At 43.3% G+C, this 72,089-nt stretch overlaps 1 protein-coding gene across 7 annotated transcripts; it reads right to left on the reverse strand.

Annotated features, from left to right (window-relative positions):
* Positions 1 to 19,961: 19,961 nt before the first annotated feature.
* Positions 19,962 to 40,456, reverse strand: LOC143765038 (uncharacterized). 7 transcript variants are annotated; one of them, XM_077251287.1, is made up of 8 exons: positions 40,278 to 40,327; positions 36,751 to 36,815; positions 34,506 to 34,632; positions 26,593 to 26,742; positions 26,358 to 26,421; positions 23,578 to 23,696; positions 22,926 to 23,040; positions 20,406 to 22,600 (listed from the first exon to the last, which is right to left on the reverse strand). In XM_077251287.1, the coding sequence occupies exons 3-8, from the start codon at positions 34,581 to 34,583 to the stop codon at positions 21,669 to 21,671; spliced, it is 1,458 nt and encodes a 485-aa protein (XP_077107402.1). In that variant the 5' UTR covers positions 34,584 to 34,632; positions 36,751 to 36,815; positions 40,278 to 40,327; the 3' UTR covers positions 20,406 to 21,668. The 7 variants fall into 7 exon arrangements, with proteins under 7 accessions (XP_077107401.1, XP_077107405.1, XP_077107407.1 ...); XM_077251286.1 differs by lacking the exon at positions 36,751 to 36,815 and having other exon boundaries at positions 19,962 to 22,600; positions 40,278 to 40,386; XM_077251290.1 differs by lacking the exon at positions 36,751 to 36,815 and having other exon boundaries at positions 20,405 to 22,600; positions 23,578 to 23,693; positions 40,278 to 40,386.
* Positions 40,457 to 72,089: the final 31,633 nt, after the last annotated feature.

The following is a 72,089-nucleotide window of genomic DNA, read 5'->3' on the forward strand; positions in this document are numbered from 1 at the left end:
CAAAAATAAAGGCAGAAATTTGAATAATTTTTACGCCCATAAAAAATGCATGTACAAAAAAAATAAAATGTGCCTGATCAGGAATGGGAAAATTTATATTTACATTTATATTATCTATCTGGTGTATACAGACATTTTCTACTGTATTAACCCATTATATTGGTCTTTACTGTCATCTTGTGGTTACTCTATACGTTTAGAATACATATTGCTTACTCTCACACACTAATAACTACAGTAATTTTGGTCTTGTAATTGTGTAGCATTTTTTATACTGAGGCATAAACTACACAGCTAACATTAGCCATAATTCTTTCATTATACTTTGAGTATGTTAGTATGGGTATTGTCTAACAGTTTTACCTAGTTTAAAAATAACCTGTCACCAGCATTTTACTAAAGTAAAGTACAGAAAGGGCCATAGTGGCGCGAACATACTGATCAAAATGATACTCAAGTGAAGAAATCCTTGTAGATTTTTAAAAATCTTTGTTTAAAGCCTCCTTTTATTCATATCTTCGTGCATTGAGGCGGGACTATGGGTAGGGTCTTCAGCTTTGTTCCATCCCCTCCGCAGTATCTGTGTGCTTTTTATTCTTTATTTATAATTTCGCACTGGCACCATTCTTACTGTGGGTGGCTGTAAGAAAACCACACACGAGAGGAACCGGGGGATACAGATATCCCCCCGCCATCACCAATCTGTGACGGAACTTACACAGTTGCAGCTTTCTAGCGCCCCCTTACCCTCAGGTCAGTCAGGGAATTGCACCTAGGATAAGTAGTCGCTGGAGGGGCACTCTGCAGTGAGGGTGGTATATATACAGTTAGGTCCATATATATTTGGACAGAGACAACCTTTTTCTAATTTTGGTTATAGACATTACCACAATGAATTTTAAACAAAACAATTCAGATGCAGTTGAAGTTCAGACTTTCAGCTTTCATTTGAGGGTATCCACATTAAAATTGGATGAAGGGTTTAGGAGTTTCCGCTCCTTAACATGTGCCACCCTGTTTTTAAAGGGACCAAAAGTAATTGGACAATTGACTCCAAGGCTATTTCATGGACAGTTGTGGGCAATCCCTTCGTTATGTCATTCTGAATTAAGCAGATAAAAGGCCTGGAGTTGATTTGAGGTGTGGTGTTTGCATTTGGAAGGTTTTGCTGTGAAGTAAACATGCGGTCAAAGGAGCTCTCCATGCAGGTGAAACAAGCCATCCTTAAGCTGCGAAAACAGAAAAAAACCCATCTGAAAAATTGCTACAATATTAGGAGTGGCAAAATCTACAGTTTGGTACATCCTGAGAAAGAAAGAAAGCACTGGTGAACTCATCAATGCAAAAAGACCTGGGCGCCCACGGAAGACAACAGTGGTGGATGATCGCAGAATAATCTCCATGGTGAAGAGAAACCTCTTCACAACAGCCAACCAAGTGACCAACACTCTCCCGGAGGTCGGCGTATCAATATCCAAATCTATCATAAAGAGAAGACTGCATGAAAGTAAATACAGAGGGTTCACTGCACGGTGCAAGCCACTCATAAGCATCAAGAATAAAAAGGCTAGACTGGACTTTGCTAAAAAAAACAACTAAAAAAGCCAGCACAGTTCTGGAAGAACATTCTTTGGACAGATGAAACCAAGATCAACCTCTACCAGAATGATGGAAAGAGAAAAGTATGGCGATGGCGTGGTACAGCTACATAGTTACATAGTTACATAGTTATTAAGGTTGAAGGAAGACTGTAAGTCCATCTAGTTCAACCCATAGCCTAACCTAACATGCCCTAACATGTTGATCCAGGGGAAGGCAAAAAAACCCCATGTGGCAAAGAGTAACTCCACCATGGGGAAAAAAATTCCTTCCCGACTCCACATACGGCAATCAGACTAGTTCCCTGGATCAACGCCTTATCAAGGAATCTAGTGTATATACCCTGTAACATTATACTTTCCCAGAAAGGTATCCAGTCCCCTCTTAAATTTAATTAATGAATCACTCATTACAACATCATACGGCAGAGAGTTCCATAGTCTCACTGCTCTTACAGTAAAGAATCCGCGTCTGTTATTATGCTTAAACCTTCTTTCCTCCAGACGTAGAGGATGCCCCCTTGTCCCTGTCTCAGGTCTATGATTAAAAAGATCATCAGAAAGGTCTTTGTACTGTCCCCTCATATATTTATACATTAACATAAGATCACCCCTTAGTCTTCGTTTTTCCAAACTAAATAGCCCCAAGTGTAATAACCTATCTTGGTATTGCAGACCCCTCAGTCCTCTAATAACCTTGGTCGCTCTTCTCTGCACCCGCTCCAGTTCAGCTATGTCTTTCTTATACACCGGAGACCAGAACTGTGCACAGTATTCTAAGTGTGGTCGAACTAGTGACTTGTATAGAGGTAAAATTATGTTCTCCTCATGAGCATCTATGCCTCTTTTAATACATCCCATTATTTTATTTGCCTTTGTAGCAGCTGCCTGACACTGGCCACTGAATATGAGTTTGTCATCCACCCATACACCCAGGTCTTTTTCATTGACGGTTTTGCCCAGAGTTTTAGAATTAAGCACATAGTTATACATCTTATTACTTCTACCCAAGTGCATGACCTTACATTTATCCCCATTAAAGCTCATTTGCCATTTATCAGCCCAAGCTTCTAGTTTACATAAATCATCCTGTAATATAAAATTGTCCTCCCCTGTATTGATTACCCTGCAGAGTTTAGTGTCATCTGCAAATATTGAAATTCTACTCTGAATGCCCCCTACAAGGTCATTAATAAATATGTTAAAAAGAAGAGGGCCCAATACTGACCCCTGTGGTACCCCACTGCTAACCGTGACCCAGTCCGAGTGTGCTCCATTAATAACCACCCTTTGTTTCCTATCCCTGAGCCAGCTCTCAACCCACTTACACATATTTTCCCCTATCCCCATTACTCTCATTTTATGTAACAACCTTTTGTGTGGCACCGTATCAAAAGCTTTGGAAAAGTCCATATATACTACGTCCACTGGGTTCCCTTGGTCCAGTCCTGAACTTACCTCTTCATAGAAGCTGATCAAATTAGTCTGACATGAACGGTCCCTAGTAAACCCGTGCTGATACTGGGTCATGAGGTTATTCCTCTTCAGATACTCCAGCATAGCATCCCTTAGAATGCCCTCCAGGATTTTACCCACAGTAGAGGTTAAACTTACTGGCCTATAATTACCGAGTTCAGTTTTTGCCCCTTTTTTGAATATTGGCACCACATTTGCTATACGCCAGTCCTGTGGTACAGACCCTGTTATTATGGAGTCTTTAAAGATTAAAAATAATGGTCTATCAATGACTGTACTTAGTTCCTGCAGTACTCGGGGGTGTATCCCATCCGGGCCCGGAGATTTGTCAATTTTAGTTATTTTTAGACGCCGCTGTACTTCCTGCTGGGTTAAGCAGGTGACATTTAATGGGGAATTTTTATCACTAGTCATTTTGTCTGCCATGGGATTTTCTTTTGTAAATACTGATGAAAAAAAGTCATTTAGCATATTGGCTTTTTCCTCATCCTCATCCACCATTTCACCCAGACTATTTTTAAGGGGGCCAACACTGTCATTTTTTAGTTTCTTACTATTTATATAGTTAAAGAATATTTTGGGATTATTTTTACTCTCTCTGGCAATGAGTCTCTCGGTCTCAATCTTTGCTGCCTTGATTTGCTTTTTACAGAATGTATTTAATTTTCTGTATTTATTTAATGCCTCCTCACTACCTACTTCCTTTAATTCTCTAAATGCTTTCTTTTTGTCCCTTATTGCGCCCCTTACAGCTCTATTTAGCCATATTGGTTTCCTCCTATTTCTAGTATGTTTATTCCCATACGGTATATACTGTGCACAGGTCCTATCCAGGATGCTAATAAATGTCTCCCATTTTCTTTGTGTATTTTTGTGTCTCAGGATATCGTCCCAGTTAATTGCACCAAGATCCTCTCTCATCCGTTGGAAATTTGCCCTCCTGAAGTTTAGTGTCCTTGTCACCCCCCTACTACCCATCTTATTAAAGGTTACATGAAAACTTATTATTTTGTGATCACTATTCCCCAAGTGACCCCCAACCCTTATATTTGATATGCGGTCTGGCCTGTTGGTTAATATTAGGTCTAGCAGTGCCCCCCTCCTTGTTGGGTCCTGAACCAGTTGTGAAAGGTAATTGTCTCTCATAGTTGTCAAAAACCGATTACCTTTGCTGGAACTGCAGGTTTCTGTTCCCCAATCTATTTCAGGGTAGTTGAAGTCCCCCATAATAATGACTTCTCCTTGAGTCGCAGCTTCATCTATTTGCTTTACGAGGATATTCTCCATTGCTTCCATTAGTTTTGGAGATTTATAACAAACCCCTATCAGTAATTTATTATTTTTTCCCCCTCCCCTTATCTCCACCCACAGAGACTCTACATTTTCATTAGATTCACCTATATTATCACGCAGGATGGGTTTTAAGGTCGATTTTACATATAGACACACCCCTCCCCCTCGCTTATCTGTACGGTCATTTCTGAACAGGCTATAGCCCTGCAAGTTAACAGCCCAGTCATGGCTCTCATCCAGCCACGTCTCAGATATCCCCACCATGTCATAATTATGCTCCAACAACATTAGTTCTAATTCATCCATTTTGTTGGCGAGGCTTCTGGCATTAGTATACATGCACTTGATGTTACTCTCTGTACCTCTATTCTTTCTTAAATTACTAACTGTTCTAACCCCACCCCCCATGCCACTGCCACCCCCAACTTCCTTATTTGTGCCCAGGTCTCTATCTGCACTATCTTCCCCTCCTATAAAATGAATACCCTCCCCCCCAATCCCTAGTTTAAACACTCCTCCAACCTTCTAACCATTTTCTCCCCCAGCACAGCTGCACCTTCCCCATTGAGGTGCAGCCCGTCCCTAGCGTAGAGCCTGTTGCCAACTGAGAAGTCGGCCCAGTTCTGCAGGAACCCAAACCCCTCCTTCCTACACCAATTCTTGAGCCACTTATTAACCTCCCTAATCTCCCGTTGCCTCTCTGGCGTGGCACGTGGTACAGGCAGTATTTCGGAAAATACCACGTTGGAGGTCCTTGCTTTCAGCTTGCAGCCTAATTCCCTGAAATCATCTTTAAGGACCTTCCACCTACCTCTAACTTTGTCATTTGTGCCAATGTGCACCATGACTGCTGGGTCCTCACCAGCCCCTCCCAGTAATCTGTCCACCCGATCAGCGATGTGTCGGACTCGAGCGCCAGGTAGGCAGCACACCGTCCGACGATCCCTGTCTTTGTGACAGATTGCCCTATCTGTTCCCCTAATAATTGAGTCCCCCACTACCAGCACCTGTCTGGCCTGCCCTGCTCTCCTTTTTCCCTCCTTACTGGAGCAGTCACTCCTCCGGCTTTCAGAGGACATGCCTGGCTGCAGCAGTGCTACCCCTGTACTGGCACCCCCCTCATCTGCCAACTTAGCAAACTTATTGGGGTGTGCCAGATCAGGACTAGCCTCCCTGGCACTCTTCCCTCTACCCCGCCTTCTATCTGTCACCCAGCTAACTGCCACACTGTCCTGCAGCTCCATCCTACCATCCCCCTCCTCATCTATCCCATTGAGCGTCTGCTCTGTGAGCAGAAGACTCCTCTCCATATTGTCTATGGATCTCAGTGTTGCCAGCTGCACATTTAGATCCAGTATCTGGGTTTCCAAATGCACAATGTGCTCACATCTCGCACAGCAGTATGCACCCTCGACGGGCTGGTCAAGGACTGCATACATGTGGCAAGATGTACACTGGATGGCATTAACAATTGTGGAGCACATTTCCTAATGGGGATTGCACCACACAGAAACGTTAATTAAAAATAAATACAAAGTATTAATTAAACCAAAAAAAAAACAAAAAAAAAACAGAAGCAATTCCTCCCTTGGAAACTCCCTGATTCCAAAGTCACTGAATCACAAGTCACACACTTACCGCCGTTCACACTTACGCTCAGGTCACACTCAGCTCGCTCACACTCGCTGTGCTGAAGATTTATAGATTTTTTTTTTTTTTCTCTCTATCTCCCCTCAACAGCAATCCACCTTGCTGTTCAGATGCACTTCCAAAAAAAAAAAAAAAAGCTCATGATCCAAAGCATACCACATCATCTGTAAAACAATGCAGAGGCAATGTGATGGCTTGGGCATGCATGACTGCCAGTGGCACTGGGTCACTAGTGTTTATTGATGATGTGACGCAGGACAGAAGCAGCCGAATGAATTCTGAGGTATTCAGAGCCATACTGTGTGCTCAGATCCAGCCAAATGCAGCCAAACTGGTTGGTTGTCGTTTCATACTACAGATGGACAATGACCCAAAACATAAAGCCAAAGCAACTCAGGAGTTTATTAAAGCAAAGAAGTGGAATATTCTTGAATGGCCAAGTCAGTCACCTTATCTGAACCCAATTGAGCATGCATTTCACTTGTTATAGACTAAACTTCAGACAGAAAGGCCCACAAACAAACAGCAACTGAAAACCACCGCAGTGAAGGCCTGGCAGAGCATCAAAAAGGAGGAAACACAGCGTCTGGTGATGTCCATGAGTTCAAGACTTCAGGCAGGCATTGCCAACAAAGGGTTTTCAACCAAGTACTAAAAATGAACATTTTATTTACAATTATTTAATCTGTCCAATTACTTTTGGTCCCTTTAAAAACAGGGTGGCACATATTAAGGAGCTGAAACTCCTAAACCCTTCATCCAATTTTAATGTGGATACCCTCAAATGAAAGCTGAAAGTCTGAACTTCAACTGCATCTGAATCGTTTTGTTTAAAATTTATTGTGGTAATGTCTAGAACCAAAATTAGAATAATGTTGTCTCTGTCCAAATATATATGGACCTAACTGTATATATCACCAGTCCCAGGCCGGGAATCTAATATATAAAGCTGAATGTGTGTATGTGTGTGTGTATGTATGTATGTATGTCCGGGATTGGCATCTGAACCGTCGCAGCTATAGCCACAAAATTTTGCACAGTCACACGTCTGGACCCCGAGAGCGTCATAGGCTATGTTGTGAGGTGAAATTTTAACCCCGCACTTTCCAATTCACCAAACAATTTTGCCCCCATCTTACATAATGGGGAAAAAGTGAAAGGAAAAGTGTTGGAGGCGTCGCAGCTACAGGCACAAAATTTTGCACAGTCACACATCTGGACCCCGAGAGCGTCAAAGCTATGTTGTGAGGTGAAATTTTAACCCCGCGCTTTCCAATTCACCAAACAATTTTGCCCCTATCTACATAATGGGGAAAAAATGAAAGGAAAAGTGTTGGAGGCAAATTAACAGCTGCCAGATGTGAACAAGGGGGACTTAAAGAATGAGAGCGATGGCGCCAAAGAGTATATACTGTACAGTTGCTAAGGTGGGGCTCCGACATGGGATAATCACCACACCACCACGGGGATATGAACACGCACACAAAATGCGCCACACACTACCACGTGCTCGAACACATATACCACCCTCAGCGCACATTTCACCACACATACACCAACCTCGCCACATAAAAGTTGAAACACAAAAGTCGCCGCTCAAAACTCGCCACGCGCAAAACTCTCCACATGCAAAACTCGCCACACGTGCAAAACTCACCTCATGTAAAACTTGCACACGCGGAAAAATTGCCACATGCACAAAAGTTGCAACACATGCAAAAGTTGCCTCACACAAAACTTGCACATACTCAAAAGGCACCACACATAAAACTTGCCACGCGCAAAACTCGCCATGCGCAAAACTTGCTGCACACAACTTGCTACACTAACCTGTCACATGCAACTCGACACACAAAAAGTTGCTACACGCATGTCGCCACACAAAACTCAACACACACAACTTGACACACGAAACTCGCCCTAAAACACACACAAGTCTGGTATTATCCTTCAAAAATAAAAATCTGATTAATAAGCAGACAAACTACAAGAGCAACAAATGTACCATATAGGAATCCGGCAGCTGTCAGTCACATGACCAGTCTATTATGTGTATGTGTGAGCTAATATATACTGCCAGGGGGTGGGCTTACTGTTGGCTGGGGATTTATCAGGCTGCCAATTTAGCTTACAAATACTGAGGTAAAAATACTGACCAAATAACGTGTGAACGATGTCTAATACAGGAGGAGATGACATACAGATATATACTATATACAGGAGGAGATGACACACAGGTATATACTATTTACAGGGGAGATGACACACAGGTATATACTATATACAGGAGAGATGACACACAGGTATATACTATATAGAGGAGGAGATGACACAGGTACATACTACATACAGGAGGAGATGACATACAGGTATATACTATATACAGGAGGAGATGACACAGGTATATACTATATACAGGAGCAGATTACCTACGGGTATATAGTATATACAGGAGGAGATGACATACAGGTATATGCTATGTATAGGAGGAGATGACGTACAGGTATATACTATATACAGGAGGAGATGACACACAGATATATACTATATATAGGTGAGATGACACACAGGTATATACTATATACAGGAGGAGATTACATACAGGTATATACTATATATAGGAGGAGATGACATACAGGTATATACTATATACAGGGGAGATGACACACAGCAGGTATATACTATATACAGGGGAGATGACATACAGGTATATACTATATACAGGAGATGACATACAGGTGTATACTATATATAAGGGAGATGACAAACATGTATATACTGAGGTGAAAATGAGAGGTGTGAGGTGAAAATGAAAAGGTGTGAGTGCAACATGAGAGGAGTGAGGGAAAATAGTGGAGTGATCGGAAAATGACAGATGTGAGGTCGAAATTACAAGTGTTAGGGGGGAATGAGAGGAGTGAGGGGGAAAATAGGAGGAGTGAGGGGGAAAATGAGAGGTGTGAGGGAGAAAATGAGAGATGTGAGGGGGAAAATGAAAGATGTGATGGGGAAAATGAGAGGCGTGATGGGAAAATAAAAGAAGTGAGGTGCTATAACTAACCACAGATATTTACTATGCCCAGGCAACGCCGGGCTCTTCAGCTAATATATATATAAACCTCCAATCTGTCACTGCAAGGATCCTAAAATAACACCAGAACGGTATGCTGCCACCATTTCCTCGTTAGATATAAGCCCGGTCCATTAGCAAGCTTCTATCAGGACAGAACCCAACCCCAGGTAGCGTATAAGTACTAGCCAAGCTCACGGATGTGGGAAATCAGGTTTCGAGATAAAAGAGCTGCCCAAAATAATTGATATTTTAATTGCCAAAAGGCGCACTAGAAATTACAAATATATACAGGGTAATGTACAGAGATTACAGTCAGAAGTACAGATAAAAGTAGGGTACAGGTTGGGGATAGCAGTTAGCAGATGTGTCACGTACTGGTTTTTATCACTTGTGGATGAGGGAAGCTCTCGTATCCAGACGCCTTCTTAGTTACTGGTATGTCTCCACACGCGATGGGACGTGGCTTCCATGGCAGAACAAAGATGGGGCTGAAAATTTGTAGCTAGCTTTTAACCCCTAGCTCTCCCCCTCCCATATTTGCCACTGCCCCTCTGGGTTGTACTGAATTCTCCTCCCTTGACCTCCTAGCTGAAATAATTCCTAATAGCTAGGATGGGTCATAACTTCCTAGCGGGAGGTCCAAACAGGACTGACGTCTCAATGGGTTGGACCGATACAGAGTCCAAACTTGGGTCAGCTAAGAGGTTCTGGAGGGCCAGTCTCGATAGCTTGGAATCCGGGACAGCTAGAGAAATGAGATGCAGGGTTGCGTGTGGAGGGCTCCCAAGGTTCTGGTGGTATATGGGACATAACCCCAAGATAAACGGTACTTTCATAATTCATCTCTAGATGTCGGTGACGCTGGGTCTGGAGTTTTCCCTTGAAGTAGGCAGACTTGCACAAAGACACAAGGGGGTCCTAGCTCTGCTCCTCATTGCCTTCATTAACACGTGGCCTCTAATTCTCTGGCCATTTGGCAAAAGTTCTACTCTTTTGGGAATCGTTTACTTTTCCCAAGGGTGGGGCCGTCCTTCAGGAGTGGAGGACGATCTCTGGATAATCTATGGGGCCTGAATTCATAAATCCAAAATGGAGTCTCCCTCGTCCCTCAGAGTGGCGATTGCCCAGATTGAGTTATTGGAAGCCTTCAGGAAAATAGCGCCGGCAGCTGCGCATGTGTAGAATGATCAAATAGTGTCAGTAAAATGGCGCTAGTGGCATTCAGCAATCTGCGCAAGCGCCGTCCACGGCTAGGACTAATGGTGGGCTTTAGTAAAATAGCAAGCTGAAAAAGCTACCCACAGGGCCGATCAAGATAAAAATACAAGAAAATCTGCAAAACGGATTTCTTCACCTGAGGTATCATTTTATTGATACAACAGCACCAATATGGTCTGGTCTGTACTTTCCTTAGTAAAATGCGCCTAACAGGATCTCTTTAAATGGTAACCATACTTTCAAGTGTCTTTTCAGAATAAGCTGTCCTATGTGTACACATGATCATCAACACCATTTTTTGTCATTATATTAGATGTATCTTGCATTTGCCTTTTTTTAAACGTGGTGCTCCGAACTGGACACAGTATTTCAGATGATGCCTGACCAAGGAGGAGTAGAGGGGGATAATTGCTTCACGTGCTCTAGACTCTGTGCTTCTCTTAATACATCCTAGCACCATGTTTGCCTTTTTTGCTGCGGCATCACACTCATGTGCAGTCTGTCATCTATTAGTATGTACAAGTTTTTTTTTTTTACGTGCTGAAAAAGGCTGAGTAGGTCAAGTCAGTGACGTGCTGACATGTCACTGAGTAGCCTAGGGCTATTCAGTGACGTGTCAGCAATTTTCAGAAAAGTCGCATAACAAAAACAGAACTTTCCTCTGATTTGTTGTTGTGCTACCATTTTAACCCTTTAATGACCACCAATACAAAATAAAACTGACCTGTGATATAATAGAATAGCATCGTCCGATGGAAGACTATCCGGCAGCTATCAGATGTACACTATAGTTGACAATATGCTGCATCAGCCACATCAGTGTTGGCACAGACCATGGCTGTTTAACTCCTTTGAGACAAAGCCTGGTTTCACCTTAATGACCAAGTCAATTTTTACAATTCTGACCACTATCACTTTATGTGGTATTAACACTGGAACGCTTCAATGGATCCTGGTGGTTCTGAGACTGTTTTCTCGTGACATTTTGTACTTTATGATAGCGGTAACATTTCTTCAATATGACTTGCGTTTATTTGTGAAAAAACAGAAATTGGGCAAAAATTTTGAACATTTTATTTTTATGCCCTTAACCCCTTAAGCCCCAAGGGTGGTTTTCACGTTAATGGCAGGGCCAATTTTTACAATTCTGACCAGTCCCTTTATGAGGTTGTAACTCTGGAACGCTTCAACGGATCCTAGTGATTCTGACAATGTTTTCTCGTGACATATTGTACTTCATGATAGTGGTAAAATTTCTTTGATATTACCTGCGTTTATTTGCGAAAAAAACCGGAAATCTGGCGAAAATTTCGCAATTTTCCAACTTTGAATTTTTATGCAATTAATTTACAGAGATATGTCACACAAAATACTTAAGTAACATTTCCCACATGTCTATTTTACATCAGCACAATTTTGGAACCAACATTTTTTTTTTGTTAGGGAGTTATAAGGGTTAAAAGTTGACCAGCAATTTCTCATTTTTACAACACCATTTTTTTTAGGGACCACATCTCATTTGAAGTAATTTTGAGGGGTCTATATCATAGAAAATAACCAAGTGTGACACCATTCTAAAAACTGCACCCCTCAAGGTGCTCAAAACCACATTCAAGAAGTTTATTAACCCTTCAGGTGTTTCACAGGAATTTTTGGAATGTTTAAATAAAAATGAACATTTAACTTTTTTTCACAAAAAATTTACTTCAGCTACAATTTGTTTTATTTTACCAAGGGTTACAGGAGAAAATTGACCCCAAAAGTTGTTGTACAATTTGTCCTAAGTACGCCAATACCCAATATATGGGGGTAAACCACTGTTTGGGTGCATGGTAGAGCTTGGAAGGGAAGGAGCACTGTTTGACTTTTCAATGCATAATTGACAGGTATTGAGATGGGACGCCATGTTGCGTTTGGAGAGCCACTGATGTGCCTAAACATTGAAACCCCCCACAAGTGACACCAATTTGGAAAGTAGACCCCCTAAGGAACTCATCTAGATGTGTTGCGGGAGCTCGGAAGGGAAGGAGCGCCATTTGGAATGCAGACTTAGATGGAATGGTCTGCAGGCGTCACGTTGCATTTGCAGAGCCCCTAATGTAACTAAACAGTAGAAACCGCCCACAAGTGACCTCATATTGGAAACTAGACCCCCCAAGGTACTTATCTAGATGGGGGTTCAAAGTTCTCACAACACAAGTGTTTCACTACTGTTTATAATGCAGAGCTGTGAAAATAAAAAATCTTTTTTTTCCACAAAAATTATTTTTTAGCCCCCAGTTTTGTTTTTTTCCAAGGGTAACAGGAGAAATTGGACCCCAAAAGTTGTTGTCCAATGTGTCCTGAGTACGCTGATACCCCATATGTTGGGTAAACCCCTGTTTGGGCGCACGGGAGAGCTCGGAAGGGAAGGAGCACTGTTTTACTTATTCAATGCAGAATTGGCTAGAATTGAGATCGGACGCCATGTCGCGTTTGGAGAGCCCCTGATGTGCCTAAACAGTGGAAACCCCCTAATTATAGTGCTTTGGAACAAAGCACTATACTGTTATTCCACCGTGGTAAACTTCTTATTCTTATTATTCAGTCCGCACGTAATGCGGCCCGAACCGCTAAACTCACAGACTCCAGTGAGGTGTCATTTCGAAGCCAGCGTTCCTGAGAGGTGTGCTAAGTATTTTTCGTGTCGATCGGATTTGTAGTTTTGGCGCAATTTGCGTTTGAAAAAAGTGTCTCAATGCATTTCAATAGGGAAATTTTCCAATACGTTTATAATGGGCCTGATTTCTGAGGCAATTTCTAAAAATAACTGCCACCTGGCTGATTAGCTCATTGATATGCGCAGTGAGACCCAGTTACTATGCCAACGCCTATAAACTCTACCAGCCCACCAGGTCACAAGTTTTGTCAGATAATATCAGCTCTTAAAGTGACAGTACAGCACAATTACAAAGCACTATCTGTAGTCTTATCATTATTGCCCCGCTCACCAAATCGGACCCAGCCCACCAAATCAGACGAGAGTGCCCCCGCTTGCCAAATCGGACCCAGAGTGCCCCCGCCCGCCAAATCGGACCCAGAGTGACCCGGCCCACCAAATGGGACCCAGAGTGACCCGGCCCACCAAATGGGACCCAGAGTGACCCGGCCCACCAAATGGGACCCAGAGTGACCCGGCCCACCAAATGGGACCCAGAGTGACCCGGCCCACCAAATCGGACCCAGAGTGACCCGGCCCACCAAATCGGACCCAGAGTGACCCGGCCCACCAAGCCTCAACCCTGAGGGGCTACAACTACCAAACCAGCGCCTGAGGGGCACCCAAGTGTGAAAGTCTTGCAGGGGCAGCCCGGGCACCATTCCAAAGCACTATCTGTAGTTCCTTCAGGAAATACCCATCTAGTTCTAACTGAAACCCTAATCCAAACACACCCCTAACCCTAATCCCAATGGTAACCCTAACCACACCCCTAACCCTAATCCCAACCGTAAATGTAATACAAACCCTAACCCTAACTTTAGCCCCAATCCTAACTTTAGCCCTGACCCTAACCCCAACCCTAACCCCAACCCTAATGGGAAAATGGAAATAAATACATTTTTTTAAATTTTATTATTTTCCCTAACTAAGGGGGTGATGAAGGGGGGTTTGATTTACTATTTATAGCGGGTATTTTAGTGGATTTTTATGATTGGCAGCTGTCACACACAGACGCTTTTTATTGCAAAAAATAGTTTTTGCGTCTCCACATTTTGAGACCTATAATTTTTCCATATTTTGGTCCACAGAGTCATGTGAGGTCTTGTTTTTTGCGGGACGAGTTGACGTCTTTATTGGAACCATTTTGGGGTACATGACATTTTTTGATAGCTTTTAATTCCAATTTTTGTGAGGCAGAATGACCAAAGACCAGCTATACATGATTTTTTATTTTTTTTTTTTGGGGGGGGGGGGGTTTATACCCTTCCGCATTTGGTAAAATTGATAAAGCAGTTTTATTCTTCGGGTCAGTACGATTACAGTGATACCTCATGTATATCTTTTTTATATGTTTTGGCGCTTTTTATACGATAAAAACTATATATAAAAAAATAATTATTTTTGTATCGCTTTATTCTGAGGACCATAACTTTATTTTTTCGCTGATGATGCTGTATGGAGGCTCGTTTTTTTGCAGGACAAGATGACGTTTTCAGTAGTACCATGGATATTTATATCCTTTTTTTTGATTGCGTGTAATTCCACTTTTTGTTCTACATGTGGTTTTTATATACGGTACATTAATAAAAATTATTAATTTTTTTTATGGTGGTCCCTGCTCCTGTGAATGTTTTCTTGTTCTTGGTAGGCTTCATGTTGGTTCTTTTTGACATGCTGCAGGTTGATCCCATTTATAATGAACATGATGGTGCCCTCCTTTCTTTATAATTAAGGGAGCCCCCTCCCTGCACGATGCTTCTCTATGCCGCTACTGACAGCGGCATCAGTGGGGTTAAATGCCCACGATCGGTGCTAGCACCGATTGTGGGTGTTGCTGTGGGGTGTCAGCTGTCACTGCGGGGTGTCATCAGCTGTCACATACAGCTGACACTGGCACGCGATCGTTGCGGTGCTCAGCGTAAGGCAGCATCAACGTACTAGTACTGGTCTGGGCACAAATGCACCTTCCGCATAGCAGTACTAGTACGATGAAGCATCTAGATGGTTAAAGTGTGGGAGCGCCCTCTTTTACCCCTTTGGCACCCCAAGATCTTGATTATGTTTATTCCAAAGACATACGGATAGGAAATTTAGATTGTGGGCCTCAATGGGGACAGCGATTATAACGTGTGCAAACTGTAAAGCGCTGCGGAATATGTTAGCGCTATATAAAAAAATAAAAATATTATTATTATGTGCTCCTGATGTTTGCAATGGCAGCTCATGGCCAAATAATGGTCTTAAAGTCTTCCAGCTACAGTGAACTGTTCAGAAGTTAGCAACATTTAGGTGGTAAAATTACATTTTTTCATTCTCATCATGTCACTTTGCATGAATTCCTGAAAAGCACCTGAAGGGTTAATAAACTATCTGAAAGCAATTTAGAATATGTCGAGGGGTGCCATTTGTAAAATGGTATCGCTTTTGGGGCATTCCGATATAAAGGAATGCAAGGAAGTCATTTAAAAAAAAAAAGCTTGAAAATGTCCTTTAAAGAAAAAAAAAAAAATACTGCTACATTCTTAATCCCTTTAAGGGGGCGTGTCCACTGTCCGGATTTACAGCGCTTTAGACGGAGCGGAAAACCCGCTCCGCCCACAGCGCCGCTCCCTTCTGAACGCGCGGTGATTCTGGATGTGTTCATTGCACACATTCAGAATCTCCGCACCCCATACATAGGACCCTGTAATTTACAGGCGGAGCGTCGCCGCAAGGTAAACAGACATGTGTTCTAAAAAGACGCGCCACATGTCCGGAAACGCAGGGTTGCCGGGTGCGTGTTCGCACGCATAGTGGAGACAGGATTTCATAAAATCCCCTCCACTATGCTGTAACATCTGGACCCTGTGGGTTGAACACTGCATTCAATCCACAGCTAATCCGGATGTAAACAGGCCCGTGGACACATACTCTAAACCGATTACAAAATAAAACACATTTTACAATTGGTGCCGATGCAATGCAGATGAGGGAAATGTTATTTATTAATTTTTTTGTGTGGTATCACTTTATGGATTAAGGGAATCAAAGTTTGAACATTTTTGTCAAATTTCTGATCTTTTTGTAAACACAAAACATATCAACCCAAGTTTAGAATTATCATAAAGAAGAATATGTCACAAAAAAAATATCTCCATATCAATGGCATATGTTGAAGCGCTCCAGTTATTGCTACATAATGGCCCTGGTCATTAAGGGGTTAAAACGCTGATTTTTCTGTAACTATATTAGCCAAGTTGCAGACATGTCGCCTTGCATTGGAGTCTATGACAAACGTGTTGAGTGAAATTTGACACCAACACATTAGGAAACATTTGCAACTTTGCTCTAGTCTGTCGTGACCCAACACCATAACAAATCATGGCATTCAATTTCAGTGTCACACAACACTTCGCCAGGTAGCCCCAGCCTATTGCAGGACAACTGTGATGAGCCAGAAACCATAATGAAAATACTGCTTGCGCAAACCTTCCACTCGTGTCAGCATCAAGCTTTAGTAATAAAATATTCACAATTAGGCACAAGAACTTTATTACAAATGTATCAAGCTAAAACTACATAAAAAGGTACCGGTATTTTAGTTAAACCAATACAACAAATATAAAAGTAATAAAAATCATAAAATAAAAAAAAAAGTACAAATTCTCAAGGGAAGGTTAGTGTTATCTGCGCTCTCGCACCATAGATCTCCGGTGTGACCTCCAGTTAGCTTATGACTAGGGTTGATTGAATAGCTTTGGATAAGTGCTTATCCGAATAGCTGCCTCTGTAAGGCTTCTTTCACACTAGCGTCGGGCTCAGTCTGTCGCAGTGCGTCGGGCCGAGGTCCCCGACGCTAGCGCTGTCTCCGCCGCACAACGGGGGCAGCGGATGCATTTTTCCATATAACGTTTTTTGGTCCCGACGGTCCGCCACAACACGGCGCAACCGTCGCACGACGGTTACGACGTGTCGCAAATGCGTCGCTAATGTAAGTCAATGCAAAAAAAAACGCACCCTGCAAGCACTTTTGCAGTATGCGTTTTGTCGGCAAAACGACGCATTGCGACATATTGCAGTAAACGCCAGTGTGAAAGTAGCCTAACCCGGATACCTGGAGCGCTCCTGATAGTCAGCTGATCAGCCTCGCAGCTGCATGTGTCACAGCTGTGTGACAGTCACAACACATGCATTGAGAGCCCAACAAACAGGCTGTGACACAGCTGCGACATGCAGCTGCAACGCCGAACAGCTGACTATCAGGAGCGCTCCAGGTATCCGGGTTACAGAGGCAGCTATTCGGATAAGCACTTATCTAAAGCTATTCAATCAACCCTACTTATGATTTTGTGAGAGGGAAGATTGTTGATTTTTTTTTTTCTTTTTAATGTAAACCAAAAAAACAGAAACCATATACAATGCAGTCATAGAATACAAACAATATTTAATTTAATCCCAAACACCAGTTTTCAGAGAACTAGAACACTCTAGAATTAGTCTTGCTCCCTTTAGCTATTTCTCCAAAAGGATAATAGTGGCAAACACTTACTGTACACGACTAAAAGCACCTGAGTTGCGCCATGAAACTTTTCACCAGAATAACTTTGAATGACGTTTTAACTTATGAACCCAATATTGTGATACTCGTTATATCAGGGGAAAAAAAAAATCTCAAATAGCTTGTTACTAAACTTTATCCGGAAAATGTACCCTAGTTGTCAATATGTTATTCCCTTAGTGTACTTTCACACTAGCGTCGGGCTCGGTTCCCGACACTAGCGTTGTCTCCGCCGCACAACGGGGGCAGCGGATGCATTTTTCCAGCGCATCCGCTGCCCCATTGTGAGGTGCGGGGAGGTGGGGGCGGAGTTCCGGCCGCACATGCGCGGTCGGAAAAAGCGGACCGTCGGGAGCAAAAAACGTTACATGTAACGTTTTTTGCTCCCGACGGTCCGCCACAGCACGGTGCAACCATCGCACGATGGTTGCGACATGTGTCATTGCGTCGCAAATGCGTCGCTAATGTTAGTCAATGCAGAAAAAACGCATCCTGCAAGCACTTTTGCAGGATGCGTTTTTTCGGCAAAACGACGCATTGCGACGTAATGCTGTTAACGCCAGTGTGAAAGTAGCCTTAGGGCTTCCCCTATTGTAAACAAATGTACACAGCAACTAAAGGACATGTGGCACTCTAGAGATCGGGGGCGACTAGGTGAGAAATAGAAAAATCTAGTAGATCTAAAAGGTGGATTAAAAAAAAAAAAAAGTGTTGGATTCTTAACCCAGGTCCATAAACATTATCAAAAATCTCAAAGAGATGAAACACAATGGGCCCACTGCATTATCACACTTACATTTCATTTTCTTTTGTTTGTCTAGTATTTGGCATTTTTCAATTACACCATATTCTTCTTCCAACACCTTACCGACATTGGACGTACCGGTACGTCATATGCAGGCTCTGACTTTCCTGCGGGCTCTAGAGACTCAACCATCATCTGCCTCTAACAGCCACAAGAGGAGCTCATGGCTTTTAACCTGTTAAATGCCGCTGCCAAACTCCGCATTTACAGCGAGCATTTCGGGAGGTGGGGGGTGGAATGCAGGGCGCTGATGGGTTGCGTTCATGACATTACCATTCTGTAAAAACTAGCATGTGGCTGGGGTTCATAGGAGACATTGATTTTTGCTATATAATGCAATACAGTGGTCACAGGTTCAAATCCCCTAAGGAGACTAATACGTTTTTTTTAAAAAAAAGTATTAAAAACTACGAAAAAATAGTTGAAATTACCTCCCAGAATGAACAAAAATCAGCAATTCAATTATTGATTTTACTTTTTTGCGCCATTCACCACACTGTAAAAAGTGAGACCAATTTGCTCGGCAGATCGGTACGATTACAGAGATACCAGATTTATATTTTTTTTATGCTTTGCTGCTTTTACAGGCTAAACAATATTTTGTAAAAATTATTTTTTTTTTTTTGCGTCACCATACTGAGAGCTGTAACTTATTTTTTTAACGAATGAACCATATTGGGGTCTGTTTTTTGTGGGACAGTGTCACGTTTTCATTTGTTCCATTTCTTTCTACTCATGACTTTTTGATCACATTTTATTCATTTTTTGTGAGTCAGTATGATGAAAAATGACATTTGTTTGTTTTCCATCATGGTGATAACTGAGCAGAATAAATAACATGCCAGTTTTACAGATTGGGTCATTCTGGACATGGCAATACCAAGTATGTGTATTGTTATTTCTCTTTCATCACAAAGGCTGCGTTTTTAGTGGTGAAATGGCTGTTCATGATTTTGGGGCTTTTTTTTGTTTTTACTTTATTACATACACTCACTGGCCACTTTATTAGGTACACCTGTCCAACTTCTTGTTAACACTTAATTTCTAATCAGCCAATCACATGGCGGCAACTCAGTGCATTTAGGCATGTAGACATGGTCAAGACAATCTCCTGCAGTTCAAACCGAGCATCAGTATGGGGAAGAAAGGTGATTTGAGTGCCTTTGAACGTGGCATGGTTGTTGGTGCCAGAAGGACTGGTCTGAGTATTTCAGAAACTGCTGATCTACTGGGATTTTCACGCACAACCATCTCTAGGGTTTACAGAGAATGGTCCGAAAAAGAAAAAAAATCCAGTGAGCGGCAGTTCTGTGGGCGGAAATGCCTTGTTGATGCCAGAGGTCAGAGGAGAATGGGCAGACTGGTTCGAGCTGATAGAAAGGCAACAGTGACTCAAATCGCCACCCGTTACAACCAAGGTAGGCCTAAGAGCATCTCTGAACGCACAGTGCGTCAAACTTTGAGGCAGATGGGCTACAGCAGCAGAAGACCACACCGGGTACCACTCCTTTCAGCTAAGAACAGGAAACTGAGGCTACAATTTGCACAAGCTCATCGAAATTGGACAGTAGAAGATTGGAAAAACGTTGCTTGGTCTGATGAGTCTCGATTTCTGCTGCGACATTCGGATGGTAGGGTCAGAATTTGGCATAAACAACATGAAATCTTTGGGATGTGGTGGAACGGGAGATTCGCATCAGGGATGTGCAGCCGACAAATCTGCGGCAACTGTGTGATGCCATCATGTCAATATGGACCAAAATCTCTGAGGAATGCTTCCAGCACCTTGTTGAATCTATGCCACGAAGAATTGAGGCAGTTCTGAAGGCAAAAGGGGTCCAACCCGTTACTAGCATGGTGTACCTAATAAAGTGGCCAGTGAGTGTATTTTGTGTAACTTTTATTTTTAACTTTTCATACTTGGTCCCACTGTGGGACATGTACAACCCCTGGCAAAAATTATGGAAACACTGGCCTTGGAGGATGTTCATTCAGTTGTTTAATTTTTCTACAAAATTAAACAACTGAATGAACATCCTCAGAGGCTGGTGATTCCATAATTTTTGCCAGGGGTTGTATATTTTTTACTTTGATCACTGGTCTCACACATTGCAGTGCTCGTGTTCTGTCAGTCAATGACTGAGCCGGTTAGACTCTGCTTATACCTGGATCTCACAGGCCACCGTACCCTGGGGTCATCAGATCTCAGCGTACCATGGCAACGATCGGTGGTGGTGGTTCTTCTTCGGTCCTGCCAAAGGGTGTGTTTTAACCTCAGATACCACTGTCAGAATTGACAGTAGTATGTAAGGGGTTAATCAGCAATGATCGGTTTTAATATCGACTGGGACAAATAAAGCAGGGTGTCAGCTGTCATGTACAGTCATCACCTGTGGGAATTTCGGCCACGGGGCATTGTTATACACTTATTCCATAGCTCTGTTAAAAAGCAGCGCTGAGGAATAAGGCATCTTAATGACCACCAATACGATGCATATTGGCAGTTGTTAAGTCACTAAAAAAAGATTACAGGGGGAAAAAAAAAAGCAGTTTTCATTTTGTGCCATTTTTAAGAATTTGGTGTAAAATAAAACATTTACAACTACCACAAGACAAATAAAAGAAAAAGTAATAGAAGAGATGAATTTCACCCAAAGGCTATTTAGCTGTCCACATTTGAACCGTTTGTTTCACTCCCCTCTAACGAGCATTGGAAATCCTTAAGAGAATTCAGAACCGAAATTCAGTCTAGCATATCAATCTGAATTCTAATTTCTTAGTAATGGAGAAAAAGACTGGCCCTGTAAAGATATTGCTGGACTTGTCTTTGAAAGAACTACATGTCTTCTTGCTAATGTTTCATATCACCTGATGATTTTATACTCTCAGATACGATCCTGCTCTGAATGTTTTGTAAGAAGAGCATTGTTCTAGGGTGTACTTACATTACATTAATTATTTCACACATGTGAATGTCCGTAACTTTCAGCATCTCGCCATACATAAACACTAATAAGTCTCTGGGTCCTTTTAAATTCCATAAGGTTATACATTAGTTGGGAGCCTATGGAACAATGTTCTCTATATTAGAATTCAGAATCTCTTATACACATGAGCGATCGGTTCTGGCACTGCAGCTCCATATCTGGTTTGTAAATAGAATTTTTCTATTATTAAAGCCAGACTATTGCTTCATCATGTTTTAATACCAGTGCAAAGTTCTGCGTGAAAATCACATAAATGTATAGACATTTTCTTGTATTCCTTTGTAGTATTATTACTGTATCCACAGTTGCGTTTTCAGTCTTTCGTGCAGCTTATGAAAACTGTGTTACCTTCCTGTGTGTTCTTCGATGAATGATGAGGCCCGGTCTCTGAGCGAAACATTTCCCACACTCTGTGCATAAATGTGGTTTTTCACCTGTGTGTATGATCTGATGGTTGACCAGATGAGACTTGCGTGCAAAACATCTTCCGCACTCAGGACACTGGAATGGCTTTTCCCCTGTGTGAATTATCTGGTGTTTCCCAAGATGAGATTTCCGAGCAAAACATTTGCCACACTCGGCACACTGGAATGGCCTCTCACCTGTGTGAATTCTCTGATGTTTGGCAAGGCCTGACTTGTCTGTAAAACACTTGCCACATTGGGGACACGGGAAGGGCTTTTCCCCTGTGTGAATTCTTTCATGTTTAATAAGGTCCGCCTTATATGTAAAACTCTTCCCACATTCCGCACATTGGTAAGGCCTCTCGCCTGTGTGGATTCTCTGGTGTTTAGTAAGGCCAGAGTTGTCAGTAAAACATTTTCCACACTCTCCACATGGGAATGGTTTCTCCCCTGTGTGAGTTCGCATGTGCTTGATCAGGTATGAGTTATGCGTAAAACACTTATCACATAATGTACAAGTAAAAGGCTTCTTAGTCACACGAGTTCCCTGAAGTCCTAAAACACCAGGATTTGGGTTAAAATGCTTAATATATTCAGAGTATGGAAACCTGTTATTTCCTGCACATGCCTTAATGAAATCTGACATGTCAAGAAAGCCTTCCTCATGATTGGATGGATCAGATGATAAAGATGTACTGTGAAATACTGGGTGCATATTAACAGACATGGGGTTTCCTCCAGGTTGTTCAACTCCTATATCATCATCGTCATCGTCGTCGTCGCCATCCTCGTCATCCATTTCACAATCTGGAGACGAAATGACATGCGCCTCCATAGAATGTCTGCTTTCATGTCCATCTGTAGATAATGCATAGTTATTTAAAACTAAACAACGAAAAGGAACAGACTGGCCCAAAAATTAGGTTTTACATACTTGTGCCAAGCAGTAGGCTATGGGTGGGTAGAATTGTGGGGAAAACGAGGCATGTTTGCTGAGAGCAAAGAGTGACAGGAGAGTATACAAACAGTGACTACAATCAATATCCTCTCACCAAAGACTGCGCTGCTCTCTGAGAAAGTTTTTTTTTCCTCAGGAACATGCACTTAAACACAGCAGAAGATATGTCTGAAAAGACCTAGAATGAAAAAGGGATTATTTTTATATAAAATCAGATGCAAATACCTGTGCTGATATCTGTTGGAATTTCTTCCTGTTTAATAAACACACGTAACTCATCACTCTCCTTTTTAATATCATCACCTATGATAACGATCTGGAAATCACTGACGCTTTCATCCTAGAGATTTAAAAAAGAAAACTCAAGCATGCCTTATATGCACTTGAATGGGGTCTTCATTTTCAAGAAGCATCATGGACATATTATACAAACTAAGTTTCGCACTATGCTAAAAGATCATGAATAGCTGAATTTTAGGGTAAAAAGGGCTCAAGGTGTTCGAAAATACCCTCAGAGGGAATGTCAGGAGAATTTCACATCCCAAACTATTTATATGTGTTTATGTAGCTTTGTCAAAGTCCAGAAATACCTTTACATAGGCAGTCAGTTCTTCCATTACTGAGAATTCAGCATGAATTGATAGGTAAATGAGTCTGAAGAGCTACTTGTAGCTCTGAAGCTTCTGTCAGGCCATCTCTATTCTCTGCCCAGCGCTGGAGAATACAGATGGGGTGACTGGTTATGTAAAGGAATTGCCATACTTTTCTTTGAATCCGCTATATAGTTAGGGTGTGAAACCCTGCTGGCAGTTTTCCTTTAAATTGGGAATTAATTCACATGAATAATGCGGATACATGGACTTTGTAGGAAATGTACCTTATGATCTTGTTTTCCACTGCGATTTTCTTCTGGACAAGCCTGGGAATAATGAGCTCGAAGACATCGCTCAGGTGGATTTCGCTTGCTGAATTCTGGATTTCTCTTGCTGGGCTCTCCTATAAGTAATACACGGTGCAGACATTTATTCATGCTCTTATATTAGAAATTAATGTAAAAATCACATACAAAAATGCAACTTTTAAATTGTCATATGGCTTGTGTAATATGCATTACTTTTATTGTTTATGTTCTGTTCCATTTTGGAAAATAGAAAATATAGTGAAGTGGTTTTTGAATAAAGAAAAAAAAACTGACTGAAAAATGAAACTAGTGCAAAAGAAAAAAAAAATAAATCAGCAAATTGCACCATTTTTACATCATAATTTTGACTTTAAAGTTATCACAGCTTAGCAGAATGGAGAAGGTGCAAGCATGGCACAAGTTTATACAGGTTTATGCCAGAAAGTGGCATAAGCTATAGTGCAAATCGGTTCCCTGAAAAATGCCCGCACGGAAATTTGCCCACACGGAAATTTGCCAATTGCAGCATCACAAAGTTTCAGATCTATGATATTTGAGGTGAAAGGTGAGGATGTTCCCATGATATGTGATCAACTTGTGATTTACAGCTGACAGTGCAAAACTGCAAACATGCTGAAGATCTGTGGTTTGTAGCAGTCTGTGATTATCAGCAATAGATAGATCTAGTCTGCTCTCATCTCTCACTGATTCTGCCTTACTCCTGCCACCAGCCCAGAGCTGCAGCACATGCAGAACCAGCAGCAATGTGATCCAGAGGAGCCATCACTGCTATCAGTACCCACAAAAGAATCACTCTGTTATCTGTGGAGTTACATGGGACTGCAGGTCAGGTCTAATACAGTATCATCTCAGTGGGTGCCCACCAAAAGCAGGGTGCTGCTGGCTGAGATAGATGGTCCTGGAAGCCCAGAAGGCACCGCAGAAAGGTGAGATTCTGTCAGAATCTGTCAGAAGAACAGAAGTGCCATAGCAGCTCAACTCTCCCATTGACTTCAGTGGCAGCGAATCTGGGGCCTGCACTTCCTTCCCTGTCCACTTATGGCTACCAAGAGTAAGAGTGAACAGACCCTACCTAGTTATGTATCATACACATATACTGCAGGTGCAGGCAGGCACAGGATGGAAGGAAATGCAGAGTGGATTTGAATAAGGGTATGTGCACACATAGAATGATCCTCTGGATTTTTCCGCAGCGGATTTGATAAATCCGCAGGGCAAAAACTGCGCGTTTTTCCTGCGGATTTATTGCAGTTTTACTGCGGAATTACCGTGGTTTTTGTGCAGATTCCACTGCGGTTTCACTCCTGCGGTTTTCTATTATGGAGCAGGTGTAAAACCGCTGCGGATTCCGCACAAAGAATTGACATGTTGCGGAATGTAAACCGCTGCGTTTCCGCGCGTTTTTTTCCACAGCATGTGCATTGTACAGTACATTTTATTGTAAACGCATGGGGAACCGCTGCGGACCCGCAGCTGCGGAAACACTGCAGATCCGCAGCAAAATCCGCAGCGTGTGAACATAGCCTAAGGGTCTCTAGGCCCAGACACACCACAATGAGAGGAGAATTATTGTTAGCACAGTGGAATGACAACTCCTAAGAACAGAATCCGTACTCTGGGACTAGGGATGAGTGAACCGAACCTGTAGAACCTGGAGAAGTAAACTGGGCCCAGAGACTTTGGTGAAATCCATTCTGCATTTTCTTTGCTGCCTGTGTTGTGCTGTATTGTATTTCAATGGAGCCCATGGAAGTCAAGGACCATCACCCGGCAGCTAATTATTTGCAGGTGTGCAATGATTGTTTAATAAACTTAAGTTATTGTTGTTATTAGAACTCCTTAATAAACTGTTCTTAATAAACTTGTCGGTAGTTTATCTGGGCAATTTTTGCCGACATTCTTCTGTGCTGCAGAGCATCTCACCTATAATTCTATACTATTCTCTGTTCTGCAGAGCATCTCACGTATACCTGCATACTATCCCCGTCCTGCAGAGCATGTAACCTATATCTCTTTGCTATTCTCTTTCCTGCAGAGCAACTCACTTATAATTATATATTATTCTTCTGCTCTGCAGAGCATCTCATGTATACACATAATATACCCCTGTCCTGCAGAGCATTTAACCTATATAACTTTGCTATTCTCTGTCCTGCAGAGCATCTCGCCTACAATTCTATATTCTTCTGCCCTGCAGAGCATCTCTCGTATACCTGCAAACTATCCCCGTCCTGCAGAGCATTTAACCTATGTCTTTGCTATTCTCTGTCCTGCAGAGCATCTCACTTAAAATTCTATATTATTCTTCTGCCCTGCAGAGCATCTCACCTATACCTGCAAACTATCCCCCTGTCCTACAGAGCATTTAACCTATAATTCAGCCTGTGGGCAATTTTCTGTGGGCATTCTTCACCTTGCACCTCAAATATCATGGGTCTGAGACTTTGTGATGCTGCAATTGGCAATTTTCCGTGTGGGCAATTTCCCAGTGGGCAATTTTCTGGTCACCGTGCAAATCTACACCAGCCCATTTTTGGGGCACAATTAGCACATGCACAGCATGCAATGCATGTCATTTATTAGGAGGTGTATCACTTAATAAATTAGGTGCCTCTTACCTAAATTACGCTGGTGTTAATAAATGTCCGCCAATGACTGAATGCAACATTTATCAAATGATAAGTGTGATATAAAAACAGCCTATTTATTTAAGACCGATGAAAGTCTCCCCTTACCGGGTGATGTGAGGGTCTGGTGGTTTATAATGACATCCTTGTACACTTCTAAATACTCCTGGTCCTAAACAGAAAAATAAACAGTGATCTTTATCCTGTGGTTCTTCAGCTTATATACAAATACTTACTCTCGAAATGCAACGATAGGTGCAAGAATGTTATAGGAACCTCACACACACATTGATACATATACCATCCACCTGTACAATGTCCCGGGATTCCCAGCAGCGCTCACCTCTACTGTCAGTAGCTGAATTATCTTGCTGGTGAGTTGTAGGATCTTTTTATTTTTTTTATCTTCTTTTAGTGACTGTGGCGGAGGCTTCACCATGGGATCCTGGGTAATGCTCAGTCTTCCAGATTCTGTCTTGATGGCTGTGAAATTCTATCAAGACAATATTCACTGTTAGACATGAACTTGAATAAATGCTAAAGATCCCCCCCAAAAAAAAACAAACTATACATTTCCGCAAATTGACAGCTGACCATCTAGTGTGTATTAGGTCTCCTAATGCTCCCTGACAGATGATAATGGGGGGAAAGAAGGATCAGGTTAACTCCTTCACGACCTTGATCATTGTCCATACGTCCAGGTTGTCGAGTACTTTTCGATACCGATCGGTACCCCAGCGATGTCATAGCGGGGGCCCGATCATTGTCACAGTGACTCAATGTCATCATGACAACATCTGGGTCACCTGTCTCTAGCAAACTTGTTATACTATGCTCAGAGCTTGGTGTAGCAAGTTTGTGTGAGAGCAGAAAGACAGTTTATAAAGCACGGCAATGATCGTGCATTGCTATGCTTTATAAGTGATCAGAGTGTAAAAAAAGTGAGAAAAAAAATTATAATATGCATATTACCCATTTTTTTTTTTTCATAAAAACATTTAAGTACACAAATTTGGCATTGCCGAGTCTGAAATGACCTATATAAACTGTCCACTAGTTAACTCCTTCAGTAAACACTTTATAAAAAAACAAAACAAAAAACAATGCTTTATCATACTGCAGAATAAAAAGTGGAATAAAACGTCAACTCGACCCCCAAAAAACAAGTCCTCGCATGACTGTTGGTCGGAATATGAAAAAATTATAGCTATCAAAATGCGAGGATGCAAAAACTTGCTTTTGCAATAAAAAGTCTTACTATGAGACAGGAAAGATATATATCTTGGTACCGTGTTAGCCAGTGGATAGAAAAAATATTTAAAATTGAGAGTCCTCAGTGGTTGATACCTTTTAATGGCTAACTGAAAAGATGGTAACAAATTGCAAGCTTTCGAGACTACACAGGTCTCTTCATCAGGCATAGACTAAAAGAAATTCTGAACAATCACATATTTATGCCCAACATAGCACAGAAAAAAAACAACTGAAAAAAAAACCCATCGATAAGACAGGTGACGAAGCAGAATTACCATGAGTCCATAAATATTGAACCAGTTCTTAGATAAAGTGTGTTTTATTGTCCTCTGATTGGGGTCTGGTTCTGTTGTGGTGACCCCACATGGTCTGAAGGGCAAATTCCTTAGTTGATGTAAAAAGACATAAATCCATGCGACACATTCATTCCTGCAGTGAGACTGTCAAAGGTCGTCATCAGCTTATATTCCCAGATTCTTCTGTCTTTTTGAGATTTGAAGTTACCTTTTAACACAAGTAATTTCATGTCCATAATGTTATGATCCGGGAGACAGAAATGTATTGCCACAGGTAGATCCATTCTTTTTTCTCTTATTGTGTGGCGGTGAGAATTCATTCTTGTTCTAAGCTTTTGCCCTGTCTCCCCCACATACAGACCCCCAGTTGGACATTTAGTACAAATGATTAGGTACACCACATTAGAAGTGACGCAGCTGAATGTACCTGGAATCTTGTAGTCCTGATGTGAATTGGGGATCTTTATCTTGTCCGTGGTCATTATAAATGGACAGGTTTTACATTTTTTCTGGTTGCAGGGAAAGGTACCTGCAGCTGTTGGAGAGGACAGCAAACTTCTGACAATGATACTTCTTAGATTTGGGGGCTGCCTAAAACACAGTAGTGGGGGGTCTTGAAAAATGGATTGTAAGCGGGCATCTTTTTGTAGTAAAGGTTGTAATTTCCGTGTAGCTCCCCTTAGCACCTCCAGTTTTAAATTGTAGGTAACTACTATAGGTACCCGGTTATTTTCTTCTTTAGCTTTGTAATGTATCAGGTGATTCCTTGATATTCTGGTGGCTCTTGTAATCTGGTTTTCAATTGTTCTTGGATGGTAGCCCTGATTCAAAAAGGTCTTTCTTAGGGTGAGTGTCCACGGTAAGTAAACGCTGCTTGTTTGACGCTGCAGCGTCAAACACGCAGCGTCCAGATGTTCCAGCATAGTGGAGGGGATTTTTTGAAATCCCGTGTCCACTATGCGTGGAAACCCGCACGCGGCGGGCCTGCGACTCCGGACATGCTGCGCGTCTTTTCAGATCGCAGCATGTCCGTGCTACCTGCGGCGACGCTGCGTCGCCGCAGGTAATATCACAGGGCCCTATGGCGAGGGGTGCGATGATCCCGGATGTGTACAGTACACATCCGGCATCATCGCGTCCCAGGAAGGGGGCGGGGCTTAGCGCCGAGCGGCTTTGCCGCTCCGGCGATACCGCCGGCCATCCTGATCGTGGACACGCAGCCTAAGGGTATGTGTCCACGTTCAGGCTTGCTTCAGGCTTTGGTCAGGATTTTATGCAGGTAAAATCCTGACCAAAAATGCACCTGAGGTCACTGGCAGGTCACCTGCGGTGTTCCTGCGTGTTTTGCTCATTGTAGCAACATGCTGCGTTCTGGAAAAGCGCACCGCATGTGCGTTTTCGCGGGAAAAACGCATGCGTTTTTTAATGCACAGTGGAGACGGGATTTCTTTAAATCCCCTCCACTATGCTGTAACATCTGGACGCTGCGTTTTTGACGCTGCGGCTCAACGCTGCGTCAAAAACACGTTTCCTGAACGTGGACACATACCCTAAGGCTACTTTCACACTTGCGTCGGTATGGGTCTGTCGCTAAGTGTCGGCGCGACGTACGTTGTGAAAATTTGGCACAACGTGGGCAGCTGATGCAGTTTTTCAACACATCCGCTGCCCATTGTAAAGTCCCGGGGACTTACAATGCAGCCACATATGGGGTATTTCTACATTCAGCAAGAATTGTGGGACAAATTTTGGTGCCATTTTTACTCATTTCCCCCCATGTAAAAATGTAAAATCTGGGGCTTAAAACAAAATTTGTGGTAAAAATTGTATTATTTTGTCTTCACTGCCCAATGGTATAAAATTCTGTGACACACCAGTGGTGTCAATATGATGACTAAACACCTAGATAAAATCATTGAGAGGTGTAGTTTGTAAAATGGGTTCAATTGTTCTGGCACCTTCAAATGATTATAGCAAAATCTGAACTCTAATACGGCACTTCTTCACTTCCAAACTTTACACTGTGCCTCGAAAATAGTTTTCAACCACATATGAGGTATCCGTACACAGGAGAAATTGAACAAGTTTTGAGGTCCAGTTTCCCCTGCTATCCTTGTGAAAATGAAAATACAGGGGGATAAAAACATTTTTGTGGGAAAAATATACATTTTTTTTTTCGTTTTCACAGGACCACATTGTAAAACTCTGTGAACCACCTGTGGGTTCAAGCTTGTCATCACACATCTAGATATATTCCTTGATGGGTCTGATTAGGCACATCAGGGCATCTCCAAACATGACATAACACCCACAAACCATTCCGTCAAAGTCTTCATTTCAAAACGTCACCCTTTCCTTTCTGAGCCCTGCGGTGCACACAAACAGTAGTCTCCCCCCCCCCCCCACATATAGGGTATATGCATACTTAGGTGAAATTGCACAACAAAATTTTGGTTCCATTTTCTTCTGTTGGGGCTAAAAGTTAATTTTTCCCACAATAAAAAAACAAAAAACAATTTATTTTCAAGGCTCAACATTAGAAATGTCTGAAGCATCTGAGGGTTAAAGGTGATAAACACATGTACAGTAAGAAAATAAGTATTTGACACTGATGATTTTGCAAGTTTCTCCACCTACAAAGAATAGAGAGGTCTGTAATCTTTATCGTACGTACACCAACTGTGAGACAGAATCATAAAAAATAAAAAAAAATACCCAGAAAAATCACACTATTATTTTTATATAATCTGCATTTTATTGTATGAAATAAGTTTTTTATACAATAGAACAGAACTTACTATTTGGTACAGAAACCTTTGTCTATGATTACAGAGGTCAGATGTTTCCTGTAGTTCTTCACCAAGTTTGTACACACTGCAGCAGGGATTTTGGCCCAGTCCTCCATACAGATCTTTCAGGTTTTGGGGCTGTTGCTAGACAACGTTGAGTTACAGCTCCCTTCAAAGATTTTCTCTTAGGCTCTGGTCTGGAGACTGGCTAGGCCACTCCAGGGCCTTGAAATGTTTATTACTAGTGATGAGCGAGTATACTCGTTGCTCGGGTTTTCCCGGGCATGCTCGGGTGGTCTCCGAGTATTGGTGAGTGCTCGGAGATTTAGTTCTTGTTGACGCAGCTGCATGATTTTCAGCTGCTAGCCAGCCTGAGTACATGTGGGGGTTGCCTGGTTGATAGGGAATCCCCACATGTATTCAAGCTGTCTAACAGCTGCAAATCATGCAGCTGTGGTGGCAAAAATTAAATCTCCGAGCAGTCACAAATACTCGGAGACCACCCGAGCGTGCTCGGGAAAACCTGAGCAACGAGTATACTCGCTCATCACTACTTATTACCTTACGGAGCCACTCCTTAGTTGCCCTAGCTGTGTTGTCCAGCCATGAACCATCTTCAATGCTTTTACTAAGGGAAGGGGTTGCTAGCCAAAATCTTTCGATACATGACCCCATCCATTCTCCCTTTAGTACGGTGCAATCGTCCTGCCACCTTTGCAGAGAAGCACCAAAATATGAGGTTTCCTCCACCATGATTCACAGCTGGGACAGTGTTCTAGTAATTGTACTCATCCTTCTTACTCCAAACACGACGTCTAGAGTCGATACCTCAAAGTTCTATTTTTGTTTCTGACCACATGACCTTCTCCCATGCTTCCTCTGGATCATCCAGATGGAAATTGGTGAACTTCAAACAGGCCTGGACTTGTGGTGGCGTGAGCCTTGCAGGATTTTAATCCATGACGGAGTAATGTGTCACTAACGGTAATGTTTGAGACTGTGGTCCCTACTCTATTCAGGTCATTAACCAGGTCGCCCTGTGTAGTTCTTGGCCAATTCCTGACCTCTCTCAGAATCATCCTTACCCCACAAAGTGAGACCTAGCATGGAGCCCCAGCCCGAGAAAGATTCACAGTCATCTTGTGTTTGCTCAATTTTCTAATAATTGTGCCAACAGTTGTTGCCTTCTCACTAAGATGTAACCCAAAAAAAGAAATGGACGCCAAAGCTAAAAATGACAACTTTATTAGAGAATTATTAAAACAATACATAAATGTACAAATAAGTATATAGATAAAAACGATGCAATAGAAAAAATGAAAGGCAACACTAGTACCACGTACAAAATGACAAGCTAACCAGCAGAAAGAGGTAGGTATATTCTAGTCCCACAAAGGTATACAAAAGGATGCAATAATAAACTAATATAGGCCTTGAATATTAGTAGTGACAGAACCAACCAAACATATAGTAGGGATTATACATGTAGTAGCTTGCTGCTAATAATCAGGTATGGGGAGAAACTGCGTATGCATATAGATTAAGGTATAAGTAAATAAATATAATATAATACAATACCTAATGCATAAAGTAATGCGGCAAACAAGCCCTATACTGCCATACCATCCTCAGCACATCAGTGTACATATTCAGGGAAAGTCCCGAAAGCGTATGAGGGAAAAGCAGTATACTTACTAAATAGTAGATGCACACACAGAATCCCCCTGTGACCGTACGTGGACAGAGGAGCCCCGACGCGCGTTTCGCAAATGCTGCTTCCTCGGGATGCTGCTTCCCCCCGAGGAAGCAGCATTTGCGAAACGCGCGTCGGGGCTCCTCTGTCCACGTACGGTCACAGGGGGATTCTGTGTGTGCATCTACTATTTAGTAAGTATACTGCTTTTCCCTCATACGCTTTCGGGACTTTCCCTGAATATGTACACTGATGTGCTGAGGATGGTATGGCAGTATAGGGCTTGTTTGCCGCATTACTTTATGCATTAGGTATTGTATTATATTATATTTATTTACTTATACCTTAATCTATATGCATACGCAGTTTCTCCCCATACCTGATTATTAGCAGCAAGCTACTACATGTATAATCCCTACTATATGTTTGGTTGGTTCTGTCACTACTAATATTCAAGGCCTATATTAGTTTATTATTGCATCCTTTTGTATACCTTTGTGGGACTAGAATATACCTACCTCTTTCTGCTGGTTAGCTTGTCATTTTGTACGTGGTACTAGTGTTGCCTTTCATTTTTTCTATTGCATCGTTTTTATCTATATACTTATTTGTACATTTATGTATTGTTTTAATAATTCTCTAATAAAGTTGTCATTTTTAGCTTTGGCGTCCATTTCTTTTTTTGGGTTACATGATTACTTGCGATGGCGGAGCATTTACTCTGAGTGCCCATGTTATAGGTATACTTCTCACTAAGATGCTTGCCTCTTGTCCTTTCCAGCCTTGTGCAGGTCTACAATTTTGTCCCTGGTGTCCTTAGACAGCTCTTTGGTATTGGCTATGGTGGAGAGGTTGGAGTGTGATTGATTTAGTGTGTGAACAGGTGCCATTAATACAGGTAATGAGTGCAGTGTAAGGAGGGCTTCTTTCAGAAAAACTAACAGGTCTGTGAGACAGAATTCTTGCTGGTTGGTAGGTGATCAAATACTTATTTGAAATAATTAAATTGCATTTTATTGCATTAAAGTCATACAATGTGATTTTCTGGGTTTTATTTTTAGTTTCTGTCTCTCACAGTTGAAGTGTACGCACGATAAAGATTAAAGACCTCTCCATTCTTTGTAGGTGGGAAACTTGCAAAATCGGCAGTGTACAAATACTTATTTTCCTCATTGTAGATACGTTCCTTGAGGGGGTCTAATTTCCAAAATGGTGTCACTTGTGGGGGGTTTCCACTATTTAGGCACATCAGTGGCTCTCGAAACGCAACATGGCATCCGCTAATTATTCCAGCAAATTTTGCGTTCAAAAAGTCAAATGGCGCTTCATCCCTTCCAAACCTTGCTGTGCGCCCGAACAGTAGTTTTCACCCACATATGGGGTAACAGAGTACTTAGGAGAAATCGCACAACAAAATTTTGCTGTCCAATTTCTCATGTTACCCTTGTGAAATTAAAAAAAATGGGGGTCTAAATTAAAATATTTGTGGTAAAAAAAAAAAAAAGAAAAAATAAAATGTTCAATATTTCCTTCCACATTCCATTAATTCCGGTGAAGCACCTGAGAGGTAACACTTCTTGAATGAGGTTTTGTGAGCGCCTTTAGGGGTGCAGTTTTTAGAATGGTGTCACTTTTGAATATTTTTTTGTCATATAGACTCCTCAAAGTCACTTCAAATGTAATGTGGTCAGTAAAAAATGTTTTTTTTTAATTTTGTTTTAAAAATGAGAAATTGCTGGTCAACTTTTAACCTTTATAACTTCCTAACAAAACAAATTATGCTTCAAAGATTATGCTGATGTAAAGTAGACATGTCGGGAATGTTACCTATTAAATATTGTGGGACATATCTGATTTGAGGGAATAAAAGTTAAAGTTTGAAAATTGTGTAATTTTTACAAATTTCCATTATTTTCACAAGTAAACGAAGTCAAGTCATAATGAACAAATGTTACCACTATCATGAAGTACAATATATCAGCAGTCTCAATCAGTGGGATCAGTTGAAGCGTTCCAGAGTTATTACCGGATAAAGTGACACTGGTCAGAATTATAAAACTTGGTCTGGTCAGGAAGGTGCAAACAGCCTTGGGGGTTAGGCACAGTACATGTGTATGGGGAGAAGTGGGACATGATGAATAGCTGTTGGCCAGATGCTCGACCACTAAGGTACATGGACACCTATAGAAATAACATACAGATTAGGGCGGGCAAAATCTCTTACATCTCCGGTGAGCAGGTAGATTATCTCCAGTGTGAGGTTTAATATCTTCTGAGACATTCCACAATTGTCCTTTGCCATTTTGGTTTAGGCTGTCAGTTAATGAATGCAGTAACAGTCCTAAACAGACCTACAATGGAAACAGAGATGGCATAAAACTGGCTTTGGCAGATATTCCCATCAGCCTGAAAGTTTAAAGGGACTCTGTCACCTGAATTTGGCGGGACCAGTTTTGGGTCATATGGGCGGGGTTTTCGGGTGTTTGATTCACCCTTTCCTTACCTGCTGGCTGCAATATTGGATTAAAGTTCATTCTCTGTCCTCCATAGTACACGCCTGCGTAAGGCAATATTGCCTTGCGCAGGCAGGTACTCCGGAGGACAGAGAATGAACTTCAATCCAATATTGCAGCCAGCATGCAGCCAGCAGGTAAGGAAAGGGTGAATCAAACACCCGAAAACCCCGCCCATATGACCCAAAACTGGCCCCGCCAAATTCAGGTGACAGGTTCCCTTTAAGACAGGAACTAAACAGTAAAAAAAAAAAAAAAAAAACCAATGGATTTCTGTCAGCAAGTTTTTCATATGTACCGTATATACTGGAGTATAAGCCGACTCGCATATAAGAAGAGACCCCTAATTTTGCCACAAAAAACTGGGAAAACTTAATGACTCGAGTATAAGTCGGGGGGGGGGGGGGGGGGGGTTGGGGGGAGAGAAATGCAGTAGCTATTGGTAAATTTCAAAAATAAAAATAGATACCAACAAAAGTAAAATTAATTGAGACATCAGTAGGTTAAGTGTTTTTTAATAACCACATTGAATCAGGAGCCCCATATAATGCTCCATACAGTTCATGATGGGCCCCATAAGATACTCCATAAAGTTCATGATTGGCCCCATAAGATGCTCCACAATAAAATATACCCCATATAATGCCGCACAAAGGTTGATTATGGCCCCATAAGATGCTCCATAGAAACATTTGCCCCATATAACGCTGCATGAAGGTTGATTATGGCCCCATAAGGTGCTCCATAGAAACATTTGCTCCATATAATGCTGCATAAAGGTTGATTATGGCCCCAATAAGGTGCTCCATAGAAACATTTGCCCCATACGCTGCGGAATAAAAAAAAAAAAATTACATACTCACATCTTGTCCTGAGCAGGAGGGGACACCGGCACTTGCGATATTCACCTGTCCCCTTTCCACTGCCGCACGCCGCTCTGTCTTCCGTCTCTCTGCAGTGACTGTTCAGGCAGAGGGCAGCACGCACACTAAACACGTCATCATGCCCTCCGACCTGAACGTCACAGCCAGAGGACGCAGAAGACAGAGCGCCGCGCGGTGGTGGAACGAGGACAGGTGAATACCGCAATGCTCACCCTCCCCCCGTTATATTCACCCTCCCGGCGCGGTCCCTGGCAGCTTCTCCGATGGGATGGTCTCTGACGCCGGCAGCTTGTTCCTGTGTTCAGCGGTCACTGGTACCGCTAATTAATGAATATGCGCTCCACCCCTATGGGAGTGGTGTCGCGTCCATATTCATTACTTTAATGAGCGGTATCACGTGACCGCTGAACACAGGAAGAGTTGCGGGCGCCGGGAGCAGGTGAGTATGATTTGACAGCTGCAGCTCCCCCACCCCCGCCGACCCCCTGGGACAATGACGAGTATAAGCCGAGAGGGGCACTTTCTGCATAAAAAAAATGGGCCGAAAATCCATCCTGATCTAAGGATCTCGGCTTTTAGCGGAGATGAATCTGTGCTGCACTTTATATACATGCTCAGTAGTGACCAGTGTTGTGGTATCAGGAGTCGTAGTTGAAAGTTAGGGAACTTGAGGAGTCAGAGGTTTGGTGTACCGATGCTACTTGGTGTACCGATGCTACAGCCCTGCTACTGACTGGCAGTTTTCTGTGTATACTGAGCATAGGCAAAAAGCTGCCAATAGCTGGAGGGTTCGGGGTTACACAGAGCATTTGACTATGAGGCACAAGACACCTAGTCCTCTTGTTTGAATCTTCTGCTGAGAAAACGCTTATTGTATTGAAACAGCTGCACACAGCCTAATAAGTGCCACATCACTGGAATCTGGCTTTCAGCCCCCCTACATCATGCTGCTCTCAGGTTATATAGCAAAAATCTGTCGGCATATTTCCTTTTAAATTAAAAAAAAAAAAAAAAGGAGTAGCAGTTCGGAAGAATGCTCAGTTCAGACCAATGGCATGACCATTTTGCTTGCCTAAACTGTCAATCTTGAGGAGGGCACGGTCCCTGGCAGTCAGGATGCAGAGAAGCGGTGTGCTCCTGAAGAAAGAAGAGTAGTAAACCTATTAAATCCATAAATGTCAGTCTCAATATATTGATATCAAGAACACATGTCCCACAGTAATATACACTGCTCAAAAAAATAAAAGGGAAGACTAAAATACCACATCCTATATACCACTGAATGAAATAGTTCAGTTGCAAATCTTTATTCATTACATAGTAGAATGTGTTGAGAACAATAAAACCTAAAAATTATCAATGTAAATCAAAATGAATATCCCATGGAGGTCTGGATTTGGAATGATACTCAAAATCAAAGTGGAAAAACAAATTACAGGCTGGTCCGACTTCAGTGGAAATGCCTCAAGACAAGGAAATGATGCTCAGTAGTGGCCTCCACGTGCCTGTATGATCTCCCTACAATGCCTGGGCATGCTCCTGATAAGGCGGCGGATGGTCTCCTGAGGGATCTCCTCCCAGACCTGGACTAAAGCATACGCCAACTCCTGGACAGTGTGGTGCAACGTGAAGTTGGTGGATGGTGCGAGACATGATGCCTCATATGTGTTCAATGGATTCAGGTCTGGGGAACGAGCGGGCCAGTCCATAGCTTCAATGCCTTCATCTTGCAGGAACTGAGAACACACTCCAGCCACATGAGGTCTGGCATTGTCCTGCATTAGGAGGAACCCAGGACCAACCGCACCAGCATATGGTCTCACAAGGGGTCTGAGGATCTCATCTCGATGCCGAATTGCAGTCAGGCTACCTCTGGCGAGCACATGGAGGGCTGTGCAGCACTCCAAAGAAATGCCACCCCACACCATTACTGACCCACTGACAAACCGGTCCTGCTGAAGGATGTTGCAGGCAGCAGATCGCTTTCCACGGAGTCTCCAGACTCTGTCACATGTGCTCAGTGTGAACCTGCTTTCATCTGTAAAGAGCACAGGGCGCCAGTGGCGAATTTGCCAATCCTGGTGTTCTGTGGCAAAAGCCCAGCATCCTGCACGGTGTTGGGCTGTGAGCACAATCCCCATCTGTGGACATCGGGCACTCCGTTTGTGCAGACACATACACATTTGTGGCCTGCTGGAGGTCATTTTGCAGGGCTCTGGCAGTGCTCCTCCTGTTCCTCCTTGCACAAAGGCTGAGGTAGCAGTACTGCTGCTGGGTTGCTGCTGGGTTGTTGCCCTCCTACAGCCTCCTCCACGTCTCCTGGTGTACTGGCCTGTCTCCTGGTAGCACCTCCAGCCACTGGACACTAACCTGACAGACACCGCAAACCTTCTTGCCACAGTTCGCATTGATGAGCCATCCTGGATGAGTTGCACTACATGAGCCACTTGTGTGGGTTGTAGAGTCCGTCTCATGCTACCACGAGTGGGAAAGCACAGCCAACATTCAAAAGTGACCAAAACATCAGCCAGAAAGCATTGGTACGGTGATGTGGTCTGTGGTCCCCACCTGCAGAATCACTCCTTTATTGAGTGAGTCTTGATAACGGACAAAGACTGGAAATACATATGTGGCATGGTGATTATTTTATAGCACTCCTGGGACTGCACACACCAACCCGATACCTGTGTGCACGATCAGAAGGTATCATGCACGTCCTATTGTACCTTGTACGTGAGAGGTGCCGGCCAAGCTATTTATTTTCTCCAAGTTCTTCACTTGGGGATCTTCTATCAGAAAGAGCCACTTGCCAATTGCTACATTAGAATAGCATGGTATCTGGGACTAGTCAAAGGGCACTAACCATTATTAAGGCTCAACTAAAGATATTAACTTTCACTTTCATATCCAAAATGCCCTGACATTTTCTTTAGAATCTTGGGGCATAGTGGTAGTGACCTTGTCACACCTATGACTCCACATTGACTGTAGTAGTCACTATGTTGTACTTGATAACTATGCAAAAAAAAAAAAAAAGATAACCTGCCCAATGCGTTCATAAATTCCCAGAACCTGATCACCTTGAATATTCTCACAGACTATGTATGTAGACCCCTCCAATAATGGAGAAATAATCAGATGAGCAGGAGCAAGCGCTGGTGACATGAAAAGAACAATGTTTTCTCCATTTGCGCTATTGTAAGTAGTCAGCGACAAAACACCTGCTATAATGACCGGCCTCGCACACCTCCCCCTGTATTATACTGAGGAGTCTTCTATTAAAACTCAAGTCTGTTCCAACAGTATAAAATAAGCACCTGTGCCATTAAGCATAGAACACTACAGTCTGCCCCACCTGTGCCACTGGGTGCTACTAACCACAGGACACTACAGTCCGCCCCACCTGTGCCATTCGGTGCTACTAACCATATGACACTACAGTCCGCTCCACCTGTGCCATTCGGTGCTACTAACCACAGGACACTACAGTCCGCCCCACCTGTGCCATTAGGTGCTACTAACCATATGACACTACAGTCCGCTCCACCTGTGCCATTCGGTGCTACTAACCACAGGACACTACAGTCCGCCCCACCTATGCCATTCGGTGCTACTAACCACAGGACACTACAGTCCGCCCCACCTGTGCCATTCGGTGCTACTAACCACAGGACACTACAGTCCGCCCCACCTGTGCCATTCGGTGCTACTAACCACAGGACACTACAGTCTGCCCCACCTGTGCCATTCGGTGCAACTAACCACAGGACACTACAGTCCGCCCCACCTGTGCCATTAGGTGCTGCTAACCACCGAACACTACAGTCTGCTCCACCTGTGCCATTGGGTGCTACTAACCACAGGACACTACAGTCCGCCCCACCTGTGCCATTAGGTGCTGCTAACCACCGAACACTACAGTCCGCCCCACCTGTGCCATTAGGTGCTACTACCCATAGAACACTACAGTCTGCTCCACCTGTGCTACTAACCATAGAACACTACAGTCTGCTCCACCTGTGCTACTAACCATAGAACACTACAGTCTGCTCCACCTGTGCTACTAACCATAGAACACTACAGTCTGCTCCACCTGTGCTACTAACCATAGAACACTACAGTCTGCTCCACCTGTGCTACTAACCATAGAACACTACAGTCTGCTCCACCTGTGCTACTAACCATAGAACACTACAGTCTACTCCACCTGTATTTTAAAGCTGTGCAAAGGACACCAAAGCCTGCTCCACTCGTGCTGTTATGAATGGGAAACCCAAGCCTGCTCCACCTGTGCTGTCACAGCTTCGCCTGCACTGCAAGCAGCTGTGCTATAACAAGCAGATGATTAGGGTACACAAGTCTGCTCCAGCTGCAGAATTATAGGGTCTGGACACCACAGTCCACTGCACCTGCATTACACACATTAACACCCGCGACCCTCAGGCTGGCACAGGACAGAGCCTTCTCTATATTACAATAACCACAGACAGAGGACACTACAGTCTGCTCCACCTGCACTGTAACGCGCTCTCATATTGGACACCAGAGTCTGCTCCTCCTGTTTGCAGCACGTCCCTAGAAAACCGACCACATATTTACCCGTCCCTGCCCGTCTCATCAATGTCTTCTCTCCGTATTCCCTACCTAGCCGTCGCCAGGAAGTTACTAACAGGGAAATGAAGCAACTTCCTGTGGCAGCGGCTTGCGCTGTGGTTGGACATTGATGACGTCAGCGTCACGTGTCGCTCTCAGCTAGAAGACCACGTGACTGAGTGATCACCTGACTGTATGCCTGTACCACGTGACCGCGTATTCTGCAGGCCGGTGAGCGAGAGGTTTGAATACGGCGAGGCCGCCCATGGATCTGAGCGTCGGTGGCGGTGTGATCCCTGATGTGACGTTAGCGCCCCCTGCTGCACCGCCGCAGTAATCCTATCCGCTGGGACTTCCCTCAATAATGACGTGTTTCTGCAGGTTCCAGATGCAAGAAAAAAACGTTATTCGCATATTTTGCTGACAATATATCAGTCTGTTAGAAGAATTAGGCCATGTTCACACAGTGCGTTTTTTACCGCGGAACCGCTGCACCGCAGCTTTTTTCCATGCAGGGTACAGTACAATGTACCCTATGGAAAACAGGAACCACTGTGCACACGATCCTGAATTTCCAAAAAAAAGCCGCGCTGAATAGCTGCGGGAAAAAAGAAGGAGCATGTCACTTCTTTGTCCGAAACAGCAGCGGTTCTGCACCCATAGACCTCCATTGTGAGGTCAAACCCGCAGTAAAACCCGCAGATCAAAAATATATCTGCGTGTTTTACTGCGGTTTGTGGTGCAGAACCGCTGCTGCAGGAAGTGCGGGGGAGCGGGCGGAAGTGCGGGGCCGGAAGTGCTTGGGCGGAGAGACATGGAGGCATACCGTCGCATGGGGATCGTGTCGGTCGTTTGATTGATTTGGTATGTGTGTCTGTGTGTGTGTGTGTGTGTCCCCATGCGACGCTAGTGCCACCATTGTGCTAAGTCGCCGTATGGGACTACTACTCCCATCCGGTATTAGGATGGGAGAGTTGTCCCTGTGTCCGGCGACTTAGCACAGTTGTAAAGTTACACAAAACACACACAATACACATACATGACACACAGTACATACAACATATAACACAGAGTATATACTCCCCAACAGCACACTGGTAGGCGAAGCCCTCGATCCCCTAGAAAAAAATCCCAAAATAAAAAATCAAATTCATACTCCATGTCCGCAGAATCCATAAAACGAGTGTCCCACGCCGATCGGCTGCTCTCCGGCGATACACTGCCAGGAGCGAAGCTCCTAGCAGTGTATCGCGTACTGTTCCGGAGTTCAATGGCTCCGGCGTCTCGGTTAACGGCAGTACAGCTGCGTTGAACTTTCCCACGCAGCACTGCCGTTAAGCGAGAGTGCCGGGGTCAATGACCGCAGGTAAACTCGCTCGCACATGCGCAGTGACACACCGACAGGAACTATGGCTCCTGTCAGTGTGTTATACGTTATATATATGTGTGATACGTGGCACTGAAATACGTGATACGTGGCACTTAAATACGTGATACGTGGCACTGAAATACGTGGCACTTAAATACGTGATACGTGGCACTGAAATACGTGATACGTGGCACTTAAATACGTGATACGTGGCACTTAAATACGTGGCACTTAAATACGTGATACGTGGCACTGAAATACGTGATACATGGCACTGAAATACGTGATACGTGGCACTGAAATACGTGGCAGTTAAATACGTGGCACTTAAATACGTGATACGTGGCACTGAAATACGTGATACGTGGCACTGAAATACGTGATACGTGGCACTGAAATACGTGGCACTTAAATACGTGGCACTTAAATACGTGATACGTGGCACTGAAATACGTGATACGTGGCACTTAAATACGTGGCACTTAAATACGTGATACGTGGCACTGAAATACGTGATACGTGGCAGTTAAATACGTGGCACTTAAATACGTGATACGTGGCACTGAAATACGTGATACGTGGCACTTAAATACGTGGCACTTTAATACGTGATACGTGGCACTGAAATACGTGGCAGTTAAATACGTGGCACTGAAATACGTGGCACTTAAATACGTGATACGTGGCACTTAAATATGTGATACGTGGCACTGAAATACGTGGCAGTTAAATACGCGGCACTTAAATACGTGGCACTGAAATACGTGACACTTAAATACGTGATACGTGGCACTTAAATACGTGGCAGTTAAATACGTGGCAGTTAAATACGTGGCGCTTAAATACGTGATACGTGGCACTTAAATACGTGACACTGAAATACGTGGCACTTAAATACGTGGCACTTAGGCTATGTTCACGTGGCACTGAAATACGTGGCACTGAAATACGTGGCACTGAAATACGTGGCACTTAAATACGTGGCACTTAGGCTATGTTCACAGTTGCGTTGTGCGCCGCAGCGTCGGCGCCGCAACACACAGCGCAAACAAAAACGCAGCAAAACGCATGCACAACGCTGCGTTTTGCGCCGCATGCGTCCTTTTTTTGATTGATTTTGGACGCAGCAAAAATGCAACTTGCTGTGTCCTCTGCGCCCGGATGCGTGCGCTGCAGTGACGCATGCGGCGCAAAACGCAAGTGCGACGCATGTCCATGCGCCCCCATGTTAAATATAGGGGCGCATGACGCATGCTGCGGCGCCCGACGCTGCGGCGCAGACCGCAAATGTGAACGTAGACTTAAATAGCTTGATAGAGCTGGATCCGCGGGCTGTGATCTGGCCTACGCTCAGCACTCTGCGGAGCGCTGTCATTCAAAACACGTCCACTCATTTTGGTGTTTAGTCCCAAAATGGAGGATGGAAGAAGAAAAGGGTTGGACAAGGAAATGACATCATTTCTTTTTTTTTTTCCCCCACTGCAGTTAAGCTTTATTTGTGTCAAACACAGACAATCTGCAGAGAAAACTGCATAAAAAAAGCATCAAAAACCGCATCAAAAACGCACCAAAAACGCACCAAAAACGCACCTGCGTTTTCTGCCAAGAGCTGCGGTTTTAGTCCTCAAAAAAAAGGATTGAAATCAGGAACGTGTGAACATACCCTTAGGAAAAGCAAAAGACAGATGGCACCTATCAATCTATTTCTGGACACCCATGGGCACCGCCACACGCTATCCCTGGTATCAGCGATCTATGATGTGTGGCTTCAATAGTAACTGTCTTACTGTAATTATTATTTAAAAAATCATTAGTACACTTGAAAATAAGCAACTGTAATATATCTAAATTAAATACACACTACCACTTACAATAAAGTGTAGAAAAGACGAAAAAAAGCAAATGTAAAATATAATGAATTTTATTAAATATATTACTAAAATAATAATAAAATACCAAAGTAAGCTACTAGAGCCACACAAAAAGAAGAACACACTAGAGGGAAAACCTATGGACAATGCCCAAAATAATTATTAATATCACAATGATGATTAAGGATTTTGCCAAAATGCATAAAAGCACACCATAAGCACCTATACATAAATGAATAAATGAAGATAATATAGCCTCTATGTAAGAGATGCTACAAGATGGCAATAGATAACAATACTAACAAAAAGTGCCTAGTGCAAAGTGCAAACAGAAAAATGCATATACATACATAGAAAGTGCTCCGAATAAATATTAAAACACATGTAATTGCTCCAAAAAGATTACTGAGGGTCCTATCTATGAACATGCAAAGATTGTATAATGCAGTGCCCTCCTGTATGAAAGTGCTTCATGTGCTGTGCAAAAAAATTAATAATGAATTACATATGCATCAATATATGGAATATATGTGGACCTGCAGTCTGCAAAAACCGGTCTAAAGTTTCAGCACAAATGTGTTACATATAGTAAAGACCGCAGACATGACCACTGAATAAAGGGTTAAGGCAAAACATAATCATACCTGAATAATAAATGTAACAGGTCTCAGAGGCATGTGTGTTCCCACCCCAACAGCGCCGTTTCGCTAAATGCTTCCTCTATGGGGGCGTAGCTTTACATGGCATCGAAGAGTGTATAAATACCGGAGGTTGAAAGTGAAACTACAGATTTCATTGGTGGGTGAAGTGGGCGCTTCCACACTAGTAATTGTCTAGCCGGGCAGTGAGTAAGTGACTTCCGGACTCCGCGCTGGAACGCAAGCAGAAACGCATGAAGAACCGTCTGCGCAGGACCGGAAGTCACGGCTGACTCAGAGTGGAAGCGCACCTCCCTTCAATGAAAAGAAAACAGGACGAAAGAATTGTAGCAAAGAAAAGGGGAGTTGTTGAATATAAGTGAAAAGAATGTGATCAATTTTATACTGAATGAATATGAAAAAAAAGGGCTAAATAATGAAAATAAATAAACAAATAAATAAATAAGTGGAAATAAGGAGCCTACCTAATATGAATATTTGAGATAAGGAACGAAAATAATAAAAAATATTTATGAAAAATAGAAATAAGAATGTATATGTGAAAAAGTGAACATAAACATAAAAAGTAATATAAATAATAAAGTAATAAAATAAATAATACGTGAAATCATGATTAAATATTAATTAATAATAAAGTAATGAAATAAATAATACGTGAAATCATGATTAAATATTAAGATATGAAATTGATATGCAGTCATATAAGTAACCTCCTAATGTGCTGATATGAAAACACCCCAAATGAATTATCATCATAAGATGAAATATAATATATGTCTATTGGTATATATTTTTTCATAATTTTATAACCATAATTATCCAAATGTATACAAGTACAATATATAAATAACAAATACATGTGAATATACAAAAATAAATCACCAAATAAATAAATACTGTACAATATAAATAAATAATAATAATATATTCAAACATATATGAATATGAAAAAAATATATAATAATAATGAAAATAAAGACCAAACAAACAAATAATAATAATAATAATAATAATAATATAAAAATAAAATCTTCGAGATATGGATGATGATATTCAGTTTTCTTCAAAGGATGCATGAAGGAAGTATGTTACTGTGTAGATTAGAAGAACCTCCAATATAAACACTAAATCAAAAAATAAAAATGGAAAGTGTGAGACAACACAAAAATACACAATTAAAACCATGTAAAAACATATAAAAACAGGATGTCTACAGATAATTTAATAGGAATGTGATATTATCAAAAGAAGGGGTACTCGGAGTATACAATACATTAGAAAAGACACCTTTTTGAACTCTTTATTATTAATTCTTATATCATTATTGTTAATTTTTAATTTTCTTATTATTTTTAATTTCTAGAGAAAAGCACTGAAGCCCAAATTCTCATTTAGGCCTTGGGGAGCCATGGTACCCAGTCTGTAAATCCATCGGCTCTCTAGTTGAGCCAAGGATTTACCCAAGTCTTATTCCCAAGAGAATCTGATCAATGGCTTTGATCTTGAGACCTCTGGGATTGCTGTTGTGGAAGGCTTTGAAATGCCTAGGCAGCGTTTTCAACGTAGAGATGTCCTCAATGGTGCCCGATTTTTCAATATCTCTGACATGTTCTCGAGTGCGGATTTTAAGTTCCCTCATGGTAAGGCCTATATAGACCTTACCACAGGGACACTCTGCATGATAAATAGAGGCACAGTTGAGAGTTCTACGGATTTCATAATCTCTGGTACCGTTATGATTACAAAAAGATCTACTTTTAACTAGATTGCTGCATGCTTTGCAGCTGCCGCAAGGAAAAAAGCCTTTAGGAGAAGACATTGGTCTAACTGGCTGGGATCTAAAATGGCTCCGCACCAGCAAGTCCCTCAAATTGTTTGAGCGTCTCGCAACAATAGCTGGTTGGTCCGGTAAGATCTTTTTTAACAAAGAATCCGTTTGAAGGACATGCCAATGCCTCTTCAAAATAGAGGACACCTCATTCCACTGTTTGTTGTAATCCATTATCCATTGTAATCCATTATCATCCTAATTGGTTGTTTAATTTCAGTTTGTTTTTCTCTCTGACCATATAACAATTCATCACGTGACCTGGAAAGAGCTCTGGTAAAACCTCTTTTTATTTGTCTCTTACTATAACCCCTCTCCTCAAAACGTCTAGATAGATCAGATGCTTGATCCAGAAAGTCATTCTCTTCTGTGCATATTTTGCGGATCCTCATAAACTGTCCAATTGGTATTCCATTTATGGTGGAGTTGTGATGTGCCGAGGATGCATGCAGAAGAGAGTTTGTGGCAGTGGGTTTTCGGAAGACAGTTACAATAGTGCCATCTGCAAGGGTGGAAATTTGTAGATCTAAAAAATCCAATTTTCGACCCATTTTATAAGTTAATTTTATATTTAGGTCATTACAATTCAATTTATGCATAAAGGAGATGAGTTGTTCTGAGGTTCCCTCCCAAACAAACCAAACATCATCGATAAATCGAATCCAACCTTGCACATGTTCAATGCCATCTGGAGGGTTGTTGATAAAAATTTCTCATTCCCAAGCACCTAGAAAAAGATTGGCATACGATGGGGCACAAGTGGCCCCCATCGCGTGCCTTGTCTTTGTAAAAAAAATTTTTGGTCAAAAGTAAAAACGTGTTCTAAAACAAAATGAAGTAAATCCAAAATCAGCTGGGCCAAGGGTTTATCCAAACCACTCTCCTCCAAGAACAATGAAACCGCCATCAGACCATCGACATGTCTAATAAAAGAATACAAAGATTCTATGTCAGCAGTAACCATAAAGGACCAGTCCTCAAGTTGTATATGGTTAATACGTCTAAGAGCTGCCGATGTATCCTGTATAAAAGACGGAAGTGTGCTGACAATGGGTTTCAAATAGTGATTAACGATGTTACCAATAACTTCTCATAAACCACCATTGCCAGACACGATGGGTCTCCCTGGTGGCTTCTGAGCATTCTTATGCAGCTTGGGTAATAAATAAAGAGTTGGGAGACGGGGATGTAATTTCTTGATATAATCTACCACCCTTTTTGGTATGATGGAATCATCATATGCCTTCTCCAAGATGCAAATAAGGTCATCCTGAAAACGCAACAATGGATTATGTGTGAGTTGGCGATATTCCTGAGCATTGCCTAGGATTTTATAGGCTTGCTCTTTATACATATCATTAGGTCAAATGACAAGGCCGGTTTTATAACAACATCAAACAAATTCTGAAGTTCAGTGATGGCTTTCCTTTCTTCGTTATTAAGATTGGATACCCATTTTGGACTATCTGGCAAAGTTTCAATATCTTTTATGGCCAATCTTGTGAATACCTCAACAGATGCACAGGTACTTAAAGGAGGAAAGGTCTTAGATTTATGTATGAGATGGTTGGGAAACCTACCTCCAGTACTAAGTAAATTCTCTTCCTCCAAACTCTCCAGATCCCGTAGGGTCTCTCTCTCTAAATCATATATGTAAATAAACCCGGCACTCAACTTAATGCTAGTAGCTTGAGTATTTATTATGTAGAACCAACAAAACGTTTCGGTCTCATGCGACCTTCTTCAGTTCACTGAAGAAGGTCGCATGAGACCGAAACGTTTTGTTGGTTCTACATAATAAATACTCAAGCTACTAGCATTAAGTTGAGTGCCGGGTTTATTTACATATATGGTCTTAAGGTGTGGGAACCTACCCGTGCACCTCCATAGCAGTGCTCACGTCTTTGTCCACCATCTCTCTCTAAATCAGACATGGACACATCAACTCCCTCCGTTTTGAAATGTAATTTCTGCAGAATTAATTTTCTCGCAAACAGATGTATATCTTTCACGGCTTTAAATTTATCTAAATAAGAGGAAGGAGAGAAGCAGGGCCGTATTTGCCACTAGGCACTCGAGGGCACGTGCCTAGGGCGGCGACATTGCGGGGGGGCGGCACCTGAGCAAGGTTTGTTGTTTTTTGTTTTTTTTTTAGTCCCGGGTCACAAACGCGACAGACCGCCCCGCCCCCCACCTCCCACCCCCGCCCGCCTCCGAGTCCCACCCACCCTCCTTGAAGACGATACTCACCCTGCTCCAGCGATGCCTGGTCTCAGCGTCTGTAGCTCGTCCTGAGTGAGCGGTCACGTGGTACCGCTCATTAAGGCCATGAATATGCGCATATTCATGACCTTAATCAGCGGTACCACATGACCGCTCACTCAGGAAGAAGGCGCTGCGGCGGGACAGAGCCAGAGGGAGGATGTCGGCGCAGCCGCGCGGTGTGTGGGACAGCCGACAGGTGAGTATGAGGGACGGGGGGGCAGGGGGATGAAGGAGGAAGGTAAGCCACCCGAGCCATGCAAGATGGGAGAAGGAGCGGGGGAGGGGGTGGAGAGATGAGCCATGCATACCGGGGAGTATGAGCCATCAGCCATGCATATGGGGGGGGGATTATGAGCCATGCATACAGGGGAATATGAGCCATCAGCCATGCATACAGGGGGGGGAATTATGAGCCATCAGCCATGCATACAGGGAGGAGGGGAATTATGAGCCTTGCATACGGGGGGGGGGGAATTATGAGCCATCAGCCATGCATTCCGGGGGGGGGGGAAATTATGAGCCATGCATACAGGGGAATATGAGCCATCAGCCATGCATATGGGGGGGGGAATTATGAGCCATGCATACAGGGGAATATGAGCCATCAGCCATGCATACGGGGGGGGGGAATTATGAGCCATCAGCCATGCATACAGGGGGGGGGGGGAGTTATGAGCCATGCATACAGGGGAATATTAGCCATACATACAGGGGGGGGGAATTATGAGCCATGCATACGGGGGAATATGAGCCATCAGCCATATATACAGGGGCGGGGGAATTATGAGCCATGCATACGAGGGAATATGAGCCATCAGCCATACATACAGGGGGGGGGGAATTATGAGCCATACATACGGGGGAATATGAGCCATCAGCCATGCATACAGGGGGGGAATTATGAGCCATGCATACAGGGGGAGAAGAGAGAAGAGCCATGCTTACAGGGAGGGGTGGAGAGATGAGCCATGCATACAGGGGGGAGGTTGTTGTGAACTCTATTTTTGGGCTCCCTCTAGTGGTCACAAGCGGTACTGTGTAGTGTTGTCTTTCTGCAGGTTGGCAGCATCAGCTGGTTCGTTATCCTTGGCTGGTTTCCTATTTAGCTCACCTGGATACTCAGTTCCTTGCCTGCTATCAATGTATTCAGTGCTCTTCAGATTCCTTGTGACTACCTTGCTCCCAGTCTCTCCAAGACGAGCTAAGTTTTTGTTTGTTCATTTTTTGATTATCAGCATTCATCATGTTTCTTGTCCAGCTTCCTAAAATGTGATTCCCTCGCTTGCTGGTTGCTCTAGGGGACTGAGTTTCTCCCCCCACACCGTTAGTTGGTCCGGGGGTTCTGGAAATCTCAGTGTGGATATTTTGTAAGGGTTTTTTACTGACCGCACAGACCCCTTTTCTATTTTCTGCTATCTAGTATTAGTGGGCCTCATTTGCTGAATCTGCTTTCACCCCTGTGTATGTGCCTTCCTCTTACCTCACCGTTATTATTTGTTGGGGGCTTCTATATCTTTGGGGATTATTTCTCTGGAGGCAAGTGAGGTCTTTCTCTCTCTCTAGGGGTAGTTAGTTCCTCAGGCTGGCTCGAGACGTCTAGGATTTTAGACACGTTCACCGGCTACTTCTAGTGTGTTTGGATAGGTTCAGATTTGCGGTCAGTCCAGTTTACCACCTCCCTAGAGCTTGTCCTATGTTTGTTACTTAGCTGGAGTAATTTGTGATCCTCAACCACTAAGGATCATAACAGTATAGCAGGCCATAAAGTGTTTAATGCATCGCAGAAGTGGGATAAAAAGAAGACCTGAGTACATTTTTTTTTCTCCTCCTGCTTTTCCTTTGCTGCAGTCTGTTTAGCTTCTTTCATTCCCTTGAACTCTGGGTGGTTTTGAGCTCAGCTGCAGACATGAATGTTCAGACTCTGACTTCTAGTGTGGATCATCTTACTGCACGGGTGCAAAGTATTCAGGATTTTGTTATTCATAGCCCTATGTCAGAACCAAAGATACCCATTCCTGAGTTGTTTTCTGGAGATAGATCTAGGTTTCTAAATTTTAAGAATAATTGTAAGTTATTTCTATCTCTGAGACCTCGTTCCTCTGGTGATTCCGCTCAGCAAGTTAAAATTGTTATCTCCTTGTTGCGTGGCGACCCTCAAGTTTGGGCTTTCTCTCTGGCGCCAGGAGATCCTGCATTGCTTAATGTAGATGCATTTTTTCTGGCTCTTGGACTGCTTTATGAGGAGCCTAATCTTGAGAATCAGGCAGAAAAAGCGTTGCTGGCTATCTCTCAAGGTCAGGATGAAGCAGAGGTGTATTGTCAAAAATTTCGGAAATGGTCGGTGCTTACTCAATGGAATGAGTGTGCCCTGGCTGCAAATTTCAGAGAAGGTCTTTCTGAGGCCGTTAAGAATGTTATGGTGGGGTTTCCCACCCCTACAAGTCTGAGTGATTCTATGGCTTTAGCCATTCAGGTTGATCGGCGTTTGCGGGAGCGCAAATCTGCTCATCCTTTGGCGGTATTTTCTGAACAGAGACCTGAGTCTATGCAATGTGACCGAACTCTGACCAGAATTGAGCGACAAAGTCATAGACGTCAAAATGGGTTGTGCTTTTACTGTGGTGATTCTACTCATGTTATCTCAGCATGCTCTAAATGCTTAAAAAAATTCACTAAACCTGTCACCATTGGTACTATACAGCCTAAATTTATTTTGTCTGTTACTTTGATTTGTTCTTTGTCGTCCTACCCGGTTATGGCTTTTGTGGATTCGGGTGCTGCCCTGAATCTGATGGATTTGTCGTTTGCCAGGCGCTGTGGTTTTGTCCTGGAGCCTTTGGAATTTCCTATTCCTCTGAGGGGAATTGATGGTACGCCATTGGCTGAGAATAAGCCTCAGTATTGGACGCAAATGACCATGTGCATGACTCCCGTACATCAGGAGGTGATTCGCTTTCTTGTTTTGTATAATTTGCATGATGTTGTCGTTTTGGGTCTGCCATGGCTGCAGGCTCATAATCCAGTTTTAGATTGGAAAGCTATGTCTGTGTCAAGTTGGGGTTGTCAGGGAATTCATGGCGATACTCCGTTGGTGTCTATTGCTTCTTCCACTCCTTCTGAGGTCCCTGAGTTTTTGTCTGACTACCAGGATGTATTTGATGAGCCCAGGTCCAGTGCCCTGCCCCCTCATAGGGATTGTGACTGTGCTATAAATTTAATTCCTGGTAGTAAATTTCCTAAGGGACGACTTTTTAATTTGTCTATACCAGAGCATGCCGCGATGCGGAGTTATATAAAGGAGTCTTTGGAGAAGGGACATATTCGCCCATCCTCTTCCCCTCTTGGTGCAGGATTTTTTTTTGTGGCCAAGAAGGACGGTTCTTTGAGACCTTGTATAGATTATCGTCTTCTGAATAAAATCACAGTCAAATTTCAGTATCCTTTACCACTATTGTCTGATTTGTTTGCTCGGATTAAGGGTGCCAGTTGGTTCACCAAGATAGATCTCCGTGGTGCGTATAACCTTGTGCGCAATAAGCAGGGAGATGAATGGAAAACAGCATTTAATACGCCCGAAGGCCATTTTGAGTACTTGGTGATGCCTTTTGGACTTTCTAATGCTCCTTCTGTGTTTCAGTCCTTCATGCATGACATCTTCCGAGAATATCTGGATAAATTTATGATTGTTTATCTGGATGACATTTTGGTCTTTTCTGATGATTGGGAGTCCCATGTGAAGCAGGTCAGGATGGTGTTTCAGGTCTTGCGTGCTAATGCTTTATTTGTGAAGGGCTCAAAATGTCTCTTCTGAGTACAGAAGGTCTCCTTTTTGGGTTTTATTTTTTCTCCTTCTACTGTGGAGATGGACCCAGTCAAGGTCCAGGCTATTCATGACTGGACTCAGCCCACGTCTGTTAAGAGTCTTCAGAAGTTCTTGGGTTTTGCTAATTTTTACCGTCGTTTCATCGCTAATTTTTCTAGCGTGGTTAAACCTTTGACGGATTTGACCAAGAAGGGTTCTGATGTGACTAATTGGTCTCCTGCGGCCGTGGAGGCCTTTCGGGAGCTGAAGCACCGGTTTTCTTCAGCTCTAGTCTTATGTCAGCCAGATGTCTCTCTCCCCTTCCAGGTCGAGGTTGATGCTTCTGAGATTGGAGCAGGGGCTGTTTTGTCGCAGAGAAGCTCTGATGGCTCTGTGATGAAGCCATGTGCTTTCTTTTCAAGAAAGTTTTCGCCTGCCGAGCGGAATTATGATGTTGGTAATCGGGAGTTGTTGGCTATGAAGTGGGCATTTGAGGAGTGGCGACATTGGCTCGAAGGAGCTAAACATCGTGTGGTGGTCTTGACTGATCACAAAAATCTGATTTATCTTGAATCTGCCAAGCGCCTGAATCCTAGACAGGCTCGTTGGTCGTTGTTTTTCTCCCGTTTCAACTTCGTGGTCTCATACCTGCCTGGTTCGAAGAACGTGAAAGCTGATGCACTTTCTAGGAGTTTTGTGCCTGACTCTCCGGGAGTTTCTGAGCCGGCTGGTATTCTCAGAGAGGGAGTGATTTTGTCTGCCATTTCCCCAGATTTGCGACGAGTGCTGCAGAAATTTCAGGCGGATAGACCTGACCGTTGTCCACCAGAGAGACTGTTTGTCCCGGATAGATGGACCAGCAGAGTTATTTCCGAGGTCCATTCTTCGGTGTTGGCGGGTCATCCTGGGATTTTTGGTACCAGAGATTTGGTGGCTAGGTCCTTCTGGTGGCCTTCCTTGTCGCGGGATGTGCGTTCCTTTGTGCAGTCTTGTGGGATTTGTGCTCGGGCTAAGCCTTGCTGTTCTCGTGCCAGCGGTTTGCTTTTGCCTTTGCCTGTTCCGAAGAGGCCTTGGACGCACATTTCCATGGATTTTATTTCGGATCTTCCAGTATCTCAGAAAATGTCTGTCATCTGGGTGGTGTGTGATCGTTTTTCCAAGATGGTCCATTTGGTGCCCTTGCCTAAATTGCCTTCTTCCTCCGATTTGGTTCCTCTATTTTTTCAGAATGTGGTTCGCTTGCACGGCATTCCTGAAAATATTGTGTCTGATAGAGGATCCCAGTTTGTGTCCAGGTTTTGGCGGACTTTTTGTGCTAAGATGGGCATTGATTTGTCTTTTTCGTCGGCCTTCCATCCTCAGACTAATGGCCAAACCGAGCGAACTAATCAGACGTTGGAAACTTATTTGAGATGTTTTGTTTCTGCTGATCAGGATGATTGGGTGACTTTTTTGCCATTGGCCGAGTTTGCCCTTAATAATCGGGCTAGTTCTGCTACTTTGGTTTCGCCTTTTTTCTGCAATTCTGGTTTCCATCCTCGTTTTTCCTCGGGTCAGGTTGAGCCTTCTGACTGTCCTGGGGTGGATTCTGTGGTGGATAGGTTGCAGCAGATTTGGAACCATGTGGTGGACAATTTGAGGTTGTCACAGGAGAAGGCTCAGCGCTTTGCCAACCGCCGCCGCGGTGTGGGTCCCCGACTTCGTGTTGGGGATTTGGTGTGGCTGTCTTCTCGGTATGTTCCTATGAAAGTCTCCTCTCCTAAATTCAAGACTCGCTTCATCGGTCCTTATAAGATCTTGGAAATCCTTAACCCGGTGTCTTTTCGTTTGGATCTCCCAGCATCGTTTGCCATTCATAATGTGTTCCATAGGTCTTTGTTGCGGAGGTATGTGGTACCTGTGGTTCCTTCTGTTGAGCCTCCTGCTCCGGTGCTGGTCGAGGGCGAATTGGAGTACGTGGTGGAGAAGATTTTGGATTCTCGTATCTCTAGACGGAGGCTTCAGTATTTGGTTAAGTGGAAGGGCTATGGTCAGGAAGATAATTCCTGGGTTGTCGCCTCTGATGTTCATGCGGCCGATTTGGTTCGTGCCTTCCACGCGGCTCATCCTGATCGCCCTGGGGGTCTTGATGAGGGTTCGGTGACCCCTCCTCAAGGGGGGGGGTACTGTTGTGAACTCTATTTTTGGGCTCCCTCTAGTGGTCACAAGCGGTACTGTGTAGTGTTGTCTTTCTGCAGGTTGGCAGCATCAGCTGGTTCGTTATCCTTGGCTGGTTTCCTATTTAGCTCACCTGGATACTCAGTTCCTTGCCTGCTATCAATGTATTCAGTGCTCTTCAGATTCCTTGTGACTACCTTGCTCCCAGTCTCTCCAAGACAAGCTAAGTTTTTGTTTGTTAATTTTTTGATTATCAGCATTCATCATGTTTCTTGTCCAGCTTGCTAAAATGTGATTCCCTCGCTTGCTGGTTGCTCTAGGGGACTGAGTTTCTCCCCCCACACCGTTAGTTGGTCCGGGGGTTCTGGAAATCTCAGTGTGGATATTTTGTAAGGGTTTTTTACTGACCGCACAGACCCCTTTTCTATTTTCTGCTATCTAGTATTAGTGGGCCTCATTTGCTGAATCTGCTTTCACCCCTGTGTATGTGCCTTCCTCTTACCTCACCGTTATTATTTGTTGGGGGCTTCTATATCTTTGGGGATTATTTCTCTGGAGGCAAGTGAGGTCTTTCTCTCTCTCTAGGGGTAGTTAGTTCCTCAGGCTGGCTCGAGACGTCTAGGATTTTAGACACGTTCACCGGCTACTTCTAGTGTGTTTGGATAGGTTCAGATTTGCGGTCAGTCCAGTTTACCACCTCCCTAGAGCTTGTCCTATGTTTGTTACTTAGCTGGAGTAATTTGTGATCCTCAACCACTAAGGATCATAACAGGAGGTGGAATATGAGCCATGCATACAGGGGGGGGTGAATATGAGCCATGCATACAGGGGGGTGGGGGGGGTGGGGGAGTATGAGCCATGCATACAGGGGGGGGGGGGGGAGTATGAGCCATGCATACAGGGGGGGGATATGAGCCATGCATACGGGGGGGAATATGAGCCATGCATACAGGGGGGAATATGAGCCATGCATACAGGAGGGGGGTCATTATACAGTATGGAGAACTGTGTGTGGCCATTATACAGTATGGAGCACTGTGGCCATATTGTTTTGTTTATAATTATTGTATATAAAACAGTGTGATCAGCAGTGCTAAATGGCTGTGGTTGGGACGTGGATATGGGTGTGACTAGTTGTGAAATGGGTGTGGTCAGAGGCGTGGCCTAAAATTTGTCGCGACGCACACTTTATACCTCCTTCCCTTCTTCAAAAGTTGGGAGGTATGGTACCGCATTTGCCAGATCATGGCAAGTGCCGCAAATCCCATAGGGAATGAATGAGGCCGAACGCAGTGTTGCTGTAAGTGATCCGTTACGGGGCACATGCAGAAAAACTGACGGATCTGCTGCAAAAGGCAACTTTCACATCAGCGATTCTTGCTCAAGTCACTGCCGATAGTGTCATACTCACCAAAGGGGGAGGCAGCACTAAAAGTGCCTAGGGCAGCAGAAACCCTAAATACGGCCCTGGAGAGAAGGTTAAACCTTTTTCTAGGACCTCAATTTGAGGACCAGTCAGGAGATGTTTGGAAAGATTCACTACCTTCATTTTATCTGTTTTTTTTGTTGTAATTGGGAATTTTTTTATTGAAGATATCAGGGTATTTCTTGTGGTAATTGGTACCCATTCTCGTATGTGATGAACCCTCCCTGGGTCCCTCCGTATCACTGAGAGAAATGCTACTTTCAGAGCAAGAAGAAACTTCATCTCTGGATCTTGAGAGAGTGTTACGATGTTGATTAATTTTTTTCTTCTTCGGTAATTGCCATTTAAAGATTAGATCTGATTCATAATCTTTAGTATCCCTAAAGGTACCTTCACACTAAGCGACTTTGTAGCGAGAACGACGACGATCCGTGACGTTGCAGCGTCCTGGATAGTGATCTCGTTGTGTTTGACACGCAGCAGCGATCTGGATCCCGCTGTGATATCGCTGATCAGCTAGAAGTCCAGAACTTTATTTCGTCGCTGATCACCCGCTGTCATCGCTGGATCGGTGTGTGTGACACCGATCCAGCGATGTGTTCACTTGTAACCAGGGTAAATATCGGGTTACTAAGCGCAGGGCCGCGCTTAGTAACCCGATGGTTACCATTGTAAAAGTAAATAAAAAACACTACATACTCACCTTCTGCTGTCTGTCACGTCCCCCACCGGTAGCTTCCCTGCACTGAATGTGTCAGCGCCGGCCGGCCGTAAAGCAGAGCACAGCGGTGACGTCACCGCTGTGCTCTACTGCCGGCGCTCACAGTCAGTGCAGGAAGCTCTGAGCAGCAGCGCGTAACCCTGTGGACACCGGGGGACGTGACAGACAGCAGAAGGTGAGTATGTAGTGTTTTTTTTTAACTTTTACAATGGTAACCAGGGTAAATATCGGGTTGCTAAGCGCGGCCCTGCACTTAGTAACCCGATGTTTACCCTGGTTACCCGGGTGCTGCAGGGGGACTTCGGCATCGTTGAAGACAGTTTCAACGATGCCGAAGTCGTTCCCCTGATCGTTGGTCGCTGGAGAGAGCTGTCTGTGTGACAGCTCCCCAGCGACCTAAACAGCGACGCTGCAGCGATCGGATCGTTGTCTATATCGCTGCAGCGTCGCTGAGTGTGACGGTACCTTTAGGTACTTCTTATATTTAATCTGACTAATGTCTGATTCCCATTTATCAATATCCTTTTCAATCATTTTAATACAATGATCAAATAATTCAGTAGTAAGATTTTGTTTAAGGATCTTCTGTAAATCCTCAATTTCTTTGTCAATATCAGTAAGAGAAGAGGCATTCTTTTCAATGATAATCTTAATGAACTCTAAGGAGCAAGTTGTTGCAGCCATTTTCCATCTTTTTATCAACTCTGTGTTCTCTAGATCAAAGGAGGGAAAAGTTTGAACTCGCAGGCCCCTTGGAATTATTTTTTGTTCATAATAATTTTCCAAGGTGGTCTTGTTCCATCAAATTTTTTATTTTTTATGTAGCACATTCCTATATTTAAGAGTCATTTCTTTATTACCAAAAACATCCTGTAAAGAATGTGTGGCTCCTTGCTTGAATAAATTATACGCTTTAGACCGCCAGGACGTTTCTCTGGCTTTCAGGTCCATAATTACACTAACAGACAATCTGTTAGAAAACAGTATAAGTAGATTTGTTAAACACAGTCTTGAAATACTATTTAGCAAAATCGTCAAAAGCAGAATTAAATACACACTACCACATACAATAAAGTGTAGAAAAAACGAAAAAAAGCAAATGTAAAATATAATGAATTTTATTAAATATATTACTAAAATAATATAATAAAATACCAAAGTAAGCTACTAGAGCCACACAAAAAGAAGAACACACTAGAGGGAAAACCTATGGACAATGCAATGTAATATATCTTATCATAGAAATCTGCGTCTCCTGGACTGCACTTTCACTGTCAATTCATAGGTGAAATCAGTTAATGAAGACAGATTTTCTCATTATTCCTATGTGGTGCTTTCCAAATTCTATGGGGAGAGTCGGTAGTGTATGCACTGGGGGGCAGATGAGGCCGTTGTTCCAGGCACAAAATAAGGGGCCTACCCAGAGTTACTTCAATTGTGCACATTCAGTATGTCGTGAGTTTTTTGTTTTACCTCAGTATTTGTCAGGGCTGTGGAGTCGGTAAGACAAACCTCCGACTCCTCAATTTCCCTGACTCGAACTCCACAACACTGGTCACTACTGAGCATATACATACCCCGACTCCACAGCGCTGCCTCACTACTGAGCATGTACATACCCCGACTCCACAGCGCTGCCTCACTACTGAGCATGTACATACCCCGACTCCACAGCGCTGCCTCACTACTGAGTATGTACATACCCCGACTCCACAGCGCTGCCTCACTACTGAGCATGTACATACCCCGACTCTACAGCGCTGCCTCACTACTGAGCATGTACATACCCCGACTCCACAGCCCTGCCTCACTACTGAGCATGTGCATACCCCGACCCCACAGCATTGCCTCACTACTGAGCATGTGCATACCCCAACCCTACAGCATTGCCTCACTACTGAGCATGTACATACCCCGACTCCACAGCACTGCCTCACTACTGAGCATGTACATACCCCGACATCACAGCACCTCACTAATGAGCATGTACATACCCCGACCCCACAGCGCTGCCTCCCTACTGAGCATGTACATATCCCGACCCCACAGCGCTGCCTCACTACTGAGCATGTACATACCCCGACCCCACAGCGCTGCCTCACTACTGAGCATGTACATATACCGACCCCACAGCGCTGCCTCACTACTGAGTATGTACATACCCCGACCCCACAGCGCTGCCTCACTACTGAGCATGTACATACCCCGACTCCACAGCGCTGCCTCACTACTGAGCATGTACATACCCCGACTTCACAGCATTGCCTCACTACTGAGCATGTACATACCCCAACTTCACAGCACTCCCACTACTAAGCATGTACATACTCCGCCCCCACAGCATTGCCTCACTACTGAGCATGTACATACCCTGACCCCACAGCGCTGCCTCACTACTGAGCATGTACATACCCTGACCCCACAGCGCTGCCTCACTACTGAGCATGTACATAGCCCGACTCCAGTGATGCCTCACTACTGAGCATGTACATACCCCGACCCCACAGCGCTGCGTCACTACTGAGCATGTACATACCCCGACCCTACAGCGCTGCCTCACTACTGAGCATGTACATACCCCGACTCCACAGCGCTGAATCACTACTGAGCATGTACATACCCCGACTACACAGCGCTGCCTCACTACTGAGCATGTACATACCCCAACTACACAGCGCTGCCTCACTACTGAGCATGTACATACCCCGACTCCACAGCGCTGCCTCACTACTGAGCATGTACATACCCCGACTTCACAGCATTGCCTCACTACTGAGCATGTACATACCCCAACTCCACAGCACTGTCTCACTACTGAGCATGTACATACCCCGACTTCACAGCATTGCCTCACTACTGAGCATGTACATACCCCAACTCCACAGCACTGTCTCACTACTGAGCATGTATATACCCCGACCCCACAGCATTGCCTCACTACTGAGCATGTGCATACCCCAACCCTACAGCACTGCCTCACTACTGAGCATGTACATACCCCGACTCCACAGCACTGCCTCACTACTGAGCATGTATATACCCCGACCCAACGGCGTTGCCTCACTACTGAGCATGTGCATACCCCAACCCTACAGCACTGCCTCACTACTGAGCATGTACATACCCCAACTCCACAGCACTGTCTCACTACTGAGCATGTATATACCCCGACCCCACAGCATTGCCTCACTACTGAGCATGTGCATACCCCAACCCTACAGCACTGCCTCACTACTGAGCATGTACATACCCCGACTCCACAGCACTGCCTCACTACTGAGTATGTATATACCCCGACCCAACGGCGTTGCCTCACTACTGAGCATGTGCATGCCCCAACCCTACAGCACTGCCTCACTACTGAGCATGTACATACCCCGACTCCCCAGCACTGCCTCACTACTGAGCATGTACATACCTCGACATCACAGCACTACCTCACTACTGAACATGTACATACCCCGATATCACAGCACTGTCTCACTACTGAGCATGTACATACCCCGACCCCACAGCACTGCCTCACTACTGAGCATGTACTTATCCAAACTCACTGCACTGCCTCACTACTGAGCATGTACAGAGGGTACGGAAAGTATTCAGACCCCTTTAGGTTTTTCACTCTTTGTTTCATTGCAGCCATTTGGTAAATTCAAAAAAGTTGAAATATCACATGGTCATTGTCACGACCCCCCTGACCGCTTCCACCAATATGTCAGGGATCCACACCGTGACCGTCACCCCTACGTCACGGATCGGGGTGACTTTAGGCCAACAGACGACTATCACATGTGCAGGGGGGCTTATCTTAGTTATCCCTCCACTCCACAATGTGATAAAAAGACACACACAAGGCTATTGACCTCTTAGTTTACAGCAGGGGCTTATTTTAGGTATCCCACTGCTCTACAATAAACCATGAACTGCAGGGATCTATGAATATCCCGCTTACAGTTCCACTTAAACCTTGCAGCTCTCTGGCGCCCCCCTTACTCTCAGGTCAGATTAGGTACTGCACCTAGGGTAATTAGTCGCCAGAAAGGCTGCCTGCTATGTACTGGTTATTGGGCACGCTACAGCGAGGCGATTTAACTACTCCCACTCAGGCAGGAACAATAATTATCAATGTCACCGTCGCTACAACGCCTCCAACAGGCACAGTGCACCCAGAAAGCTGCCACCAGCTTCGATTAAATGGGTCCGAAGCTAACCCAAAACAGTAGCGTAATTCCCTTCAAGAGACTTAGGGTACGTTTTAGAACAGGAGAACGAATCTGGTATATTAAATATTATACCGCATAAATGATTTTCAGGCAGTGTTTATAAAAGGTATGTTTTACAAAGATGTTACAAAAGAGACAATTGCAACTATGTACAAGGTAATTATAACATAAAGGGTTTAAAGGAGAAAAGATAACACTCACATGTTCTCAGAGCATTGCAGGCAACCAGGCTAGTGGAGTTTCCATATATCCCAATGCATTAGCGCTTGCAGTCAGGGCTCTTCAGATAAAAACTCAAATCTCACTCCTGGAAGTCTGCCAGAAACTTATAACCTACAGCCTGTGACATCACAGAAAGGGCTGAGTTAAGAACGCCCTCCTACCTCTTCAGTTTTAGTACATCTAACTCAAGTGGATCTAATGCTTGTATCTTCGCTACAGAACATGTCAGAATCATACCACACCCAGCATTCATCTCGGATTAACGTGGGCATTCTAATGAGATCAAATATGTCCTATCTGTCATGCTTATTTACAGAGAAATCCCTACTTCTTTACCGGATGGAGTTAGAAGCCCGTGTTTAGAGTGATGGATAGCTCCACCGAGGGGAAGTAAGAATATATATTTTCGTGTTCCTATCTTAAATGGTTTGCCCAATATCTTACAAAAACAGAACAAAGGACTTTCATGATTCTGGAAGTTTCTAATCCAGTTAAAGCTGGTCACTTTCCACTACAGGAAATGCCAGTCGTAAATACCTTGGCGAGGGGGATGAGGGCTTGTGAGCTGAAAGTCAGGAATTTGCAGCTACAAGCTGTTGCAGAATCACTCCAAGAAGGGGGGCGTAGCCCTCAGCATGCTAGCAAGAGAACTAAACTTATATGATATTTCATACCATATCGTGACAGTCATAAGTATTCAGACCTTTTGCTCAGACAATCATAATTAAGTCACATGCTGTCCATTTCCTTTTGATCTTTCTTGAAATGGTTCTACTCCTCTACTCCTTCATTGGAGTCCGGCTGTGTTTAACTAAACTGATAGGACTAGATTTGGAAAGGCACACTCCTGTCTATAAGACCTCACAGCTCACAGTGCATGTCAGACCAAATGAGACTCATGAGGTCAAAGGAACTGGCCAAGGAGCTCACAGACAGAACTGTGGCAAAGCACAGATCTGGCCAAGGTTACAAGAGAATTTCTGTTGTACTCAAGGTTTCTAAGAGTGCAGTGGCCTCCATAATCCTTAAATGGAAAAAGTTTGGGACAACCAGAAGACTTCCTAGACCTGGCTGTCCAGCCAAACTGAGCAATCGTGGGAGAAGAGCCTTGGTGAGAGAGGTAAAGAAGAACCCCAAGATCACTGTGGATGAGCTCCAAAGATGCAGTAGGGAGATGGGAGAAAGTTCCACAGAGTCAACTATCACTGCAGCCCTCCAAAAGTCGAGCCTTTATGGCAGAGTGGCCCAACAAAAGTCTCTCCTCAGTGCAAGACATATGAAAGCCAGCACAGAGTTTGCTAAAAAAACACATGAATTACTACCAGACTATGATAAATAAGATTCTCTGGTCTGATGAGACGAAGATAGACCTTTTTGGTGATAATTCTAAGCAGTATGTGTAGAGAAAACCAGGCACTGCTCATCACCTGCCCAATACAATCCCAACAGTGAAACCTTATTTATTTAAATAATCAAAAAAATAACTTTAGGAACCCTCTATTATTGATAACCAGCCTTGCTGAAGCTGACAGCTGAGGGTTGCAGCCCCCAGCTGTGAGTTTTGCTTGGCTGGTTATAGAAAATACAGGAGAACCCATGCCATTTTTTTCATTCATTCATTCATTCATTCATTCATTCATTCATTCATTCATTCATTTATACCACAGGCAGTGGCTGGTGAAAACCCCATCAGCCGCTTCTGCTATCACTGTTATTAGCAGCAGCAGGTATAGGCTGATGGGAGTAATCGTCCCATCAGGCGCCGCCTGCTCTTTTATCACTTAAATGTAACTTTCATCATTGTCCCCTGCTCGCTCTGATCTCCGGTAGAGCAGGGGAGAATGATGAGAGCCGTGTTCAGCACCCGGCAATGGGTAACAGTGCTTACTGTATCGCTTCCCCGGCGCCGATGCATGTCACACAGATGTAACAGTGTACTAAAAAAAATTGCAGAACAACTTTTGAGGTCCAATTTATCCTGTTACCCTTGGTAAAATAAAAAGTTGGAGGCGAAAAGATCATTTTTGTGAAAAAAAATATGATTTTTTATTTTTACAGCACTACGTTATAAACTTCTGTGAAGCACTTGGGGGTTCAAAGTGCTCACCACACATCTACATAAGTTCCATGGGGTGTCCAGTTTCCAAAATGGTGTCATTTGTGGGGGGATTCCACTGTTTAGGCACATTAGGGGCTCTCCAAACGTGACATGGTGTTTGATCTTAATTCCAGCCAATTTTGCGTTGAAAAAGTAAAACGGCGCTCCTTCCCTTTCAAGCTCTGCCATGCGCCCAATAGTGGTTTACGCCCACATGTGGGGTATCAGCATACTCAGGACAAATTGAACAATAACGATTAGGGCCCAATTTCTCCTCTTACCCTTGGGAAATTAAAAAAAAATGGTGGCGAAAAGATCATTGTGGAAAAAATATGATTTTTTATTTTTACAGCACTACGTTATAAAATTCTGTGAAGCACTTGGGGGTTCAAAGTGCTCACCACACATCTAGATAAGTTTCTTGGGGAGTGTTGTTTCCGAAATGGTGTCACTTGTGCTGAGTTTCCACTATTTAGGCACACCAGGGGCTCTCCAAACGTGACATGGTGTCCGATCTCAGTCAATTTTGCATTGAAAAGTCAAATGGCGCTCCTTCTCTTCCGAACTCTGCCATGCGCCCAAACAGTGGTTTACCTGCACATATGGGGCATCAACATATTCAGGACAAATTGCACTACAACTGATGGGGTCCACTTTCTCTTGTTACCCTTGGTAAAATGAAAAAACTTGGATCTGAAGTACATTTTTTGTGAATAAAAGTTAAATGTTAATTTTTTTTAAACGTTGCAAAAATTCCTGTATAGCACCTGAAGGCCCTGCGCTTATTTACCCAATGTTTACCCTGGTTACCCGGGGACTTCGGCATCGTTGGTCGCTGGAGAGCTGTCTGTGTGACAGCTCTCCAGCGACCACACAGCGACGCTGCAGCGATCGGCATCGTTGTCTAGATCGCTGCAGCGTCGCTAAATGTGACGGTACCTTAAGTTAAACAACAATAACATTCTGAGAACAATGGGAGAGTTTTACAGAGTAATTTAAATAACAATAACATTCCAAGAATAATGAGAGAGCTACAGGATTTTTAAACTATAGCAGAATTCAGAGCACAAAGGGAGAGTTCTACCCAGGAAGGTAAATAAGAATAACATTCCGAGAACAATGAGAGAGTTCTATACAGTAATTTAAATAACATTCCAAGAACAATGGCAGAGTTCTACAGGATTTTTAAACTACAATTAGAATTCTGAAAAGAATGGAAGAGTTCTACACAGTAAATTAAATAACAATAACATTCCGAGATCAATGGGAGAGTTCAACAGAGTAATTTAAATAATAAGAGTTCGAGAAAAATTTGGGAGTTGTACACAGAAATTTAAATAACAGCAGCATTCCGAGAAGAATGAAAGAGTTCTACAGGATGTTTAAGCTACAGTAGATTTTTGAAAACAATTGGAGAGTTCTACCCAGCAAGTTAAATAACTAACATTTCGAGAACAATGGGAGAGTTCTACAGAGTAATTTATATACCACTAACATTCCGATAACAATGAGGGAGTTCTTCACAGTAATTTAAATGACAATAGCATTCTGAGAACAATGGAAGAGGTCTACAGAGTAATTTAAATAACAGTAGAATTCCAAGAACAATGAAGGAGTTGTCACAGTAATTTAAATAACAATAAAATTCGGAGAACATTGGAGAAGTTCTACACAGTAATTTAAATAACAGTAACATTCTGAGAATGGAAGCGTTCTGCATGATTTTTAAACTACAGCAGATTTCAGAGAACAATGGGAGAACTCTACAGAGCAATTTAAATGGCAACAACATTCCGAGAACAAAGGGTGAGTTCTACACAATAATTTAAATAACAATAACATTCCGAGAACAATGGGAGAATTCTACAAAGTAATATAAATAACATCCTGAGAACAATGGAGGAGTTCTACAAGATCTATAAACTACCATAGAATTCCGCGAACAATGGGAGAGTTCTACACAGTAAGTTAAATAACAATAACATTCCGAGAATAAGAGAGTTCTACAAGATTTTTAAATTATAGCAGACTTCTGAGAACAAAGGGAGAGGTCTACACAGGAAGTTAAATAACAATAATATTCTGAGAACAATGGGGGAGTTCTACACAGTAATTTAAATGACAATTACATTCCGATAACAATGGGAGAGTTCTACAGAGAAATTTAAATAACAATAACATTCCGAGAACAATGCAGGAGTTCTACAGGATTTTTAACCTACAATTAGAATTCCGAGAACAATTAGTTCTACAGATTACATTAAATAACAATAACATTTTGAGAACTATGAGAGAAATCTACAGGAATTTTAAACTACAGTAGAATTCTGAGAGTAATTTAAATAACAATAACAGTGTGAGATCAATTGGGAATTTTTACACAGTAATTTAAATAACAAAAACATTCCAAGAACAATGGGGGAATTCTTCAAGTTCTTTAAACTACAGTAGAATTCCGAGAATAATGGGAGAGTGCTATACAGTAAGTTAAATAACAATTACATTCTGAGAACAATGGGAGAGTTCAACTGAGTAATTTAAATCACAATAACATTCCGAGAACAATGAGAGAGTTCCCCAGGATTTTTAAAGTATAGCAGAATTCTGAGAACAAAGGGAGAGTTCTGCACAGGAAGGTGAATAACAATAACATTCCGAGAACAATTAGAGAGTTCTACAGGATCTTTATAGTAGAATTCCGAGAAGAATGGGACAGTTCTAAACAGTAAGTTAATGAACACTAACATTCCGAGATCAATGGGAGAGTTCTACAGAGTAATTTAAATAATAATAAGATTACGAGAACAATTGGGGAGTTGTACACAGTAATTTAAATAACAATAACATTCTGAGAACAATGAAAGAGTCCTATGGAATTTTTAAACTACAGTAGATTTCCAAAAGCAATGGGAGAGTTCTACCGAGCAAGTTAAATAACAATAACATTTTGAGAACAATAGGAGAGTTCTACAGAGTAATTTAAATAGCAATAACATTTTAATGTTAATTAAATTTAAATAACAGTAGCATTCCGAGAAGAATGAAAGACTTCTACAGGATGTTTAAGCTACAGTAGATTTTTGAAAACAATTGGAAAAATGAGGAAGTTCTACACAGTAATTTAAATGACAATAACATTCCGAGAACAATGACAGAGTTCTGCAGAGTAATTTAAATAACAGTAAAAATCCAAGAACAATGGAGGAGTTGCACACAGTAATTTAAATAATAGTAGCATTCAGAGAACAATGGAGGAGTTCTACACAGTAATTTTAATAACAGTAACATTCCAAGAATAATGGAAGAATTCTGCATGATTTATAAACTACAGAAGAATTCCGAGAACAATGGCAGAATTCTACAGAGTAATTGAAATGACAACAACATTCCAAGAACAATGGGTGCGTTCTACACAATAATTTAAATAACAATAACATTCTGAGAACAATGGGGGAGTTCTACAAGATCTTTACACTACAGTAGAAATCTGAGAACAATGGGAAAGTTCTTGTAATAATTATAGGGGATAACTCAGGAGACTCTTTGCGTGGAACAAGACATCTACAGGACACAGTTTTATAAGTGTGCGTGGTCTCCCTGCGCTATCAGCACATCAGGTATTTTACTGGATTATATTTGTGATTATATGCTATCTGGCTTTACATCCCTGTGGACTTTGTTGACTATTCTGCTATGTCAGTGTTACTAAGTAAGATCAGCATGAGGTTCACAGTATACTATACCTGTTTGCTGTTGTGATGGAGTTCCTGCACTGTGCGTGCTCCATGTATTCTGTCTACAGATTTTAACCCACTACTAGTTTTCTATTCTTGTTTTGTATATCTTGTATTTAATAAATATTTTGGTATAATTTTTGGATTCTGTTGCACCAACTTGTTCTGTGGTTTTTGCTAGCAGGAACTCAGAGCAGAGTAGCAGGATCACCACACAGGTTCACAGGAGCAGGTGTATAGCCAGGGAGTAATCAGAGGTCAGGAGCTGGATGCAAGGCAGAATACTCTAGCACAGACTGAAGGCTGGGGTGGAGTTTTATAGCAGGAGACACAGTGCACATGAGACCAAAGACGCCATCTTGAAAAAGGGCAGTAATACACAAAAGGTAAAAAATGTTCAGAGTCCTGACATTACTCCCTCCTTAGAAGCGGCTGTTATGACCCCAATGGCAGAGGGTCTCAGAAATAATTACTAAGTCTGCAAACACAAAAAAACAGCTCATAGGGCAGTGGTAACTGAGCTGACCATATATCTAATCCTAGCACCACAAATAGCAGCAGCCGGGGAACGTGCCTACGTTGGTTCTAGACGTCTCGCGCCAGCCGGAGACCTAACTAACCCTAGAAGGGAAAAGAAAGACCTTTCTTGCCTCCAGAGAAAAGACCCCAAAAGTTGGATACAAGCCCCCAACAAATAATAACGGTGAGGTAAGAGGAAAAGACAAACGTAAGAATGAGCTAGGTATTTAGCAAAGAGAGGCCCACTAGCTAATAGCAGAATAAGTAAGATGACTTATATGGTCAGCAAAAACCCAATCAAAATATCCACGCTGGATATTCAAGAACCCCCGAACCGTCTAACGGCCCGGGGGGAGAACACCAGCCCCCTAGAGCTTCCAGCAAAGTCAGGAATCACATTTAGTACAAGCTGGACAAAAATAAGAGCAAAGCAAATGACCAAAAAACAAAGAAGCAGGACTTAGCTTAATTTAGCACGAACCAAGACTAGCAGACAGGAGCAAACAGAAAGGATCTGATTACAACGATGCCAGGCACTGGACTAAGGATCCAGGAAGCTTATATAGCAACACCCCTGGACTAACGACCCAGGTGGGTGCCAAACTGAGGAAAGACAATCCCAGAGTCATATCACAAGTAACCACAAGAGGGAGCCAAAAAGTCTAATTCACAACAGTACCCCCCCCTTAAGGAGGGGTCACCAAACCCTCACCAAGACCACCAGGGCGATCAGGATGAGCAGCGTGAAAGGCACGAACTAAATCGGCCGCATGCACATCAGAAGCAACCACCCAAGAATTATCCTCCTGACCATAGCCCTTCCACTTGACCAGATACTGAAGCCTCCGTCTGGAGAGACGAGAATCCAAGATCTTCACCACGTACTCCAACTCGCCCTCAACCAACACCAGAGCAGGAGGCTCAACAGAAGGAACAACAGGTACAACGTACCGCCGCAACAAAGACCTATGGAACACGTTGTGAATGGCAAACGACACCGGAAGATCCAAGCGAAAGGACACAGGATTAAGGATTTCCAATATCTTGTAAGGACCAATGAAGCGAGGCTTAAATTTAGGAGAGGAGACCTTCATAGGAACAAATCGAGAAGACAGCCATACCAAATCCCCAACACGAAGTCGGGGACCCACACCGCGGCGGCGGTTGGCAAAACGCTGAGCCTTCTCCTGTGACAACTTTAAGTTGTCGACCACATGATTCCAGATCTGCTGCAACCTATCCACCACAGAATCTACCCCAGGACAGTCAGAAGGCTCCACATGTCCCGAGGAAAAACGAGGATGGAAACCAGAGTTGCAGAAAAATGGCGAAACCAAAGTAGCGGAACTAGCCCGATTATTAAGGGCAAACTCAGCCAACTGCAAGAAGGTCACCCAATCATCCTGATCTGCCGAAACAAAACACCTCAAATAAGCCTCCAGAGTCTGATTAGTTCGCTCCGTTTGTCCATTAGTCTGAGGATGAAAGGCAGATGAAAACGACAAATCAATGCCCATCCTAGCACAAAAGGATCGCCAGAACCTGGAAACAAACTGGGATCCTCTGTCAGACACAATATTCTCAGGAATGCCGTGTAAATGAACCACATTCTGAAAGAACACATGAACCAGATCGGAAGAGGAAGGCAGCTTAGGCAAAGGCACCAAATGGACCATTTTAGAAAAGCGATCACATACCACCCAGATGACAGACATGCCCTGAGACACCGGGAGATCTGAAATGAAATCCATGGAAATGTGTGTCCAAGGCCTCTTCGGGACAGGCAAGGGCAAGAGCAACCCGCTGGCACGAGAACAGCAAGGCTTAGCTCGAGCACAAGTCCCACAGGACTGCACAAATGACCGCACATCCCGTGACAAGGAAGGCCACCAAAAGGACCTAGCCACCAGATCTCTGGTGCCAAAAATTCCCGGATGCCCTGCCAACACCGAGGAATGAACCTCGGAAATTACTCTGCTGGTCCACTTATCAGGAACAAACAGTCTGTCTGGTGGACAAGAGTCAGGTCTACCAGCCTGAAATCTCTGCAAAACACGTCGCAAATCAGGAGTAATGGCCGACAAGATAACTCCCTCTTTAAGAATACCAACTGGTTCTGCGATTCCAGGAGAGTCAGGCACAAAGCTCCTTGAAAGAGCATCAGCCTTCACATTCTTTGAACCTGGTAAATACGAGACCACAAAGTCAAAACGGGAGAAAAACAATGACCAGCGGGCCTGTCTAGGATTCAGGCGTTTAGCAGACTCGAGATACATCAAATTTTTGTGATCAGTCAAGACCACCACACGATGCTTAGCACCCTCGAGCCAATGACGCCACTCCTCAAATGCCCACTTCATGGCCAGCAACTCCCGATTGCCAACATCATAATTCCGCTCAGAAGGCGAAAACTTCCTAGAGAAGAAAGCACATGGTCTCATTACAGAGCAACCAGGGCCTCTCTGCGACAAAACGGCCCCTGCCCCAATCTCAGAAGCATCCACTTCGACCTGAAAGGGAAGTGAGACATCAGGCTGGCACAAAACAGGCGCCGAAGTAAACCGGCGCTTCAACTCTTGGAACGCCTCCACGGCTGCAGGAGCCCAGTTAGCAACATCAGAACCTTTCTTGGTCATATCCGTCAAAGGTTTAACAACGCTAGAAAAATTTGCGATAAAACGACGGTAGAAGTTAGCAAAACCCAAGAACTTCTGAAGACTCTTAACTGACGTGGGTTGAGTCCAATCATGAATAGCTCGGACCTTGACTGGGTCCATCTCCACAGCAGAAGGGGAAAAAATAAACCCCAAAAAGGGAACCTTCTGTACTCCAAAGAGACACTTTGAGCCCTTAACAAACAAAGCATTCTCACGCAAAACCTGAAACACCATCCTGACCTGCTCCACATGTGAGTCCCAATCTTCAGAGAAAACCAGAATATCATCCAGATAAACAATCATAAATTTATCCAGATACTTCCGGAAAATATCATGCATAAAGGACTGAAACACTGAGGGAGCATTAGAGAGCCCAAAAGGCATCACCAAGTACTCAAAATGACCTTCGGGCGTATTAAATGCTGTCTTCCATTCATCTCCTTGCTTAATGCGCACAAGGTTGTACGCACCACGAAGATCTATCTTGGTGAACCACTTGGCACCTTTAATCCGGGCAAACAAGTCCGACAACAGAGGCAAAGGATACTGAAATTTAACAGTGATTTTATTCAGAAGCCGATAGTCAATACAAGGTCTCGAAGATCCGTCCTTCTTGGCCACAAAAAAGAATCCCGCACCAAGAGGGGAAGAGGATGGACGGATATGCCCCTTCTCCAGAGACTCCTTGATATACGAACGCATTGCGGCATGCTCAGGTACAGACAGATTAAACAGTCTTCCCTTAGGAAATTTACTACCTGGAATCAAATCTATGGCGCAGTCACAGTCCCTATGAGGAGGCAGAGCACTGCACCTGGACTCGCTGAATACATCCTGATAATCAGACAAATACTCAGGAACTTCCGAAGGAGTAGAGGAAGCAATAGACACCGGCGGGGAATCAGCATGAATTCCCTGACAGCCCCAACTTGACACAGACATTGCCTTCCAATCCAAGACTGGATTGTGGGTCTGTAACCATGGCAGACCCAAAACGACCAAATCATGCATTTTATGCAGAACAAGAAAACGAATCGCCTCCCGATGTTCAGGAGTCATGCACATGGTTACCTGCGTCCAAAACTGCGGTTTATTTTCCGCCAATGGCGTAGCATCAATACCTCTAAGAGGAATAGGATTTACCAATGGTTCAAGAACAAAACCACAGCGCTTGGCAAATGACAGATCCATAAGACTCAGGGCAGCACCTGAATCCACAAACGCCATAACAGGGTAAGAAGACAATGAGCAAATTAAAGTCACAGACAAAATAAATTTAGGTTGCAAATTACCAATGGCGACAGGACTAACAACCCTTGTTAGACGTTTAGAGCATGCTGATATAACATGTGTAGAATCACCACAGTAAAAACACAACCCATTCTGACGTCTATGATTTTTCCGCTCATTTCTAGTCTGAATTCTATCACATTGCATTAAATCAGGTGTTTGTTCAGACAACACCACCAGAGGATTAGCGGTTTTGCGCTCCCGCAAACGCCGGTCAATTTGAATAGCCAGCGCCATGGAATCATTCAGACTCGTAGGAATGGGGAAACCCACCATCACATTCTTAATGGCTTCCGAAAGGCCATTTCTGAAATTTGCGGCCAGAGCACACTCATTCCACTGAGTAAGCACGGACCATTTCCGAAATTTTTGGCAATACACTTCAGCTTCATCCTGGCCCTGAGAAATAGCCAGCAAGGCTTTTTCTGCCTGAACTTCAAGATTGGGTTCCTCGTAAAGCAATCCGAGCGCCAGAAAAAACGCATCAATATTTGCCAATGCCGGATCTCCTGGTGCTAGCGAGAAAGCCCAATCCTGAGGGTCGCCCCGTAAAAAAGAGATAACAATTTTAACTTGCTGAGCTGAATCTCCAGATGAACGGGGTCTCAGAGATAGAAACAATTTACAATTATTCCTAAAATTCCTAAACTTAAATCGGTCTCCAGAAAACAGTTCAGGAATAGGTATTTTAGGTTCAGACATAGGACTACTGGTAACAAAATCTTGTATGCCCTGCACACGAGCAGCAAGCTGGTCTACACTTGTAATCAAGGTCTGGACATTCATGTCTGCAGCAAGCACAAGCCACTCAGAGGTAAAGGGGAGGAAGAGAGGAAAAAAAAAAAAAAAAAACTCAGAATTTCCTTTCTTATTATCCCACTTCTGCAATGCATTAAACATTCAATGTTGGGCCTGGCATACTGTTATGACCCCAATGGCAGAGGGTCTCAGAAATAATTACTAAGTCTGCAAACACA

This window comes from Ranitomeya variabilis, chromosome 4 (genome assembly GCF_051348905.1).
Source record: "Ranitomeya variabilis isolate aRanVar5 chromosome 4, aRanVar5.hap1, whole genome shotgun sequence".
In the NCBI taxonomy this organism is placed as follows: Eukaryota; Metazoa; Chordata; class Amphibia; order Anura; family Dendrobatidae; genus Ranitomeya; species Ranitomeya variabilis.

Coding starts and splice junctions, on each gene's coding strand:
- LOC143765038 (XM_077251286.1), bottom strand. CDS start 34,583: ATGGCAAAGGACAATTGTGGAATGTCTCAGAAGATATTAAACCTCACA. Junction 26,743..34,505: donor TCTACCTGCTCACCGGAGAT/GTAAGAGATTTT, acceptor TTGTCTTGATAG/AATTTCACAGCCATCAAGAC. Junction 23,697..26,357: donor CCAGACCCTCACATCACCCG/GTAAGGGGAGAC, acceptor TATTACTTATAG/GAGAGCCCAGCAAGAGAAAT.